The 72,089-nt window shown below is 36.0% G+C and overlaps 2 protein-coding genes across 2 annotated transcripts; both read left to right on the top strand.

Moving 5' to 3' along the window:
* The first annotated feature begins 38,441 nt into the window (after positions 1-38,441).
* Positions 38,442-39,775, top strand: LOC145039795 (uncharacterized). Its single transcript, XM_078987803.1, has 3 exons — positions 38,442-38,600; positions 38,674-38,923; positions 39,012-39,775. Exons 1-3 carry the CDS (start codon positions 38,442-38,444, stop codon positions 39,773-39,775), a joined length of 1,173 nt encoding a protein of 390 aa, XP_078843929.1.
* Positions 39,776-50,925: 11,150 nt separating this feature from the next.
* On the top strand, positions 50,926-51,891 carry LOC145039794 (uncharacterized). The gene is made up of 2 exons (XM_078987802.1): positions 50,926-51,161; positions 51,288-51,891. Exons 1-2 carry the CDS (start codon positions 50,926-50,928, stop codon positions 51,889-51,891), a joined length of 840 nt encoding a protein of 279 aa, XP_078843928.1.
* Positions 51,892-72,089: the final 20,198 nt, after the last annotated feature.

Below are 72,089 nucleotides of genomic sequence, written 5' to 3'. Positions count from 1 at the left end.
CAAAAACCAAGCTTTATGCGGTCAGAGTTTCGACTCGCAAAATTCTTTTTCTCAAGGTCTTCGGGCTCTACGGGGCTTTCTTATGATGTTAGGATGGTAACCTAGGATTTCGGAGCTTTAGGATAGGCTAAAAGGGAGTAGAGAGTGAAAGAGAGAAGGATTTTGTAACATTAACTCGGTTGGCTTCGCATGCTATTTATAGGAGGCTGATGATTCACATTACGTTGGGCGTAATTTTAAGGTACATGGGGCGTACTACTTCACCAGCCATTACGCTGGGCGTACATCGAGTACGTTGGGCGTAAGAATGGATCGTCCCGGACGCGTCATAGCTACAAACACATGTGCATCATGCGAATGAGTAGGCAACGTGGCCAATCTCGGACCGTATACACATAAGTACGCTAGGTGTACATACCTTGTACGCTGGACATAGTGGCTACGTGCCTTCTGTTTGACTTCCAGGATTTAGACGTGCAAAAGCTACTAACACGTATCAGATCTAGTCCGAGTACATTGGGCGTAATCTTTTGTACGTGGGGCGTAATCTTTTGTACGCGGGGCATACTCCTTCGTGAGTTAAATTTTCAACTTCAAAAATTACTGACTTTCGTATACGAGCTCCGTTTTTACGTTCTTTATATGCACTTGTAGGTATGATTATACTCTACTGTTGGATAAGGTGTCTAAGTCCATAACTATTTCTGGTATGTACTTGACCCGACCCGGCATGGTCCATTTGGGTTGCATGGCACCATGCAATTGGATAAACTAAATGAGAGAAATAACGCTTGGAGATTATTAATATATTATAAGTTCTAATATATTAATAATATTATTTGATTAGTTTGATCAAGAATTAATTTAGAATTAATTAAGTGATCAAAAGATAACTAATTAAATATATGGGTTGATTAAGTAAATCATCCATATCTTGTATAGTGGGCTAAAAGGCTCCATGGATCATCAAGTTGGGTTCCACCCATAGGATGCTCCATGGATGCTCCATGGGAGTTACAAACCCATGGGTCATGGAAATGAAGAGTCATGACACATTAGGGTTTAACCCTAGATGTGTCAACACTATATAAGAAGCATAATCTCCACCAAAATCGGTTGCAACAAGGAAATAGAGGGCTTGACCGATTTGAAGAAGTGAGTATACTCTCATAAGTTCTTCCAAGAGCATTTGGTGTTGTGTGAAGCATTTGAGGCATCACCATTTGAGGTGCTAGGCTCACAAGGTTTCAAGGAACACAAGCAACAACAAGGTAAGTTATTCTATCTATACTTTATGTTAAAATTGTTCCCCATGTATGCTAGATAGGAATATAACCTTGGAAATCAACTTTGCATGACAAATTAGACAAACATAGATCCAAGGTTATTAGGGTTGCATGTACACTTAGGAAGTGTTAGAATGCTCAAAACCCATCAGTGGTATCAGAGCCTAGGCTTGTTTGTTCTTATTTGTTCTTAAAAGTTGAAAACAGAATCGAAAATTTGCTGTCTGCGATCGGACTCGCCGAGTCCATAGGGGGGACTCGCCGAGTCCATGTGTATCTTCAACCAACTCGGCGAGTCATGTTCATGCACTCGGTGAGTAGGGTCGAATGAGTGCAGAATTTCGATTCAGTTGCTGGAAAATGAATTAGAAACATTACCCTAAACTGTTTTAGTAAATATAAACTTGTTTTTGGTGGTGTAATGTTTTGCTAATTCATTTACAACAACTAGTTATCAAAATTACAAAGTTTTATGTAATTTTTGATTATGTTCATATTCATGTTCTTGTTCTTATGAAGTTTTAGATGATCATAGGAATTATTTGTAACCTATTTGGTAGTTTAATTCTTGATCATAATGTGTGTTAATGGAGTCCATAACTTATCCTTAAGTTATGGAAAACCAAGAGTCACTTGAGTTAAAAAACCATTAAGAAAACACAAGAGTTATAAAAATGAAGAGTCTTCATTTTATGACTCTATTAAACTCATAAGTTACAAGAAATGAAAAGTTTTGAAAGTTACAAAACTTGCCCTCAAGTTTTGGAACAAGTAAAGTTAAGATAAAACTTTAGTTCCAACCCCTAGAATTTTAAAAGTTAAAATTCAACCCTTATACTTATATTATGATAATTTAATAATTATATATATATGTATAAGAACAAGTCGTCTTACCGCTAGTACGCCTCATTCACGAAGCCGGTCTATAAGGTGGGTATAAGGTTGTTGCCTATAAAATGGTGACTTAATGGGTGAATATTCTCACCCACCGCTTGCTTGACTGGTGGAGGGTCGTTAGCCGAACGGGTAAGACAAGGACTTATAAATTCTCATTCAAAGTATGATGAATATATAAAGTAACTAAACGTTTTATTAAATTCCCAATCTTAGTTACTTTAGGAAAAATGTGAATAAGGTGCTAATCCATGAAATTACACTTTACACTTTGTCTGAGTCGTTGGTGGAGCGTGTATGGTTAACCGGCACACTAACTTGGACTTAACAAGGTAGGTAAAGGGTGACTTAAGGTTTATTATAGTATCGGTGGAGCGTGTGTGGTTTACCGGCACATCGATTGAGTGATAAACTTTAAGGGTACCAAGTGATTTGCATGGTTACTTCACACCTCGTATTGTGATCCTCGGCATCCCAGTCACAAAACCTGGAGGGCACTCCCGAGATCGAAACATGCCTTTGAAAAGTTCATTGGATCTTAAAGAATCTAGGAATTTCTAAAACCAATAAAAACTAAATATTTATTATTTCGGTTTTCGTGGTGGAAATTGGTGAATCGTCATTCACCTACCTTTCAAATATGGTATAGCTTAGATTACGGCATACCTCTTCTAAGTTATATTATATTGTGATTGGATCCTAGCCTTAATATTACATTTGGGTGTTTTATTAAGGACTCTCTTAAATCTAAACTAAACTCGTTCTTCTTTTCAGATGTCTTCAACTAATGCTTCTGGCTCGAATCCTAATGGCTCCTTTACTCTTATGAGTCTGTGTGGGAAAGTCACCTTTGATGGATCCAACTTCAATAAGTGGATCAGAAACATCAGGATGATTACCCGCTACAAGGACAAAGAATATGTCCTTAACAAGGAGCTTAAGGAAATTGACGAGTCCACTGCAACTCCCCAGGAGATCGCTGACTTTCATACTCATGAAAGAGATGCAACCAAGGTGGCTTGCATCATGTTAGCCACCATGACAGCTGAACTCCAAAAGTCTTACGAAGACTTCTACCCTTATGAAATGCACCAAGATTTGATGGAAAGATACCATCAAAGTGCACGACAAGAGAGGTACGAAGTCATCTGCTCCATGATAACAACCATGATGAAGGACGGAGAGTCCGTCACGAGCCACATGCAGAAAATGCAAAGGTATGTGGATCGGTTGCTGAAGCTCAATGTGAACTTCCCTGAGGAGCTTGCAATAGATATCATTTTGCACTCCTTACCATCGTGCTATGATCAATTCCGCATGACATATCACATGAACAAGGAAGAAGTCACTCTCAGCAAACTTCAGGGACTTCTCAAGACCGCAGAAACAGGTCTTAAGGGGAAGTCGGTTGCTATCACTCCTACTCCAGAAACAAATCCGGTCTTGGCAATCGGGCAAAGTCGAGGGAGGAAGAGAAAGAGATCTTCAAAGGGTACCAAGGCTCGGACCCTTGATGGCTCTTCTTCAAGTGGAACCAAGAAAGGTTTCATTACTCCTTCTTCTGACCCAAAAGAGGCTGAATGCTTCTATTGCCACGAAAAAGCTCATTGGAAGCGGAACTGCCCAAAGTACCAGCAAGATGTAAAGGATGGGAAAGTCAAACCCAACCATGCAGGTATTTACACTATCATTTCTAATAACTCACCCCATTCGAAATCTTGGGTCCTTGATACAGGTTGCGGAATTCATATTTGCTGTGACTTGCAGGGACTAGGAAGAAGTGAGAATGTGGAGCAAGGAAGAATAAACTTAATCATGGGGAATAGGAAAGTTACACCTGTCACCAAGATTGGAGTTTATACTTTATCGCTAAGTAGTGGGTTAAATTTAGATTTGAATAAGTGTTGTTATTCGCCAGAAATGGCAAGAAATATTATTTCCTTTCATGCATTGTACAAACAAGGTTTCACCTTTTCGTTTGATAATGAAGTTGGTTCGATTAATGCTTTCTTTAATAATGTACTTTATTTTAAAGCATTACCTTGTGATGGTGTATATGAAGCTGTATCTATTGTAGATAACTTAGGAAATAATGTTTTGTGTATTGATTCTACTAATAAAAATAACTTGGATAAAGCATCGTTATGGCATTGTCGTCTTGGACATATAAGCAAGAAACGCATAGGCCAACTCCAAAAGGATGGAGTCTTGGAGTCGTTTGACCTAAAGTCAAATGATAGTTGCGAATCATGCTTACTTGGAAAAATGACAAAGTCACCCTTAACAGGCTCATGTGAAAGGGGTGAAGGTTTGTTGGACCTTATACACACGGATGTGTGTGGACCATTCAAACATGCCACAAGAGATGCTAATCGTTATTATTTGACTTTTACCGATGATTACAGTAGATATGGATATGTCTACTTAATCAAGCATAAGTCAGAGACTTTCGAGAAGTTTAAGGAATTTAAACAGGAAGTCGAGAATCAATTGGGCAGGAACATTAAGATGCTTCGATCCGATCGAGGTGGTGAGTATCTTAGTTCAGAGTTCCTCGACTATCTAAAGGAATGTGGGATTGTCTCACAATTGACACCTCCCAGGACACCGCAGTTGAATGGTGTGGCTGAGAGGCGTAATCGAACCTTGTTGGACATGGTTCGTTCCATGATGAGTCGAGCTTCGCTACCAATATCATTCTGGGGGTATGCCTTAGAGACTGCCGCCCATATCCTTAATCTAGTCCCTACAAAGAAAGTTGCCAAAACTCCTCACGAGATGTGGACTGGTAAAGTACCTAAACTAGACCACATCAAGATTTGGGGCTGCGAGGCTTTCGTGAGACGCGAGACTCATGATAAGCTCGAACCCCGAAGCGAGAGGTGTATTTTCATCGGCTACCCACAACATTCCTTTGGTTTCCTCTTCTACAGACCTAGTGACAATGTGGTCTTTGTAGCAAGAAGAGGAGTCTTTCGAGAAAGAGAGTTTATAAGCCAAGGAGACAGTGGGAGGCAAGTTGATCTTGAAGAAATTCAAGAGTCAAGTGGTGAAGGAACTTCAAACTCTAGCCCTCAACTTGAGGAGGAAACTCCTGTTGAGCCAATTGACGAATCTGTACCTCTGAGGCGTTCCACGAGAGTTAGGAGTGCACCTGAGCATTACTATGGATTCCATATTACTGCAAAAGGTGAGACACTTATTAGTGATGAGACACTAGTAAGTCAAGATGACCCTAACAGCTACGAGGAAGCCATGGCAGGCCCCGAGTCTGCTAAATGGAAAGAGGCTATGGATAGCGAGATACAATCCATGTATGACAATCAAGTTTGGAACTTGGTTGAGAATGTACCAGGTCGAAAGACTGTAGGGTGCAAATGGGTCTTCAAGAAGAAGACCGACATGGATGGTAAAGTACACACTTATAAGGCTAGACTGGTTGCAAAGGGCTTCTCTCAAATTCCTGGAGTGGACTATGATGAGACCTTTTCTCCAGTAGCCAAGATTAAGTCTATTCGGGTTCTGTTAGCCATAGCCGCATTTCATGACTATGAAATTTGGCAAATGGATGTCAAAACCGCTTTCCTTAATGGAAAGTTGGCTGAAGATGTTTACATGAGTCAGCCAGAGGGTTTTGTCAGTAACGAGTACCCTAATAGAGTGTGTAAGCTTGAGAAATCCATTTATGGATTAAAGCAAGCACCTCGCAGATGGAATCTTTGCTTTGATGAAAAGGTCAAGGAATTTGGCTTTTCTAGGAGTGAAGATGAATCTTGTGTATATGTCAAGGCTAGTGGGAGTATAGTTAGCTTTTTGGTATTGTATGTGGATGACATACTACTCATAGGAAACGACATTCCAACCTTGCAGGAAGTAAAGTCCTGGCTTGGAAAGTGTTTCGCTATGAAGGACCTTGGTGAAGCTGCCTATATTTTGGGGATAAGAATCTTGAGAGATCGGAGTAAAAGACTAATTGGACTTAGTCAAAGTACCTACTTGGAGAAGATTCTGAAGAGATTCAGAATGCAAAACTCCAAGAAAGGAGAGTTGCCCATCCAGAGTAGCGCCAAGCTGAGTAAGACACAAAGCCCTAGCACTGAGGCTGAGATAGCAGAAATGAGTCGAATACCTTATGCTTCGGCTGTAGGTTCGATCATGTATGCTATGACGTGTACTCGACCTGATGTAGCCTTTTCCTTGAGCATGGTTAGCAGGTTTCAGGGGAACCCTGGCAAGGCACACTGGATTGCGGTAAAGAATATTCTCAAGTACCTACGAAGGACTAAGGACTGGGTCCTTAACCTTGGTGGGAGTGATGTCTTGAGAGTTGTAGGGTATAGTGATGCTAGCTTCCAGACTGATAGGGATAACTTCCGCTCTCAGTCGGGCTGGGTCTTTACCCTAAATGGAGGAGCAATTTCTTGGAAGAGTTCCAAGCAAGAGACAATGGCAGATTCTACTTGTGAATCAGAGTATATTGCAGCTAGCGAAGCGGCAAAGGAGGCGTTATGGCTGAGGAACTTCATTGGAGACCTTGGAGTTGTACCAGCTATTAAAGAGCCGATGGAAATTTTCTGTGATAGTGAAAGTGCTGTTGCCTTAGCCAAGGAACCAAGGGATCACGGGAGATCCAGACACATCGACAGAAAATACCATTTCATCAGACATCGGATCGAAGAAGGACTCCTCGTGGAAAAGAGGGTATCATCGGATGAGAACCCAGCAGATCCCCTCACGAAGGGACTGACTCGGGTTAAGCATCTCCAGCATGCTCGGAGCATAGGGCTGAAGGATGATATTAGATTTAGTAGTTAGATAATCTCGAAATTTGTAAAGTGTAATTGACATTTGATGATGAATAAAAGTGTTTTATTTATGAGTAAAGTGTTGCTATCTCTTGTCGATCGTTTACTATATTTCTTTTGCATGTTTTGACTTCCAGAATATTTTTGTTTGGTATAACATATTATTCAAACCTCCACAGTCGGTCATATGTCGGAAGTAGGTATGAATCAAGACTGTCATGTTTGATTGTAGAGGTCTGGGACAAGGCTACAACAATCATGAGTGCTCATAAGTTCTGAGCATTGGACTCAACCCACGCTCACTGGAATCACTTCATGGAATTCTATCTCGAGTGATCGTGAGACGGTAATATCATATAAGTCTTTAAACCTAGAGATATGATTTGTTACTTACGAGTTGGTTATGCATTGATTGTACGAAAAACGCATTGGTAACTCGATGTTATAAAATCGTGCTCTTATGTGTAATTCAATAAGTAGTAGAACAAACATATGAGTCGAAGTTTATCTGTTCCTTCTTGGATTAGAAGCTGATATCTGGGCCCCTCGATGATTTTGTTTTGACCTATGTACCGGGCCCGGTCAGAACTAGATTGATGTGTTCAATAAAGTTCTTTGTCAAACAAATCGGAAATCGGGAAACAAATGTTGGACAATAAGTAAGACATTGTTCCATGTATTTGTCCGACTGATATCTAGAACAGAGGATTATATGATCACTTATCTTAAATGGCGTACCATCATCTTCTCAAGTTTCGAGAAACCTTGTAAAGAGCTACGATTGCCGATCGGTTCCTGAAGTCATACTTGCAGTAATAGTTACTAGACTTATCCAAGTGGGAGACTGTTGGATAAGGTGTCTAAGTCCATAACTATTTCTGGTATGTACTTGACCCGACCCGGCATGGTCCATTTGGGTTGCATGGCACCATGCAATTGGATAAACTAAATGAGAGAAATAACGCTTGGAGATTATTAATATATTATAAGTTCTAATATATTAATAATATTATTTGATTAGTTTGATCAAGAATTAATTTAGAATTAATTAAGTGATCAAAAGATAACTAATTAAATATATGGGTTGATTAAGTAAATCATCCATATCTTGTATAGTGGGCTAAAAGGCTCCATGGATCATCAAGTTGGGTTCCACCCATAGGATGCTCCATGGATGCTCCATGGGAGTTACAAACCCATGGGTCATGGAAATGAAGAGTCATGACACATTAGGGTTTAACCCTAGATGTGTCAACACTATATAAGAAGCATAATCTCCACCAAAATCGGTTGCAACAAGGAAATAGAGGGCTTGGCCGATTTGAAGAAGTGAGTATACTCTCATAAGTTCTTCCAAGAGCATTTGGTGTTGTGTGAAGCATTTGAGGCATCACCATTTGAGGTGCTAGGCTCACAAGGTTTCAAGGAACACAAGCAACAACAAGGTAAGTTATTCTATCTATACTTTATGTTAAAATTGTTCCCCATGTATGCTAGATAGGAATATAACCTTGGAAATCAACTTTGCATGACAAATTAGAAAAACATAGATCCAAGGTTATTAGGGTTGCATGTACACTTAGGAAGTGTTAGAATGCTCAAAACCCATCATCTACAACTTTCGTTTAGACTCCGTCCGCTAATTTTGACTTTATTTTTAAAGTTATATTTTTAATAGGCCGGGACAGACAGAGTCCGTTAAAAATTTATAAATTTTTTATCCGACGTCTGTTTTTGTCTGTCTTTTTACCGTTAAACTACTATCGGCAAGATCAACGATTCTCGTTTAGGTTGTTTCGGCTAAAAATCGCTCGATCTATAATTCGAATTTCGGGTTGTATACTACTATGTCAAATGTTAAAAAATTAGTAACTTCCTCATACGAAGTCAGATTGGAACATTTTTTTCATGTACGCTCTCGGTTTAACGAGTACCATGACATTCATTTAGATTGCCAAGGCTAAAAAGCAATTTATTGTAAATTCACTTTTTACGTCACATAGCGTCGGGTCGGTTCTATCATGAAACTTCGACAGGTCATAACTTCTTCGTTATAACTTGGATTTCGGTATTCTTTATATCTCTGGAATCCTTGTTTCAACCATTACAACTTTCTTCATAGATATCGGGTTTATGTAACATTTATTTCCAACGCTTATTTTTTGTCCTTAATTTATTAAATCATAATAATTAAATATAAAGCACATAATACTCAATTAATATATCTTTATTACTTCAAAACAAGTTACAAAGATTGACCTAGACTATTACATCATCTTTAATGCTTTAGCCTAGAAACACGGGCGTTACAATTCTCTCCCCCTTAGGATGATTACGTCCCCGGAATCATATATCAGCAAACAAATGTAGATAGCGACTCATCATGTCACTCTCCTATTCCCTGGTGAGATTTGGTCCATTCATATGTTTCCATCGCATAAGCACTAAATCGACCATCTTGTGTCACAACTTCTTAGTCTTACGGTCAAAAATTGCCTTCGGTTCTTCAATTAATCTCTTGCTTTCATCCAACCTTAATTCAGAAATTGGAATTATGTCAGGAACTTCTCCCGTGAACTTCCTCAAATAACCCATGTAGAAAGTGTTATGAATATCATCTAGTTCTTCTGGTAGTTCTAGCTTGTAAGATTGGTTCCCAATCCTCTGAAGAACTTTAAATGGTCCAATAAACCTTGGACTCAACTTTCTTCTTTTACCAAATCTCATAAGTCCCTTCCACAGCGAGACTTTAAACTGAATCTCCAACTTCAAATATTATTGGTTGTCTTTTCTTGTCAGCATAGCTCTTTTGACTATCCTGAGCTGCTAACATCCTTTCCCTAATCACTTTCAGCTTTTCAGCAGTCTGATGGATTATCTCGGATCCCATAAGTTGCTTTTCTCCAGCGTCAAGCCAACATGATGGGGTTCGACACTTTTGTCCATACAAAGCGTGATAAGGTGTCATCTTGATGCTCGAGTGGAAACTATTATTGTAGGAAAATTCTACCAAAGGTAAATGTTCATCCCAGTTACCTTGGAATTCCAGGGTACATGCTCTCAATATATCCTCCAATGTTTAAATCGTTCGTTCACTCTGACCATCGGTTTGTAGATGGTATGTTGTACTGAAACACAATCTGTACCCAATACCTCTTGTAGACTTCTCCCAAACCTTGACGTGAAACGACTATCACGATCTATAATCTTTAAAGGAACACCATGAAGTCTTACTATCTCCTTCACGTAAGCATTTGCAAGTTTATCCATATACCATTTTTCATCGGCTGCTATGAAGTGTACACTTTTATTAAACCGATCAACGACCACCCAAATCATGTTGTGACTGCTTTTCGTTCTGGCAATTTAGTCACAAAATCCATGGTGATGTCTTTCCATTTACCCATGGGTACAGGTAAAGGTTCTAAACTCCCATACGATTTTTTATGTTGTGCCTTGACCCTCGCACATGTTACACACTCGGCCACATAATTTGCAACATCGAGCTACATCGTTGTCCACCAGTAGTAGGGTTTCAGATCCCTATACATTTTTGTGTTGCCAGGATGAATCAAGTACATGCTCTTGTGAACTTCCTCCATCAGAAGATCTCTTATTCCTCCCATTTTAGGTATCCAAATCCTATCTTGGAATACCTTCAGTCATTAACTGTTTATATCGAACACTAACGTTTTGCCCAAATGTTCTTATTTTCGGTCAATTTTCTCTAAGGCTTCTTCTTGAGCTATAACATTTGCTTTACCAGGGTGGTAAATTATTTCACAGTCGTAGTTCTTAAGCAACTCTAGCCAATGTCATTGTATCATGTTCAATTCCTTCTGATTAAAGAGATACTGAAGACTCTTATGATCAGTGAAAAGTTTGCACTTTGTGCCATAAAGATAATGCCTCCATATCTTTAGGGCGAATACTACCGCTAACAACTCCAAATCATGAGTGGGGTAGTTCTTCTCATGTTCTTTCAATTGTCTCGATGCATATGCTATCACCTTATCCCTTTGGGTCAGAACACAACCTAACCCAATCCCAGATGCATTGCTATAAACTATGAAGTCTTCAACTCCATGTGGTAAACAAAGAATTGTTTCTTCACACAACTTCTTCTTTAGCTTTTGGAATGCTTCCTCATGCTCTTCACTCCATGTATAAGTAGCTCCTTTGTGGGTCAAAGCTATCAGTGGAGCAGCTATCAAAGAAAAGCCTTGGATAAATCTTCGGTAATATTCGGGTAATCCTAGAAACCTTAGGATCTCCATGGGACTCTTTGGTTGTTCCCACTTTATTATAGATTCAATCATACTTAGGTCCACCATAATCCCTTCTTGGTTAACCAGATGACCCAAAAATTACACTTCTTGAATCCAAAAATCACATTTGGAGAGCTTTGCATACAACTTCGCTTTTTTCTGAACTTCTAACACTTCTTGCAGATGCTTGCTATGCACCTACTTGCTTTTTGAATAAATCAAAATGTCATCTATGAACACTATCACGGATTTATCAAGGAATGCTTTACAAACCCTATTCATCAAATCCATGAATGCTGCTAGAGCATTGGTTTGTCCAAACGGTATAACCAAAAACTCATAGTCTCCATATCTTGTTTGGAATGCAGTCTTCTCAATATCTTGCTCTCTCACCTTTAGCTGATGATATCCTGACCTAAGATCGATCTTCGAGAAATAGCTCAAACCTTGCAGCTGATCGAACATGTCATTAATTCTTGGCAATGGGTACTTGTTCTTTACTGTTGCCTTGTTCAGCTCTCTATAATCTATGTACATTCTCATGCTCCCATTTTTCTTCTTTATGAATAACACTAGAGCTCCCCAGATTGATGAAATAGGTGTAATGAAACTGTTGTCCAAAAACTCCTGAAGTTGCGTCATAAAATCCTTCATCTCTGTTGGTGCTAATCGATATGGTGCTTTTTCTATTGGTGTTGTTCCTGGTAACAAATCTATTCTAAACTCCATTTGTCTATCACGGGACAATCTAGGAAGATTTTTGGGAAAGAATTCTGGATAGTCACACACCACTAGTATTCTTTGCATTTCCTTCTTCTCTGTTATGGCATTGATCATCAACGCCAAGTATGAGGTGAATCCTTTAGAAAAACATTTTCTGACCTTCATCAGGGAAATGACTCCAGAATTCACTTTGCTTTAGTCTCTATACACCATAAATGGCCCCTCAATATATTTTTCTTGCATAGTATCTCGACATCGTTTTTGCTAATCCAGTCCATCTCCAGAACGATGTCGAAACCATTCAAATTAATGGGTAATAGCTCCTCGTGGAATTCATTTCTGTTCAAGTCGATGACAATATTCTTAATGAAATCGCTAACAGGTATGAATTTTAGACTAACAACTTCTACAATTAGGGTATCATCAAGTTTTTCTATAGGCAATGCTAGTCTTCCACCAAATTTATGTGATATGACGGAGTAATTTGCTCCAGAATCAAACAATAAATTGGCAGGCAATCCATTTACAAGAAAGGTACCTGAAGCAACATCCATTGCATCCTTTGCTGCTTCCAATGTCATCTGGAAAGTTGTGGCTTTTGGCTTTGGTGGGAGATTGGGCCTTGTTGCCTCTTTCTTCTTCGGGCAGTCCTTCAAAAGGTGCTCTTCTTCGTTGCACCCATAACAAACTTTCTTACTGAATGTTCATTCATTGGCATAATGCCCATGCTTTCCATATTTATAATAAGTGACTTCTCCATCACATTTCCCAAAGTGTTTCTTCTTGTACTTATCACACCACTTCGCTTCGGCTCATCCTACAAATTTCCTCGAACCAGACTTTGAGAACTTTCTATTCTTATTGGAACCTGAAGTTTCTTCAAACTTTCTCTTTTCGCCAAGTTCAACTTTTTTGGTGGTACTTCCCTTGATCATATCTTCAACAGACTTGGTAGCCAAGATATCTGCCTCCAGAGTAAGTGCCTGACACATTAGCACCGCGTACTCCCATGGAAGCCACTTTGCGTACCTGTCGAATTTCGTAAGCTCGTCTAGGACAATACACAAAGAAAACTCCATTTTATCTATGAATTTATTAGTGTATTCATCGATGTACATGCTTCCTTTCTTTAATGTCAGAAATTGGTTCTCTAGCTCAATCAAAATTTGGGCCAAGCAGTACTTGCACTTGAATTGCACCAAGAATTCCACCCAAGTCAGTTGCAGTGGCTCATTAGGGCTTAGGGTCTTCCCTAGAGTGTTCCACGAGTGAACAGTGCCACCTCTGAACCGATGCACTAAAAATATGGTTTGTAGCTTACCTTTGCAACCATAAGTCATAAAGGCTAATCCCATTTCCGAGAACCAATACATTACTCCGATGGGATGTTATTTTCCAGTAAAATATGAAGGCTTGCAAGTTATAAAGTCTTTATACTTGCATCCATTTCTCTCGACTTCGTCCTCTTGGTTATTCCTCCTAACCACAAGCGGTTCAGTTTGACCAACATATCTACTGTAACTTCCTTCCTCTGATTGACCATCATTTAGTTGAAGTTGTTCAACACGCATTGAAGGTTCATTCATATGTTCAGAAACAATTATCTCATTTCTTCCCTTTGTTCAGCCATCATAGCCTGAATCATGGCTTGTACTCCAGCCATTGTAATTGGTTCTGTTGCAGCATCTGCTATAGGCATCTGCTCCATCACTTGGGGTTGAGGTTGCTGATTTCTATTTGCTTTTCCAGCTCCACTGTGAGTTCTTTCCATTATGATATACACACCTGATTAGGCGAATTTAGATCATTATTCACGATATATATAAATTCTCCTTATCACTTCGAAACGTTACATGTTAGTTTTAATATCATAGTCATACGCTTAGAATCATGAACACATAAGGTTTCCAGATCCGGTCAGCAACAGACCATAGATCCGAAAAATAATGGCATATATGTCAAACATATAGAATTTAGCACATAACAGCATTTTAGGCATCTTTCCTAAAATATACTAATGCTCGTGTCTAAAATATGGTAGACACTCATGTCACCCTCATCATTTAGCATTCTAAGTTTAAGTCTAGAAATCCTACAAATTCCTAGTTCGCTTAAACTAACGCTCAGATACAAACTGTGACATCCCCATTTTCTCGGCCAGAAAAGACCGATTTCGTTTGTGATTTTAAAATAAAATAAGAGTAATCTTTCAATAATTGTTGTGGAGTTTGTCCCAACAAAATATGATAAAAAAAAAAATATTTATCAAAGCATTTCTTAAAGAAATGTATTTTCATTTCATTACAAAACTCGGGTTTCCACATCGATATATACCAAAAGCATAAACTGTACAATATTGGCCTTACAATATTTATTTACATCTACTGGCCTATAATCCAAAATCTCTCCTCATCGTCCGATTATGCTCTTGTTTATATATCGATGTGGAAACCCGAGTTTTGTAATGAAATGAAAATACATTTCTTTAAGAAATGCTTTGATAAATATTTTTTTTTATCATATTTTGTTGGGACAAACTCCACAACAATTATTGAAAGATTACTCTTATTTTATTTTAAAATCACAAACGAAATCGGTCTTTTCTGGCCGAGAAAATGAGGATGTCACAGTTTGTATCTGAGTGGGTCAGACTTAGGAGCCTGGTGAGCATATAGGGTTTTCAACACACAAATAATAAATTTATTAATTTCATTAACCAACAATAAATTTATTAATTTCAACAACTAACAAAACCCCTGATTACCAATTCCCGTTATCCTCACTTTACGTCCCTAAACACCTATCACAAGGGACCTAGTCTAAGGATCATCATCAGGATGGAAAATACTGCTAATGGGATGCCTCAGCCACATATTTCCGTAATGCAACCATGAGGGGGATGGAGTACACCAGTGAACACATCGTTCACAAACACCTACAGGTTGCGAGCATGCCAGAATTCCACTAGACTGTCTAGAAAGGTCTATCGAGGTCTCGCTTCATTTTATCACACATTAACTATTTCATCTACCCATGATTTACCCAAAATATTTGTAGATAAAACACATATACAATTTAAAACCTGTATAAAACATTCATTCAACGCCCATCTCAAATAAACAAACAAAATATATACACATAGCACATATTTTATAGAAAATACTCCATATCTATGTGTAAGATGAAAGTGACCATACAATCACTTGATTGGACGGCGATTAGACAACATTTTGTGCCTTAAAACAATCTTTTTCGATGAAACCAGGTTGTTTTCTCAAAAACCGGGCTTTACGTGGGTAGAGTTTCGACTAGAAAAATTCCTTTTCTCGGGGTCTTCGAGCTCTCCGGGGCTTTCTTATGATGCTAGGATGGTAACCTAGATTTTAGGGGGTTTAGGATAGGCTAAAAGGGAGTAGAGAGTGAAAGAGAGAAGGATTTTGTAACATTAACTACACTGGGTTCGCATGCTATTTATAGGAGGTTGATGCCTCTCATTACGTTGGGCATAATTTTAAGGTACACGGTGCGTACAAATTTACAAGCCACTATGCTAGGCGTACATCGAGTACACTGGTCGTAGGAAGGGATCATCTCGGACGTGTCATAGCTACAAAAACGTGTACGTCATGCGAAGGAGTAAGCGATGTGGCCAATCTCGGACTGTGTACACGTAAATACGTTGGGTGGACATACCTCGTATGTTGGGCGTAGTGGCTACGTACCTTATGTTCGATTTCCAGGCTTCGGACGTGCCAAAGCTACTAACACGTATCGGAGCTAGTCTGAGTATGTTTGGTGTACTCTTTTGTACGTGGGGCATACTCCTTCGTGAGTTCAATTTTCAACTAAAAAAATTCGTAACTTTGATATACGAGCTCCTATTTTTATGCTCTTTATATTCACACGTAGGTATAATTATACTCTACAACTTTCGTTTAGACTCCATCCGCTAATTTTGAATTTATTTATAAAGTTATATCTTTGACAAGCCGGGATAGGAAAGTCCGTTAAAAATTCATAACTTCTTCATCCGACGTCCGTTTTTGTCTGTCTTTTTACCTTTATACTACTATCGTCAAGATCTTCGATTCTCGTTTAAGTTCTTTCGGCTAAAAATCGCTCGATCTATAATTCAAATTCTGGGCTGCATACTACTATGTCAAATCTTAGAAAATACATAACTTCTTCATACGAAGTCAGATTTGGACACTCTTTTTATCCACGCTCTCGGTTTAATGAGTACTACGCCTTTCATTTAGATTTCTAAGGCTAAAAAGCACTTTATCATAAACTCACTTTTTACGTCCCATAGCGTCGTGCCGGTTCTGTCGTGAAACTTCAACAGGTTATAACTTCATTGTTATAACTCGGATTTCAGTATTCTTTATATCTCCAGAATCTTTGTTTCAACCACTCAACTTTCTTCGTAGATATCGGGTTTATCTAACATTTATTTTCGACTTTTTTTTCCTTAATTTATTAAATCATAATAATTAAATATAAAGCACATAATACTCAAATAATACATCTTTATTACTTCAAAACAAGTTACAAAGGTTGACCTAGAGTATTACATCATCTTTAATGCTTTAGCCAAGAAACACGGTTGTTACAATTTACCTACTGTATTTTTCAACACGGAACTTGAGTTCGTCACGGGACCTGGGGACAGTTCCCTAAATTTTCTTCGATAGGGGCCCCAGGAGTAACCTTGGGCGAAAGCTCCTATTACTATGATCTCTTCATGTCCTGGAACATTCAAGGTCGCCAGCGTGAACCAGTCATAATATTCACGGATCGATTCCCCCTTTTTATGCTTGCATGCCATTACAGAATTAGCATCCCCCTTGCCTTTCCTTAATTGCATGAAATTGTCTAGGAAAAGGTATTTCAGTTATTCAAAACTGGAGATGCTACCCAGCCTCAGAGATTTGAACCACTTGCCAACATTGTCGGTTAGGGTGCAAGGAAAATAACTGCGGGTGAAGTGACGATCCATCTTGAGATCAGTCATCATCCATTCATAGTTTTCAACATGGTCATCAGGGTCTGTAGTACCATCATATTTGGGCATATGTGGGATCATCGTCGTGTGCAGAATCTCATACTGCAGCAGCTCGTGGCTAAAATTAGAGATGGTGCTTCGCATTGGATTGTCCATGTATAAATATGACATCCCGCCGTAAGCCATGTGCTACTGTATTTGTATGGGCTTGCACACATCTGGTTATGCATCGCCATTGGTGAGATGTATGGCTGATACTATGGTAGATTTGGCGCCAACCCAAATTGTTGGATTCCATATTGCCGTGTCGGCAGAGCCATATGCAGGCTTGATCCTGTATACTGCTGAGTATATGGGGTAAACGATTGAGCTATTGTAATGAAGGGATTAAACTCAGACTGTACTGGGGATTGGGTACTAGGTCCATAATATTCGGGTCCCTGGCTTGCCAAGATCTAACTGCATGTGGTTTGTGGTTTGGACAGTGCAGGGGTTGGATTTGGGTGTGTTGTATCAACATGTTGAGGATCAGTGGTTGTTCTATACATATCGGCATGTGGGGAAAACACGTCATAGTGGCATGTGGGTATACCATTGGGGAATATTGTTGCTATGATTAAATGGCGTGTGGGATCCACGTCCTGATGCAGGAGGTAAGTGGGAGACACTGTTGTTGTGAAACAGGGATCTCTATTTGATGCGTTGTGATGATTTGTGAAATTGTGGTTACGATCTCCACTTGTGGAATTGTGTTGGTTGTTGGGCGCCAGAGGCTGGCCGAGAGAATTTTCGTTGTCTGTACTACAGAACTAGATGGCGTTTGTGAAACCGGAGTGTGATTTGATGTGTGCCCTTCTAAACAGAAGTTTTCCCTCCTTCCAGTGACTGCATCAGACGCAACAGGCTTTTTCTAGTGCTCTAGACACTATTAGGATCTCGCCTACCATTACTGCTCGTTGGATTTGTTGCGTGGATGTATAATTCTAGAGATATGTCCGGATGGCACCAAATGTTGTGATATGTCGAAGAATAGATGGGTAGAGATTACCAGTGAATCTTGCAAAAATAACTTCCCCTAATATCATAATACAAAATAAGATACAGATCGTTAGTTAACGTCCGGGAGGGGATCCCGAGACCAAGCTCCGATGATCTAGTTAGTGAGAGATCTCAGAGATGGAAAGTGATTATAGAAAAGAGAGAATTCCTTTCCCTTCTTCATGAGGAGGAAGGATCCTTTTATACTTGTGTTAGAGACGTGTCTCTCAACTGATTCTTTTGAAGATTCTCGTGTGAGGTGCAACGTGGCGTACCCATATTGGAGGGACCTCCGTCACGTCTTTTGCCTCTCTCTCCCATTGGATGGAAGGAGATCTTCCAAATGTTCATGAAGATCGTGGCTATCGTTTGATGAGCGAGTGGGACTCTCTAATTGGTCCCACATTTTCCACGATATGATTTCCTAGAGAAGGGGTTAAGGCACGACTCTGCACCTTAACCGCCATATCAACGCCCCTAGTGTTAGTGGAGGCCCCGACTTAGCTTTATATTGGGTTCTCACCAGGCCAACCCTGGTACCAGTTTGACTTCTCTTTTGGTGTTTCCTGGGGGTATACGTTAACAGTCTAAAAATTGGCTTCACTATACCTAGTAACTCTCAAGTCATCACTGCCACCAAATACAAGGACCCAACCCCTATTCCTTCGCAGATACTTAACAATGTTCTTGACTGCTATCTAGTGAGCTTTACCCGTGACTATACTCAAAGAAAAAGCCACATCAGGGTGAATAAAAATGTCATAGCATACATGATTGAGCCAATGACAGAAGCATATGGAACTCAACTCTTTTTCCTATTTCAGCATCGGTACTCGGACTCCGTGGCTTACTCATCTTGGTTTGGCTCTGGATAGGTAACTCTCCCTTCATGGAATTCTCCATGCTAAAATGCTTCAAAACTTTATCCAGATAAGTAATTTGACTAAGTCCAACTAGTCTTCTATTCCTATTTCTAAAAATCCTTATTCCCATAATCTAAGCAGTCTCTCCTAGGTCCTTCATTGCGAAACACTTTCCAAACCTGGACTTAACTGCTTGTAAGGTTGGAACGTCATTTCCTATGAGTAGTATGTAATAAACATACAATACTAAAAATCTAACTATACTCCCACAAGCTTTGACATACACATAGGACTCATCCTCATTCCTAGAGAAGCCAAGCTCTTTGACCTTCTCATCAAAGCAAAGATTCCATTTGCAAGAATCTTGTTTCAATCCATAGATTGATTTCTCAAGCTTACATAATCTATTGGGGTATTTAGCATCCACAAAGCCCTCTGGCTGACACATGTAAACATCTTCAGCCAACTTTCCATTAAGGAAAGCTGCTTTGACATCCATCTGCCAGATTTCATAATCATGAAACGCAACTATGGCTAACATAACCCTAATATACTTGATCTTGGCTGCTGGTGAGAAGGTCTCATAATAGTTAACCCTTGGGGTTTGAGTAAAGCCGTTTGTAATCAATTGTACCTTGAATGTGTGCACCTTTCCATCCATTTCAGTATTCTTCTTGAAGATCCATTTGCACCCAACTATCTTATGACCTGGTACATTGTCAACCAAGTTCAAAACTTGATTGTCATACATGGACTGGATCTCGCTGTCCATTACTTCTTTCCACTTAGCAGACTCAGGGCCCTCCATATCTTCCTTGTAGCTAGAAGGCTCATCTAAATTTACCAGTGTACTATCACTGATAAACATATCACCATCCATAGTAATATGAAAACAATAAAACTCTGGTGCCATTCTAACTCGAGTGGAATGCCTAAGAGGTGACGACTCATCAATTGGTTCAACATGAATTTCTTCCTTAGGTTGAGCGTTAGTGTTAGATATTCTTTCATCACTTGAATCTTGAATTTCTTCAAGATCAATTATACTCCCACTGTCCTCTTTACATACAAAGACCGTGTTCTCACTAAGTCTGTAGAACAAGTATCCAAAGGACTTCTGTGGGTAGCTAAGGAAAATACACCACTCACTTCAAGGTTCAAGCTTGTGGTGAGTATCTCATCTAACGAAAGCTTCACAACCCCAAACCTAGATATGTGCCAATGAGGGAACCTTCCCTGTCCACATCTTGTGAGGTGTTTTTGTAACCTTCTTTGTTGGGACTAGATTAAGGATATGGGCGGCAGTCTCTAAGGCATACCCCCATAACGATATCGGAAGCGAAGCTCGACTCATCATGGAATGAACCATTACCAATAAGGTTCGATTATGCCTCTCAGCCATAACATTAAGCTGTGGTGTCCAAGGAGGTGTCAATCGTGAAGCAATTCCACATTCCCTGAGTTAGTCGTGGAACTCGATACTTAGATACTCACCACCCCTATCAGATCTAATAATCTTGATTTTCCTGCCCAATTGATTTTCGACTTCATGTTTAAACTCTTTAAACTTTCCAAAGGTTTCTAATTTATGCTTGAATGAGTAGATATATCCATATTTTATATAATCATCTGTAAAAGTCACATAAAACCGATTTGCATCCCTTGTGGTGGATCTGAAGAGCCAACACACATCAGTGTGTATGAGATCCAACAATCCCTTACCTCTTTCACACGAACCTGTAAAATGTGATTTAGTCATCTTTCCAAGCAAATAAGACTCACATGTATCATTGACCTTATGTAAAATGATTCCAACACTGCATCCTTCTGGAATTGGGTAATGTGTTTCTTGTTGACATGTCCAGGACGACAATGACACAAGCATGCGCTGTCTAAACCATTAGACGAATCAATGTGCAATACATTATTTCCTAAATTGTCTATAACCACCACAGTTTCATATAAACCATCACAAGGCAATGCTTCAAAATAAAATACACAATTATAATAAGCTGTAATAGATCTATTCTCATTATTTAAAGAATATCTAAAGCCTTGTATATACAAACCATGAAAAGAAATAATATTCCTCATCATTTCTGATGAGTAGAAACAATTATTCAAGTCTAAACATAATTCACTACTAAGATTTAAAGAATAAACGTCGATCTGGTAACAGGTGACGATCTCATATTGCCCATTATCAGGTTCATCTTCCCAAGCTCCACATTCCTACTTTCTTATAGTCCCTACAAGTTAAAGCAAATGTGAAAACCACATCCTGTATCAAGGACCCAAGAATTAGAATGCGATAATTTTTTAGACAAAATAGTATAAATACCTTCCGAGGTAGGCTTGATCTTGAGATCCTATATGTCCTACAGGTACTTGGGGCAGCTTCTCTTCCAATATCCATTGTCTTGGCAATAGAAGCACATTGCATCCTTTGGATCTAAGGCGGGGGGAGAAGAATTAGTTTTTCCTTTAGGTCCACCACTAGAACACCCATCATCAAAACTTTCCGTTCCAATTTTACTTTGAGGGAGATTTCCTCTTTTTCCCCTTTCCATGTCCAATAGCCAAGACTAAAGCAACAGTAGTAGGAGTAGATTCAACACCTTTTCCTTTCAATCCACTTTCAGCGGTTCTCCGCAAGCCTTGAAGTCTACTCAATGTAACTTCCCCTTTTCTCAAACGATAAGTCATCTTGAATTGGTCAAAGCAAGGAGGCAATGCGTGAATGAGTATGTTAATAGTCAGCTCCTCATCGTAGTTCACATTCAGCTTGAGTAAATGATCCACATATCTCTACGTGCATTGCAGGTGGGTTGTGATGGATTCTTCGTCCATCATCTTGGTGGTTATGAGTGACCTGACTATCTCATACCTTTCTTGATGCGCACTTTGATGGTACTTTTCCATCAAGTCCTAGCACATCTGATAATGCCAATAGTCCTTATACAACCGTTGTAGCCTAGGAGTGATAATCTCCACCATAATGCAAGACACCTTAGTAGCATCCTTGCATTGAGCCTTGTAAAACTTAATTTTGCGTATCAATCGAAATCAAAAGAGTTGGTACGGAATCCCAATCTAATGAATACCACAAATCGAAATACAGAACAAGAACACAATTACCAAATCTTCAATGCACACTATATTGAAAATAGTCTAGTACATAAGATGATGAATTACTCTCGGTTCTCTCTGTTTTTCTCTCTTGAACTTGATATGGCTATGATCGAATCCCCTTTTACATGTCTTAAACAAAACAATATATAACTAGACCTAATATAAATCCCAACCCAAAGCCCAACCAAAATGATTAAGAGATTTCGGTCCACACAACACCGCAACCATGGTGTTTTCAATATTTAGACCGAGAACTCTAAAAGATATGAAAAGCAAAGTATAAACCACAAATTTTATGTCCTATTCATCTCCCACTTGGTTTATATCTTTCTTTTCCTTTCAATCTTCTCTTTGATCTTGACTTTTAGCTTTTATCTTTGATTTCTTCACAACCTCAAGATGAACATATGAATTTTGACATTAATGACTTTATCTTGAATAGTTGGACTTCCTTTGAAAAGTTTGATTTTGAACACACATTAGGTATAGAGGCTTCTTGTAAAGGTTCTTGAAAATCAGCACTTTCAACCTAGAGAAACTTCATGGATATTAATAAAGAGACTGGTTCTTCTGGATCACTTCAGCATGTTCATAGATAGAACCAAATTGATTGAGCAGGCTTCGACGTAATTCGTCATATAACTTCAAAAACAGCTTCACCTTACTTCTCGGGTTGAAAGATTGTGAGTTGAAAAATAATCCTCACTTCTTGTTCTTTTGAATGAATATTATTCTTCGATCATAGATGCGTCTTAAAAGGAACCATGACTAAAAAGTCCATGTGGATCATAGACTTATAAAGACCCTTATCACCACAGTTGTTCAAGGAGCCAGACTTTAGTTAGATGGAGACTACTCGCAGTATCTGTGTGAACACAGAGGAACACACAACGATTTTTTGAGTATTAGAGAACTACTCATGGATATTTTTGATGTTAGCCCCTGCATATCCCCAATCAAAGATCTCAATATAGTTTTTCAAGTTAACAAGTTAATTTAGGCCTTGGCGAGACGTTCAACGATAATCGTGGCTTGCGAGGTGCATCGCCCTAGTGCCTAAACTGTTAATTCCTTTATCCGCAAAGAATGTATCCGAGAATACATTTAAGTCTCTGTAATTTTGCATGACAAAGATTGTCAAGACCCTGGGCAGGATGTTCAGCGATATCTATTTCCCGGTTGGGTGAATCGTCATGGTGCCATGACAGTTCTTAGGTAAAGATAACTGATAAGACCAATTTTGACAATCTGTCCAGTTTCAGAATTTCAATTCCTTAAATACGACAATTCTTAGAGATACTGCCTAACTGACTGGTTGTAAAGTTTCAAGCTTTCAATTCCTTGTGAAAGTAGTATGAAGTGTAATAACTGTTAATTACTTTCCAAGTTTCTTCTCCTCGCTGAGAAAATTCCGATAGAGTCACCTTGAGTCTCTTCTTCCTATGAATTCTCCTTGAGCATCTTCTTCTTTTCAAATTCGCGTTTTAAAAGAAAAAGAAATTTTGAGATAAAAACAAAACTAAAAATAACCTTAGTACACAATAAAACAACTAACAATTAAAATAAGTATCAAATATTCTCAAAACAATGTTTTTGGATTCTTGATTTTTTTTGAAAAAATAATAATAACAGAAATAAAAATATTTTTGGATTTTTTAATTTTATGATTTTTTTTAATTCTCTCCCTAAATTTGTGCATAGAGGAAAAATATGAACAAATTTAACAAAAACAAAAATAAAATAAAATAAAACAAATACATTTTAATAATTAAATTTAAAACATTTTGGAATCAAAAGTTGTCAAGCAATTCAATATCGTTTCTCAGCACACATCTGCATGAATAGTTCTAGTCAATCACTAATATTGTGGTCCACTTAAACATAAAGTATATTTGCAACTTGGATAGATTATAAGTGACAAGGCATTGCAATTATATTCCTAAATAGACCATTTTGATGATGACGACCAATGATATTGTTGTCCACTTAAACTCAACAGAAAGATCTACAGTCAAGGTTTAGTCATGAACCAGTTCAATTTTAAGTGCACTATAGGGATGGCAAAAGAAACCAAACCCGATGGTGAAAACCGAAAACCGACATATTATGGTCGGGTTTGGGGTCGGTTAATTGGGGTCGGGATCAGGTTTGGTATGCTTTTAGAAAATTTTTGTGGGTTTGGTTACGGGGACGGTAAACAAAATGCCCGTCCCGATTGCCCGAAACCAAAACCAAAACCGAAACCCGTTACCTGAAACCGTTAATATATATATATATATATATATATATATATATATATATATATATATATATATATATATATATATATATATATATATATATATATTAATTTCTTTGAGTTATCTTCTTTGTTGTGAACGATTTAAAGATAATTTCTTGAGATAGCTTCGTGTTTATTTGTAATGCTAGTGTTTTGACATTTTTTTTATTCATATTACTTAGAGTAATAGTGATATTATGGTTTATGAATGCTAGTGTCTTTATTGGTTTTGTTGCCACTAGTAACCACTTATGTATCAGAACAAATATGTATGCTCTTAGTAGTTTTGTAAATTATCAAAATTATTTTGGATATGAATTTATGTTTGCATCACTAAGTCTAATGGTTTGTATTCTCATTTCATCAAAATTATTTTTAATTTGAATGTTAAACGGGGATCCCCGTTACCCCGTTGGGATACCCGCAGACCCGATAGTGTTTGGTAAACGGATACCCGTTGGGAATTGAGCCGGTGATGGGATCGATTTTCATATTCGGGAATGGGGGCGGAATTACCAAAACCTGTCCTAAACCCGCCCCGTTGCCATCCCTAGTGCACTAGAACGTATTCCCCATATCACAACATACCCCAGTAATCAAAGAATTCAAAAGAGCTCTTTACTTTAGGTGAGCGTCTAATTATTTGAGAGAGAATATAGATATAGAGATGCATATGTTGTATCTCAGGTCAGATCTCTTCCAATCACGCAGAGGGAGAACATATTACTAACATAGATAGAGTGATAGAGAGATAGAAAGGTTCATATGTTGTGTCCTAGGTCGGATCTCTTCCAATCAAGCAGAACAGACATCATATGATTAACATAGATAGATAAAGAGTTGCATAGATAAAGATGCATAGATATAGAGATGCATATGTTGCGTCTCAGGTAGGATCTCTTCCAATCAAACAAAGGGGGTAACATATGACTGACATAGAGGATAAAAAGAAAAACAATTTCACACACACCTACATTATGTGAACCCCCCCCCCCCCACCAGTCACCCTATTAGCACCAGAATTAAGGACATAAGTCTGTACGTTGACGAAGTGTTGAGCCACAGTTCTAGATGATAAGGAACTTTAATGTATCTCGTAGGCTTTATTGTTTATCTCACTGCTCAATATACCTAAGCATCGTATGGTCAGTCCAACTGTAACTATGTAAGTCCAGATATGTTAACACTGTCAAGTCCTTTCATTGTCAACAAAGTCCAGTCTTTTCATTTTGAATCATGCGTGCCTACCAGCACATTGAATACAGAGTCTAAACAATTCAGCTTCTATGAAGTACACGTATCTCAGATTACCTTTTAACACTAAACTTCATATCATTTCCCAAATGATTATCAAAAGTAAAATGGAAGAAAATAAGAAATACTAAATAAAATTGAAAAGAAATTCCCGTCTTTGAAACGCATCATCTTAAGAAATCCCATAAACATCAGCTTGGTTTTAAGAAAAATTTGGCATTTGGACAATTAAAAATCATCACTATTATTACAGAGAAGAGAAGAGTCATAAAATTCAAACCGTAAATCAGCAATTGAAGTTTCATCCAGATGAGCAGAGATATCAATGTATTCATCCTTAGCTGTGTTTCAATTCATTAACAAAGTTAACATATTCAAAACTCATCATGCCATTAAATACGGTCCCCAATCTATGATCTTTTCTTTCTTCCTTCCAACAAAGGACATATGCTCTCCATAAAATTTTAAATGGCATGCTAATGAGAAATGTCTCATATCATGTACCTGGACCACCCATTATCAAAATACCGAAGTTTGATGATATTCATCCATTGTTGTTCTGACACAGAGTGCGGGATTAGTTGGTTTTTGGAACCCATTCCATTTTGAAACCGGATTTACCATTATTATCTACACAAGGTACTCTTTCCCATGACAAATCCTGTTTATCAGAAAAAGAACATAAACAAGTTATAGGACTTTTGGTTGTTTTTGAAATATGACCTTTAGGAAACCATTTGTAAGTAGGTTTGGGTACTTTCTCGTTCAACCAAAAGAGACCTTTCTCACTAGCCTTTGGGGTGGGACAGCCTTTTGATTTGGGCTTTTATTGTGAGTATAAGCTAGAGGACGACCCTTGATATGAATTTGACCTCACGAAATTCAGTTTGGCTAAACCATTTCTTGAATTGGGCTTATTGTCTGACAAGACCTTCTTTTCCTTAGGAATCTGATTCATGGCCCTTTTAGCATTCCAATCACCATTGCGTGAACGTGACCTCAAATTATTTCTTTTGAAATATCTCCCCCTTGGCACGTTTTGCCAACCTTGTTCATACTAGGGAGCATAGGAACGATTTGGGAAATTTATAGTAATGTGATCGGGAGTCCCACAGTTAAAACAAGTTTGTATTTTCATATAAATAAGATTGTGACTTGGTCCTTGTCCAACTGAAGCTTGTTTCGATGAATGTTCACAAGCACAAGAATATGCACATTTATTAGATTGTTTCACAACTTTAGGAGGCTTAAGATTGTTAGCAGCGCTATCACAGGCTTTTGAACCATTTCAGTAGAACTAGAATTATTTTTTTTTCTGCTCAATCCCATCTTGTATTGTTACTTTCTCTGCACATGAAACAGAAGCATTAGTATCGTTCACCTCATCACAAGCTTTTGAATCATTTTCAGAAGAACTAGAAATATTTTTGTTCTGGTCATACCCATCTTGCACTGTGACCTTATATGAACTTGAGGTAGAAGCATTAGTATCGTTCACACTATCATTATTTATTGTTTAAACTATAGTAGGTTTGCCATACTATAGATATGTTTCCCTAGCTATTTCTTCCTCAGTCAAAAGAGTAAAAGTGTATTTATCATTAAATGGAGGAGGAACACTATCATACCCAAGACCTACATTCTCTTTGTCTTTCTATCAGCATTTTCAAATCTAATTTTCAATGTGTCAAGCTCGGCAGTTAGTCTGGCAATCTTTTTCTTTAGCATGGTCATAGTCTTCACATTTAGTGTTGTATTTTTCCTTAATTCTTTTTAGATCTTTGGTTTTGGCCTCTAATTTTTCTTTTAAGGGTTTTTGTGCCTTTTTGAGAATATAGCCTTCATAGTCAAGGTCCTCAATTTCCATAATTAGTAAATCATGTTGATCGTGATCATGTTTAATTATAGCTTCACAGGACTGAGAGCATGAGACTTCGTTAACCTCCTTGGTACTATTGTAAGAACTCATTATTTACCAACGAAAGGAATCTAATTGTGTAAATGAATTTTGATCGAAAATCAAGAATAAATACTTCTCTGACCGAAAACACCAATGGTTAACAATCTGTTGACTGAGAACCTTGAAAGTCAACCTTTTTGTCTGAAAGAAAAACTTGACAGAGAACAAAGCCTCTAGACCGAAAATGAGGCCTTAGTCTAAATCTTGATAATCCAAAAATACAACTGAGAACGTAAGACCGAAGTGCATATCGAAGATGCTTAACTGAAGATGTGGACCGAGAACTTGAATACCGAGACGTAGAGCTGACCAAAAACTTGCACAAAATACGCAGGCCAAAGACAGAAGTCATATGGAGAACTTATTTGACCTAACCGAGAACAAGGTCCGCCACCGAGAACTACGATGCAAGGACTGAGAACGAATATGTGTCCGAGAACTGGCCGAGAACACGTAAACGCTAACCGAATTCGATTGTTGGCTATCAAGAACTCGCAAGCCCTAACTGAAGTCTTGAGCTTGTCATTGAGAACTTCAAATCAATGACCGCAGACTCCCAAAAATTGCTAAAAATACCAAACTTGTAGATTTTCAAAGCCAAAGTCGATCAAACTCTCTAAAATAGTGAAGAAAATGAAGAACAGTGGCAATAATTTTGTCAAAAAGAATTCAAAAACACCAAGAGAAACTCCAAGAAACGGTTAATATTTAATCAGTTCGATTGATACCAAACCTTAGCTCAGATACCAATTGTAAAACTGAATTTTGTTTGTCAATAAAAATCACAAGAGTTGGTGAGGAATCCTAATCTAGTGAATACCACAAGTCGTAAAATGGAACAAGAACACAATTACCAAATCTTCAATGCACACTATATTCAAAAATAGTCTAGTACATAAGATGATGAACTACTCTTAGTTCTGTCTGTTTTCTCTCTTGAACTTCATATGGCTATGATGGAATCCCATTTTACAGGTCATAAACAAAACAATATATAACTAGACCTAATACAAAGCCAAACCCAAAGCCCAATAGAAATCATTAAGAGATTTTGGTCCACACAACACCAAAACCATGGTGTTTTCGGTACTTAGACCGAGAACTATAAATGTTATGAAAAGAGAAGAATAAACCAAAATTTTATGTCCTAACAGGCCCTATACTCAGCCATTTCTTTAAGAGTAGCTTTGGTTTCATCGATCTCGTTCAACTGTTTGTCGAGGACGTATTCCATGTCCCCGCAACGCAAGGCCATTTGGATGTTATGGATCCAATCATTGAAATTGGAACCATCGAACGTGACCCTCGCAAAAATGTTCACGAGTGAGAAAGAATTCGAGGAGTTGTTGTTGGAGGAGGAGCCAGAAGCGTTGTTGGAGGTTGACATCTACAAAAGAAGAAAGGCAAGTTTTTATTAGATAGGGAATCCTTAATATAACAATCAAAATGAAATATTAAGGCTAGGACTCAACACAATAATTCACAATTCATAAGAGGGATGTGGTAATCCAATTGTAAATTATTTGAAGGTAGGTATGTAAAACCTATCCATGTATTATTTAATTTTCTAAGTTTTAGGACTTTGATGATGGGACTCGACGAGTTGGGAGCCCGACTCGTCGAGTAGGGAACATTTCGAGGATGCGGGATCTAGACCCTACTTGACGAGTTGGAAGGCCAACTCGACGAGTAGGTACTATAAAAGAAAAAGCCTAATTTTAGGGTTTCCACCCTATATAATCTCCTTAAGAACCATGAGGCTGACCTTCCATCAGCCTCCAAACCCTAATAACGTCTGTGCTAAACGCTAATCCCCATTCTCTTTCAATTTGTGAGCTAGAGTAACTTGTGAAGCTTAAAAAGAAGGAGATAGTGAGAAGACGAAGAAGATCCAGCAAACCAAACCCTCATTCTTGAGCTTGACCATCTTATAGATCGTGGTAAGTCTTCAAGATTCGATTGTTACCTTAGAATACGGCTAGATCTTGAGTTTATGCCTTATTCCCTACCATTCTTATTGATTGCATGCATGGGGCTCAAAATGTTTGAAACTTTATGGATCTCCAGGGCAAAATAGTCCCACGGTGGGATAGATCTAGCTTTTGATCAAGCAAGGATGCCATGCAAGAGTTTTTAGAGCATATTTCCCCTTTTTGCCCATTCTAACCTAAAGAAATGCATTGTACATGTATGTCCATAAAGCCTCCATCTTTGGAATGTTTTGAGGACTAGAAACTTCTCTAGAAATGAGGGATTCCAAATCCCTAAATTTTTTGGAATGCATGGCAAGAATTTTGAGATTTTCAACATTTGATAAGGGCCTTAGAGTATTCAGAGTGATTCTAGAGGGTAAAGTTGGAAACTTTATCCCTCTAGACACCTTAGGTTTTCATATCTAAGCCCTGGAGTCCTTGCTTTCGATGAATCATCATAATGAGCAAACAGGGAGGGGGACTCGACGAGTTTCCCTAACAACTCGACGAGTCAGAAGGGGTTTCCCTATCTACTGGATATCGAGTGAACTCGTCGAGTTGATGAAACAACTCGGCGAGTAGGCTAGGGTTTGTTCAGGTTTTCTGGACTTCATAGGAACTCAACGAGTTGCTAGATACACTCGACGAGTTGGGGTCAACATGGACTGTTGACCTTGACTGTTGACCCTAACTTTGACCAGAGTTGACTTTAAGGGTAATTATGGGATTATGACAAGTTAATCTTATGATGCTTATAGGAAGTTGATTTGGAGTTGCGGGTTGGAACTTATTGGATCTTATCTTGTCAGCACAACATATGTGAGAGGTGAGTCTCCTCACCATACCAATAGGTCGAAGGCACCAAGGCTGGCCTATATCTGTTACGTATGTGCTATTGGGTTACGTGATATGCGATGTACTATTTCTATCAATGAAACTTATATGGAAGACCTCAGGGGGTTCCCGAGGCACTAAGGTAAAAGACCTTAGAGGGTTTCCATGGCATACTAGGCAAAGACCTCGGGGGTTCGCGAGGCAGTTAGGTGTAAGACCTTGGAGGCTTTCCCTGACATCCTAGGTCAAGACCTTGGGGCGTTGTCGGGGAATTGGGCTAAGACCATATAGGGTTTCACATGGCAGCCGGAGTAAGACCCTAGAGGGTTTCTAGGGCATCCTTATATGTTGGTATGCATTACTTATGTGGTATATGTAGCTTTTATAGCTAATATGATACATGTTATGTGGATTGTATGTGTGGTATGCTCTTTGGAACTTACTAAGTATTAGCTTATAGTTTGAGGATTTGTTTCAGGTACATCTGAGGCCAAGGAGAAGGTCAAGGCTTGATGGCACGGTGTGCACTCTCTCAGGTGTTTTCTTATTGGACACTCTAATGATTGAAATAAAATTGTACTTGATATGAATTTTGAACACAATTTTATTTGGGATTTCATGTTTTGTGGATAGTATCTTGGTTAATCAAAAAAGCAAATTTTCCTTTGAAAATCTGGGTTGTTACAACTTGGTATCAGAGCCTTGGTTTGAGAGATTCGGGCACGCCCTCGGGTATTTTAGGACTTATAACTGAGGAAATGGTAAAATTGTTTTTCAAATAGTAAATAAAAGTTAGAACTTTTAAAGTATGGAAAAGAGGAGAGTGCAACGCACATGATCAGCCAAGCAAAGTAAGTGTTTCCCCAATATGTTATCCATGTGTACTGATATGTGAGTTATGATAAAATGAGTCTTGCTACATGCATACTTTCTAAATTGTATGCGGTTAGGGTCTTATAGCCTCAGAATGATTGATTTGGCCTTACTTCCTGTTTCTTGTTTGGTTGTGGTCTTAGGGTAGACTCTATTATTCGAAAGTCTATTTGATCCTTTTATGTGTATAATGTGCATGTATAAGGCAACTTGTTATGATTGATATGGTTAGAGAAAATCTTAGGACGGCCTAGGATTTGATGTATGCATTAGCCTATGAGATATGGTTTGTTTTGGGGACGAATTAGGGTTATTAGATATAGCCTTAGGAAAGGTATAAGTAGGTGTGGAAGGTAGTATTGGGCCAATACTACTGAAAGCACATGACCTATACCCGAACTCAGGTTAGACCTAGAAACTCTAAGGAGGATCGGTGTGGGAGGATCCCCTCTACTGACATCCTGATCATTATATTTTGTGATATTGTAGTATAGTATGGTGGTTACACGATTTAGAGGAGGAAGATCATTGCAGATGAGGTTACGAGGGGCATACTTGATGCTACACTAGTTATCAAGGAGGGTATGAAGGAGATCATGGAGGAGAGGCTCAGGGCATTCAGAGCCGAGATTGTTGCAGACAAGGTCGGGGCCCGAACTCCCATGTTCCGGGAGTTCAAGGCGTGTGTAGTGCTAGATTTTTTCAGGGTTAGGGACCCCATTGTTAGCCGACGTTGGGAGGCGGATATCAAAAACACCCATCACACGAGTTCTTTCCTTGATGCGGAAAAGGTGGGTTTTGCCTCGTGTATGCTGAGAGATCGAGCCCGAGACTGGTAGGGAGAGGTGACTAGTCAAGGGAGAGCAATCGGTGTAGCTGAGATGATGTGGGCCTAGTTTGTTTGACGATTTGATATGAAATTTGCACCACCGATCAAGGTGCAGCGACTAGTGAGGGAGTTTCTTGACCTACAGCAGACCACCAAGACTGTGGCGGAAATCACCGCAAAGTTTTGGGAATGAGCATTGTTGATTCCTCAGTATGACACTGATGAAGACATAAGGAGGATGAGGTATCATTCCATGCTAATGGATGATATCCGAGAGTTTTTGAGCTTCACATGGTGCAAAACCCTGAATGAGATGGTAGCAAAGGAGCGTGAACGGGAGATGGAGCTGGACTTCTGCACCAAGCGGATGCCTGAGCAGGCACATACAATAGTAGGTCAGCCTGAAAATCCTAAGACCTCATACTCATACATCGAGTAAGGGATAGCAAGTTCGGGGACGGTCTGCCAAGTGTAGGAGATCACATGGTTAAGCATGTCGAGGTCAGGGCACGGTGTGTTATACTTGTGGTCAGTCGGGCCACGTGAGCAGAGACTGCCCAATGAAGGGCTTGATTTCTTTCCACTACATCCAGACTAGCCACAAGAATGCCGATTTTCCAAAGTTGTAGGGAGGAGGGAGGGGTAGTAGTGGTGTCTGCACCCGCCACACTGAGGATCACATATTGTCTCCTTGCTAAGGCGGATGCTCCAGTGGTAAAGAGTTGTGCATTTCTGTTGACAATTGAGGAGACTCAGGCAGCACCAAACGTTGTAGGTGGTATGTATTCTATTATACTACTCTATATTTATTTTCATTGCTTATGTATGTATTGTGCTTATGCATAGGGACCTTTTTGGTCAATGGTATGTCGGCTCACATCCTATTTGACTCGGGGGCTACCCGATCGTTTGTATCTCTTGCGCTTTGCGAGAAGTTTCGAGATGCACCAGGGACTTTAGATTCCTTGCTTGAGGTAAAGATTGTAGATGACCATACTTTGAGTGCTACGAGGGTGTATAGGGATTGTGTCCTAAATGTCCTTTGGGAGAGGTTTTGTGTTGATCTAGTACCGATACCGCTACAAAGACTGAAGGTTGTTGCTGGGATGCAGTGGTTGGGGATCAATGGGGCTATGATCGACTGTGAGCGCCAGTTGGAGAGGGTTCGAACCCCATGTGGGGGAGAACTGGTTATTTATGGTGAAAGGGCCTCGCAGGGGCCGACCCTTTCTTCAGTCACGAGGGATAGGAAATTACTTCATCAGGGTTGTTTGGGATTTTTAGTTTATATATCCTATATGAGGGTTAAGACCACGAGGGATGTGGTCAACGTTCCGATTTTACAGGAGTTCCGGGATGTCATTCCCGAGGAGTTATCAGGGGTGCCTCTGGAGAGGCAGGTGGAGTTTCACATCGATTTGGTGTCGGGTGCGGCTCTAATAGCCAAGGCACCATACCGACTATCTCCACATGATATGCAGGAGCTACTTGATCGAGGGTTTATCCATCCAAGTAGCTCCCCATGGGGAGCTTCAATCCTGTTCTTGAAAAAGAAAGATGGATCACACAGGATGTGCATTGATTATCGAGTTCTGAACAAACTAATAGTGAATAACTGTTATCTATTAACAAGGATCGATGATTTGTTGGATCAGCTGCAAGGTGCATCCTGGCTTTCCAAGATTGATCTTCAGTCGGGATACCACCAGAAGAGGATTCGAGATGAAGACATACCGAACACAGCTTTTACGACACAGTATGGACATTATGAGTTTGTGGTGATGCCATTTGGGCTTACCAATGCTCCTGCAACATTCATGGATCTCATGAACAGGGTCTATAGACCGATGCTGGATCAGTCGGTGATCATTTTTATCGGTGATATCCTGGTCTATTCTAGGACCAAGGAGTAGCACGAGCAATATTTGAGGGAGGTATTAGGACCTTGTGGGAGGAGAAGCTGTATGCCAAGTTCTCCAAGTGTGACTTTTAGCTACGAGAGGTACAATTTTTGGGGCACACCATCAACGAGGAGGGTATTTCGATTGATCCATCCAAGGTTGAGGCAGTGTTGCGGCGGGAAGTACCGAAGAATGCTTCCAAGATTTGTAGCTTCTTGGGTCTAGCAGGCTATTATCGGAGATTCATCCAGGATTTATCCAATATTGTTACGCCCTTGACCCACTTGACCAAGAAGAATGTGACATTTCGATGGGGAACGGACCAGCATTTGGCTTTTGAGACCCTGAGATGAAGGTTATGCGAGGCTCCGATTCTAATACTACCCAAGGGGTTAAATGATTTGGTGGTGTACTGTGACGCATCAATTTCAGGTTTAGGTGTAGTACTAATACAAAGGGGGCATGTGATAGCATACACCTCAAGGCAGTTGAAGCCTCACGAGGCGAATTACCCCACCCACGACCTAGAATTGGGGGTAGTGGTGTTTTCCCTCAATATTCGAAGGCACTACTTGTATGGAGTGCAGTGTACCATCTATACTGATCACAAAAGTTTGAAGTATTTGATGGATCAAAAGAACCTTAACATGCAACAAAGGAGGTGGTTGAATGCACTGAAGGACTATGATTGTGAGATCTTGTACCATCCCAGGAAGGCTAACGTGGTGGCCAATGCTTTGAGCAGCAAGGCGGCAGGTTCCTGATTAGGAACGTTTATTTGAGGATGACTGTGATCTCTCCATTTTTGGATATGATCAAAGAGGCTCAAGTGGAGGGTTTGAAGAGAGAAAATTAGAAGTTGGAGCGGATTCAGGGTCAAATTCCCTTGTTCGTCCGAAATATTTAAGGATCTTGACCCAGTGTGGCTGCGTGTGGGACCCGGCATTTGGGGATGTGAGACAGAATTTATTGGAGGAAGCACATAAGTCCAAGTTCTCTATACATCCAGGGGCTACAAAGATGTATAGAAATTTGAGGTTGAATTACTGGTGGCCCTGTAAGAAGCAGGAGATGGTTGGTTCGTGGAGCGGTGTTTAACCTGCCGGAAGGTCAAGGTCAATCATCAGCGGCCTCATGGATAATTTCAGTCGCTACCCATTCCCATGTGGAAGTGGGAGGAGATCAGTATAGACTTCATCAAGAAGCTATCGAGGACAACAAGGGGTGTGGATGCAATATGGGTGATTGTGGATAGATTGACAAAGAGTGCACACTTCATCCCGATCTCTGAGAGCATCTCCACTGCGAAATTGGCGAATTTTTATGTACGAGAGGTGGTGGCGAGGCACGGGGTGCCAGTGTTAGTAGTCTTTGATAGGGATGTTCGGTTTACATCTAGGTTCTGGAAGAAATTACATGAGGAACTCGGCAATCAGTTACTTTTCAGAATGGCATACCACCCCTAGACAGATGTCCAGAGCGAGAGGACGATCCACACACTGGAGGATATGCTACAAGCTTGTGTGTTGGATTTTTGAGGGAGTTGGGATACATACCTCCCACTGGCAGACTTTTCATACAATAATAGTTATCATGTCATTATCGATCGGGCCCCATTCGATATGTTGTATGGACAGAAGTGCAAAACCCTGATCTATTGGGGGTGAGGTTGGACACCGGGTCATGGGGAGCATTGAAGTAGTGCTCAAGACCACCGGACTGATTTAGCAGGTGAGCAACCAACTGCGGGTCGAAAAGAGCTGTCAGAAACGTTATGCTGACCGGTGACAATCGGATCTCGAATTCCAAGTGGGGGACTTTGTACTACTTAAAATGTCACCGTGGAAGGGGATCATCAAATTTTGAAAGTGGGGAAAGCTATGACCCTGATATATAGGCTCGTTCAAGATTTCGGCTCGGGTAGGAAAAGTGGCATATCACTTGGATCTGCAGACGAGCTTAGCCAGATTCACAACACCTTCTATGTGTTGCAGCTTTGGAAGTGTGTCACTGACGAGTCTGTAGTCGTTTTGTTGGATGACATTCGGGTACATGAGAGCTTGAACTACATTAAGAGAACTATGGTGATTCTAGAAAGGAAGACCAATGTTCTTAAGAACAAGGAAGTAAAGTTGTTAAAGGTGCAATGGCAGCGCCGAAGGGGCTCCAAATGGACATTGGTGCCAGAGGATGAGATACGGGACCACTACCCGGACTTATTTGGGTTGGCAGATTTCGGAGACGAAGTCTAGTTCAAGTGGGGGAGATTTGTAACACATATCCAAGTATTATTTAATTTTGGACAAAGTACACGAATGGTCCCTATGGTTTAGTGTTTGTTACGCGCCTAGTCCCTAACTCCATTTTTTAACCATGCCAATCCTTAATAGTTTGGTTTAGTGCACGGATAGTCCCTCATCTAACATTCCGTTTGATTTTGGAGTTAAAACCCCCACGTGCCTTGCACGTTGAGGGGTATTTCCGTTATTTTACTTATTCATCCTACCGCCAGTTTAAGAAATCAATGCGTTCAATTAAACGATCATACTCTACATTACACAATCGTATACCCAAAAAAACACACAACTTTGTGCAAAATCCTTACGTGAAAACCCTAGTATCGACGACTGCAAGAACAAAGAATTGCAATGGTTTCTTGGCACATTCGTGGTGAAATGGATGAAATCGACGTTAATCAAAGTTATGGTATGTTTGATTGACTTTCGTTTGAATGATATTGACTGTTAAAGGTTTAATTTTATTAGCTAAAAACGATTCTCTCCTCTACAGCTGGACATCCGACAATGTTTTCAATAAGAATGCACCATGGAGGTGAGTTTACAAGCTTTCCTGGAAGGAAGTATATTCGTGGGAAGAAAACATTTGTTGATTTACTGGACATTGATACCTTTTCCGTTCATGACATTGATGAGATGATGGAAGACCTAGGGTATGCTTCAATAGGTAAACCACTTTACTATCACTTTCAAAGGCCTTTAGGCGATTTAGATTTTGGGTTATTCGCTTTAGCTAGTGATGAAGATGTTCGTTATTTGGGGAGTTTTGTGGCTAAGCATAAGTTAATTGAGGTATATATAGAGCATGACAAAACTACTCTGCACACCTATTTAATGTCCCCAACCCACAGTAAAGTTCGTATTACGGAGATTACTGAACCTCCATCTTGTTCAAAGACACTGTTCCTAGAGTGGCATAGCACACCTGCTGTTGACTTGGAGGATGACATGGATCACATGGAGAAAGAATCGGGTAATGATCCTACACCCACTGGTCATCTGGAGAAGGATTTGGGTAATGATGCTACTGTCACTGATCATATGGAGAATGATTTGGGTAATGATGCTACTCTCACTGATCATATGGAGAATGACTTGGTTAATGATGCTAATGACTTTGGTAAGTTTGGTGAGTTAGAGAGTGACAATGATGAAAGTGATGATAGTGATTTTTTTGTGGACATTGAAAATATATTGGATGATATTAATGTGGATATGCAAGATTTTGAAATGAATATCGACAAAGATGTGGAATGGGTTGGAGGGTCGTCTAACACTGTGGTTGATGAAGGCACACAGGATGAAGCTTTAGAGGTGATTAACACTGACTTTTTAGCATCTGATTCATCATCAGATGAGGGGATTAATGGTCAAAGAAAGAAATCAATAAGAGCAATTCAAAGGGCACATGAGAATGATGAAGCACTTGTTAGTGAACCCTTCTATATTTTTCAAAAATTTGGTTCAGCAAAGGAGTTTAAGGATAAGGTAAAACTCCATGCCATAGAGACTAGAAGGGAGCTGGCTCTTGAAAAAAATGACAAGAATAGAGTGAGATAGGTTTGTAAGGGAACAATACCAAAGCTTGGGCCTAATGTAGAAGTCAACGATGAAGAAGAAATATGTCCTTGGGTCTTATTAGCTAGTAAATGGAAAAAAGATGTCAACTGGACAGTTAAAACGTACAACAAAGTCCATAAATGTCTTCAAACTAGAACAGTAAAAGCATGTACGTATAAATTCCTCTCTTCTAAAATTGTTGAACAGGTTGAAAGTAACCCTGCTGTTCCAATTAGGGCTTTGCAAGAACAGCTACAACGGAGGTTTAAGGTAGATCTTTCTAGGATGAAAACATTTAGGGCAAAATCTGAGGCTCTAAACCTTGTGCAAGGAGATTTCATTACTCAGTATAGTTTACTCAGAGATTACATTGTTGAGTTGCAAACTCGTAACCCAGATACGACTGTTAGGGTTGATGTTGAAAGCGAAGGAAATCCACACAGTGAAACGAGGACATTCAGACGCATTTACATATGCTTGGGAGCTTTAAAGAAAGGCTTCGCAGCTGGAAAGAGGGATTTTCTTGGCTTTGATGGTGCTTTCATGAAGGGTCCATTTCCAGGACAAATTCTTTCAGCCGTGGTAAGTTTTAGTTATGGTTCTTTTACTTATTGTTATACATAAAAATAAGTAAAAATCTATTCATGATTGTTATTTATCATAAAATGCAGGGACTAGATAGTAATAATGGCACATATCCATTGGCATATGCGGTGGTTGAAACAGAGAACATCAGTTCATGGACTTGGTTTTTGAGTTGTCTTGGGGAGGATCTTGGCTTGAATACCAATTCTAATTTCACTTTTATAACAGACAGACAAAAGGTACTAAAATCATAGATTTTTTTTTACTTTATTTCTAAATTGTTTACTAACAAAATCTATGTATGATTGTTAGGGTATTCTAAATGCAATTGCGGACTTGTTTCCTTGTGCTGAAAATCGTTACTGTGTTCGTCACATTCGGGATAACATGAGGAAGCAATGGAGGGGTAAACCTTTCGAAGACCTCTTATGGACATGTGCAACTGCAACACATGTACAACAGTTTAACAAAGGCATGGAAGAGCTAAAGAAATTAAACAAGGATTGTTATGAGTGGCTTAAGAAGATACCACCTCAGCACTGGTCTAGGTCCCATTTCACTGGTATAACATTTAACTCTAATAACATTCTTTATGTTTTCCTGGTTTGTGTAGTTTTATTTAATTGACTTTAAGTGATGTGATTGGATAGGGAGAGCACATTCTGATGTGATTCTTAATAACTTGTGTGAAACATTCAATGGAAAACTGAATGAGGGTCGTGATAAACCAATTATTACTTGCCTAGAGTTCATTAGGGAATATCTAATGAAGAAGATTGTGAATGTAGAAAAGGCCATTGGGAAATGTACTGGTCCTTTGACACCTACAGCTATGCAGACTTTGGAAAATATAAAAAAACAGGCAGAAGATTATAGATCTGTATTTTGTGGAAATGGTAAGTATCAGGTAAGTGGCCCTTGGATGGACCAATGCGCGGTGGATGTGGTTCAACAAACATGCTCCTGCAGGAAATGGGAACTCACTGGGATGCCATGCAAACATGCTGTTGCTACTATATGGGAGATGAGGAAGAATAGTAAGGATGTTGGAATACCAGAAACTTGGGTGCATGAGGTATATTGGCTAAAAACTTGGAAACAGATGTACTCATTCAAAATTGAGCCCATTAATGGGAGAAGCATGTGGGAAAAGTCTGCGTGTCCAACAACTTTGGTTCCTCCTAAACATCATGTCACAATTGGTAGACCAAAGAAGAAACGCAGAAAATCAGCTTATGAAATTGATGACATGGTGAAGGGTAATAGTGCATCAAGAATCCTTCAGTCGGTTACTTGTTCAAAGTGCAACAACATTGGTCATAATGCAAGGAGTTGTAAGGGACAAAAAGCTAATGCTCCTAGTGGTTCTGGTGGTCCTGGTGGTTCTGTTAAGGGAAAAGGAAAAGCTGGTTGAGGGAAATTGATGACATTGTCTTGATCTATTAGTGAAAGTTTATTTTGTTGGTTAATCAGTTCTTTTGGTTAAATTGTGTCTTTTTGGTAAAACTGTGTCCTTATGGTTAATACTTTTGGGTAAATTATGTTTCTTTTGGTTAACCATTTTGTTGATGTATGAAACTATTAACCATTTTGTTGATGTATGAAACTATGTTATGGAAAGTATGGAAACTAAATTACCCTTTATTAAATCCCACTTGTGCTATTGGTTGTTTATGTCGATTGTTAGCATATGTTATTGGTTGTTTTTGTCAATTGTTAGTGTTTACTTTTCCAAATAAGTTCCAGAAACACTTGATGAAAATACATGGCTCATAGAAGTCAAAATAAGCTCCAAAAACACTTAACCAAAATATTATCAAATTCACAAACACTTAATCAAAATACATTCCAGAAACACTTCAAAACACTTCAAATTCACATACAACAACCAACTAGATGGATCATAGAAGTCAAAATAAGTTCAAAAAAGACAAACATCAGACATAGCATACTAGTTGGATCTTCTTAAGCACTACAACTTGTAAATAATGATTCCTATGAACACCCAACTTAAAATAATGATTATCTTCAGCAGTCAATTCTCAGCTTCAACTTTGTTCTTAGCCTTCAACAACCCTGGAATTATCCTAGTACATCGTCCACATCCTTCCTCATCAACCCATCCAATAAAATTACATTTAGGTCCCTGTCAAGTTCAAATCCAACAGATTTGCGGTCATTGTCACACAAAAGCTTGAGTTAGAATCAAAACGACCTTACCTTCTTTGTGCAGCCATAAAACTTCCTTCCGGGGTTGTCGTCGGTCCATGATGTCAGTATAACACTTGGTTGCCCGCAATTACATTTCATCATTGTTGATTTTTTGTCCATTAAAGAAACGAGAGATGAAATGAGAGAACAAACGTAGAGGAAGAAAAGGGGGATGCACTGATCTAGGGTTTTTATAGGATGAATAAGTAAAATGACGGAAATACCCCTCAACGTGCAAGGCACGTGGAGGTTTTAACTCCAAAATCAAACGGAATGTTAGATGAGGGACTATCCGTGCACTAAACCAAACTATTAAGGATTGGCATGGTTAAAAAATGGAGTTAGGGACTAGGCGCGTAACAAACACTAAACCATAGGGACCATTCGTGTACTTTGTCCTTTAATTTTCTATGTTTTAGGTATTTGATGCTGGGACTCGCCGATTTGGGAGCCCCAACTCGTCGAGTAGGGAACATTTCGAGAACGCGAGATCTATACCCTACACGACGAGTTGGAAGGCCAACTCAACGAGTTGGTACTGTAAAAGAAAAACCCTAATTTTAGGGTTTTCACCCTATATAATCTCCTTAAGAACGATGAGGCTGACCTTCCATCAACCCCTAAACCTAAGAACGTTTATGCTAAACCCTAATCCACATTCTCTTTCATTTTGTGATCTAGAGTGACTTGTGAAGCTTAAAAAGGAGGAGATAGTGAGAAGAAGAAGAATATCGAGTAAACCAAGCCCTCGTTTCTGAACTTGACCATCTTGTGGACTGTGGTAAGTCATCAAGATTCGATTTTTTCCTTAGAATATGGATAGATCTTTAGTTGACTCCTTATTCCCTATCATTCCTATTGATTACATGCATAGGGTTCATAAAGTTTGCAACTTTATGGATCTCCAGGGCAAAATAGTCCCAATATGGGTTAGATCTAGCTTTTGATCAAGCAAGGACGCCATGCAAGAGTTTTTAGAGCATATTTCCCATTTTTGGCCATTTGACCTAAAGACATGCATTGGACATGCACATCCATAAAGCCTCCATCTTTGAAACATTTTGAGGACTAGAAACTCCTCTTAAAAGAAGGGATTCCAAATCCATAAATTTTTAGGAATTCTTGGCAAGACTTTTGAGGTTTTCAACCTTTGATAAGGGCCTTAGAGCATCCGGATTGATTCTAGAGGGTAAAGTTGGAAACTTTATCCCTCTAGATACCTTAGGGTTTTAGATCTAATCCCCGGAGTACATAATTTTAGTGAATCTTCATAATGAGCAAACAGGGAGGGGGGACTCGATAAGTTTCCCTAGCAACTCAACAAGTCAGAAAGGGTTTCCCCATCTACTGGATATCGAGTGAACTCGTTGATTTGATGAAACAACTTAGCGAGTTGGAAAAGGTTTGTTCAGGTTTTCTAGACTCCAAAGGAACTCGACAAGTTGCTAGATGCAATCAACGGGTTGGGGTCAACATGAATTGTTGACCTTGACTGTTGACCCTGACTTTGACCACGGTTGACCTGAGTTGACTTTGAGGGTAATTATGGGATTATGATAAGTTAATCATATGATGCTTATAGGAAGTTGAGTTGGAGCTATGGGTTGGAACTTACTGGATCTTATCTTGTCAGCACACCATTCATGAGAGGTGAGTCTTCTCACCATACCAATGGGTCGAAGGCACCAAGGTCGGCCCAATATCTGTTACGTATGTGCTATTGGGTTATGTGATATATAATGTACTAGTTGTATCTATGAAAGTTGTATGGAAGACCTCGGGGGGTTCCCAAGGCACTTGATTGTAAGACCTTGGAGGGTCTCCCCGGCATCCTAGGTCAAGACCTCAGGGGGTGCCCAAGGCATTGGGCTAAGACCATTTGGGGGGTTCAATTGGCACCCGAAGTAAGACCCTGGAGGGTTTCTAGGGCTTCCTTATATGTTGGTATGCATGACTTATGTGGTATATATAGCTTTTGTGGCTAATATGATATGTTTTATGTGGATTGTATGTGTGGTATGCTCTGGAGAACGCACTAAGCACTAGCTTACAGTTTTGTGGATTTGTTTCAGGTACATCAGATCCCAAGGGTAAGGGCAAGGCTTGATGGCGTGGCGTACACTCCCTCGGGCATTTTCTTATGGGACACTCTGATGATTGAAATAAGATTGTACTTCATATGAATTTTCAAAACAATGGTATTTGGGATTTCATGTTTTGTTGATAGTATCGTCGTTAATCAAAAATGAAAATTTTCCTTTGAAAATTTGGGTTGTTACAAGGTAAATGACGATTTACGAATTCCACCATGAAAACGAAATTTTAAATGAATAAAGTTTTGGATGAAATGAAATTCCTAGATCTTTGGAGATTCATTCAAATATTAAATGGCTTGTTTAATCTCGATTATGCCCTTCAATTTTGTGACTGGGATACCAAGGATCACAAAGAAGGTGTGAATAACCATGCAAATTAGCTTGGTACTCTCAATGTCATTTACCACCTAATCAATGTGTTGGTTAACCACACACGCTCCATTGATCAATGATAATTTACGAGCTACCCATTGCCACCCTTTGTTAGCCTAAGTTAGTGTGTTGGTTAACCACACACGCTCCACTAACAACTTGACAAAGTGCAATGTGCAATTTCATGGATTAGAATCAAATTCACATTTTCCTAAAGTAACTAAGATTGATAATTTATAAAAACATTTAGTTACTTTATATTTATCATTATACTTATTAATGAGATATTACTGACCTATCCTACCCATTCGGCTAACGACCCTCCATTAGTTAAGAGTGCGGTGGGTAAGAATGGATACCCAATAGCAGTCATTTTATAGGCCACTTCCTTAGACACCCATTATAGACCAGCTTCATGAATGGGACCTATTAACGGTAAGACTGAGTTTTCTTATACATATATATAAATTAAACTTTTAATTTTATAATGGTAAAAGGGTGTATTTTAAACTTTTAAGATACCGGTGTTCTAGAATTTAAGATTTCAAAAAACTTTTAATTAAATTTAAAATTCTGAAACCAAAGTGTTATTTTTGAAACTCTTCAAAAATACTAGATCGAACTTTAAATAATTAAACTAATCAAATAATTTTGTCTTTATCTTAAAATTTGACAAAATCTTTTAATTTGATGAAGATATAGTGCCTCAGATGTCGAATCCTTAACTCTTGAAAGCTTAGTGCCTCAGATGTTGCACCTTTAATGGCTCACAAACACCACTAGAAGAAGATAAGAAGGAGATAGGAGGAAAGTCTTAGAATTTCGGCTAGGGTTCTCTGGATGCAAGCATTGGCCAAAAAATTCTAAGCCTAGGAGTTCCTTATATAGCTTAGGGTTGCTAGGGTTTATGGAGGAAACCCTAATTTCCTGCTTAAGGCTTAAGCAACCCATGGACCTCCCACTAAGAAGCCTTGGAAAAAATATATAGGTCCTCCGTATAGAATTTCGTCCACTCCTAATTAAGGAGCCCATCAGTCCAGTTTCACAACTATCAATGATTTGCAAAATAACCCATGTTCTTTTAATTAGTTCCTTTAATCCCAAAACTAATTCCAAATTAATTTATGATTAAATACTAATTAAATAACATTATTTCTAATTAATATATTATTTTCATAATAAATTAATAAATCAATTTATTATTCCAAATAATAAATTCAACCTCTTTCTCCGAAAGTCATATTGTCAAGTTGCTAGGGTGAAGGCAACCCAAAATGACCATGCTACTATCAAATCAAGTACATATCAATTATAGTTATGGGCTTAGACACCTAATCCAACAAACCCCACGTTTTCCACATCAGGGAAAAAACATGTGCGTAGGGTATTCCCCATGTCTGCCACCCAGCATTGGCTAGTGATGGGATCCTCGACCCTGAAGAAATCAGGCGCTCCGCACGCCTTGAACTCCCTGAATGAGGGAGCTCGGGCCCAAATATGGCATGCAGAAATCTCGAATCGAAAGGACCTAAGCCTCTCCTGCATGATCACCATGATTCCCTCCTTGATGGTACCGAAAATCACTAGGGTAGCATCAAGGATGTCGCGAGTAATATCGGTTGCGATAAGATCGCGCAACTTCGCATCCATGGGCTCTGTATTGGAGCCCGAACCTGATCCTGATCTTGATCTAGAACCTCACATGATCATCACCATTCTCAACTGAAAATATCACAAATAACCAAGATAAGGAATTCGAAAGAGATTCCTCCTCATTGGACTTCAAATAACTACAAGTCATGTCATTGCTTCGGGTATAGGTCCTATGCTTTTAATAGTATGGGCCCAATACTACCTTCCACACCTACATGTACCTTCCCCAAGGTCATACCTGATATCCCTAAGTCATCCAATCATAAATCAATACTCATAAACACAACACTAACTCTAATCCTAGACAGCCCTAGGATTCTCAACCCTCACTAAACAACTAATCCATATCAATCATAGCAGGTTGCCCTATGCATGCATGTTATACACAAAGAGAATCACATAGACTGTTAAATAAAGCTTCCATGCTAAACCAGAACCAAAAAGGAACGTGAATAAGGTAGATTCCCTCATTTTAAGGTTATGCAATTCTAAGCATGTACAACTTTGAAAGCATGCACTTAGCAAATAATCCATACAATCATATTTCCATATATACTATAGTCATCACTAAAACATTAGGAATACTTACTTGAGCTCGGCCAATTACGTGTATTGCATTCTCCCCTTTTTCTTACTAAAATTGTTTTCAAGAAATTTAATTTTGGTTTCTTTTTGAAAAGAAATTGTTATCATTTCCTCATATTGAGTTATGACACACCCAGAAGTGTAGCCGAATCTCTCAAACCAAGGCTCTAATACCAACTTGTAACAACCCAATTTTTCAGAAAAATTTTAAACTTTTAATTTCATAAACATCATCCATATGTAGTACAAAAATCCCAATACATATCCATATTATTTTTTAATTCAGAGTACATAGAGCTAAATGTGAAATCACTAGAGAATGCATACCACATCATCAAGTCAGAACTTTTCCCTTTTCAATAGAAGTACCTGAAACATTCAATAAAACTATCAGCACAAGCATAGTGAGCTTCCCAATCACACAAATCATATAATCACATAATGTGATTCTAATACATATACAAACAAGTTTGCCATGGACTCCCTCCATGGTCTTCAATGGAATGTCACAGGCTCCCCATGGTCTTATACCCTCATGCCATGAACTCTCCCCCCGCCCCCCTAATAGTCTTGCTAAGTGATATGGGCTCCCCCCCCCCCCCATGGTCTTTACATGAATCTATATATAAATCAAATAGCAAAACATTACACATCCCAAAACCAAAACATCTCAAATCAATTAATCGGTCGACGTTGGTGCCTTCGATCCATGAGGGTGGTGAGAAGACTCACCTTAATAGTGCATGAACGTTGACTAGGCCGAGACTCCAATATCCGCTCTACAAAACCCTAAAACATTAACACTGTATTAAATACAACTCAAAATGCCCTAAAACCCCTTAAAGGTCAAACTTTGTCAAAGATTAAGGTCAAAGATAAAGTCAACATCCTGAGTTGACCCAACTCACCGAGTTATACCTCAACTCATCGAGTTTCTCTATCACCCAGATAGATCGGGAAAAATCTCATCACCTCGTCGAGTTCACTAGTGAACTCGTCGAGTTAGCCAGAAATCTAACCTCTTAATACATTAAGCTGATACCATCAAATCTAGGGATGCTAAATCTCAGATCGCATCCAGAAAGTTGTCTAGAAGGGTAAACTTTCCAACTTTACCCTTAACAAACATCCAAATAGAAGCAAATCCAAGCCTTAGGCTCTTTAAAGAGAGTCTTAATACATAAAGCCCTTGAACTCTCCCAATAAGGCGCCAAAGAACAGATCTAGTGTACAAAGGTTGGATAATCACATAAAGTTTCCAACTTTACGTCCATGCAAGCTACAACTACCCTCTAGAGCTTAATAAGGACTTAATGAGGGAGTTATCGCATGAATGAATCTTGGAACTAAGAAAAGATTTCAACTTTCAGCCATGAGAAGTCATGAAGGGGTTAGATCTAACATAATAACCCCTGGAACCTTCAATATCTTGGCTAGCCCAAACAAAATCCCATAAACATGCCAAAACTTCCATTAAAGAGATCGAGGAGATAATAAAGCAATAAGTCGACTTTATACCTCAAGAAGGTTGCTTCTGGTGAAGAGTTTCTAGATCTAAACTCCTTTTAAAAAATATGCATCCAACTTCCACGATCCTTCCAAAGAATCACCCAAAATCAATTCTGAAGGCTCACACACTCAATCTTGAAAGGATAACGAACTTAGGGTTTTCTGGAGAAAGGGGGACTGGTAAGGAGGCCAACCAAGGGGTTAAGATCCTTTAAAATGGTTGCAACACCCTAAAATTAAGGTGTAATCATTAGCCATCAACTCGTCGAGTTGGGACTCCCCGACTTGTTGAGTGGAATCATTAAAAGTCGAGGATACAAAAGTCTCTACATGACGAGTTAGAGCTCCCCAACTTGTCGAGTTTCCACAAAACCCCAATATTGAGAAATGAAATATTACCTGGACCAAGCGTTACATAAGACAATAAAATCCTAATAATTTAATAATATAGTGACTTACTTATTCTAAACAAGAGATTCGTAGTTGTAAATATTCACTCTTATAAAAGATGCTACCATCTTAATTTGTTTCCGAGGTTGGGTATTTAATAATTAGAAAGTTTATTCATTAAATATTCACACAAATATATATGATTGAAATATTTTTGCAACACAGATGTGTTAAATGCTAATGTCATAAAAAGAAACCGTAAAGAAAAAATATAAATTATAAAATCATTATTATTATTTTGTGGTTTCTGCTACTTTCTAATAATTTGTTAATATATGTATCGATGATATATATATCCATAAGTTAACGATGAGTTTTATATAAATGGGGGACAATATGAGTTAACAACAATATTAAAAACATATATCAAAAAACAAAAATTACAAAATCTTAAGCTTAAATAACAATGTACAACAAAATCAATATATATATATATATATATATATATATATATATATATATATATATAAAAGGAAAAGTGAATATACCCTTAAGGGTATATAAGCTTAGGTACCCAAACTCATAATAATACGTCGTTTTGTTTGATATATTCATTATAATATTGTTAAACTTCAATACTTAACTTGATTTATATTCAATATTTTTTAATTTTCACTATTATCTTCTTTTTACATCACATCATTTTGTCGAACACTTACTAGGTTATGTATATTATTGTTGAAAATGACAATTATGTAAGAGGAAGATAAATATGAAATTTATAAAATTTTTTGAAGTAATTCAATTTAGAAGTTGAATTATAAGAACATTGGACAATTATAATATTTATATATGATACAAAACGATGTAGTATGGTGAGTTTGGGTACCTAAGCTTATATACCCTTAAGGGTATATTCACTTTTCCCATATATATATATATATATATATATATATATATATATATATATATATATATATATATATATATATATATATATATATATATATATATATATATATATATATATATATATATATATATAAAAGAGGAAAATACATAAAGGTTGGTAAACCCTAAAACCTTGAAAATAAATAGAAAAAATATATAGAAAAAAAATACTTTAAGCTATCTAATCTATTTTTGACTTTATAGGGCTAAAAATCGAAAGTTTTGGGAAACATTCGATGAAAAGAAATTTTAAAAAAAAATACATTTAAAAAAAATGCAGCACCTTTATATTAAAAGTAGTGATTTTTAATTTTGTAAAAAAAAAAAAAAAAAAAAAAAAAAAAAAAAAAAAAAAGATATCTCAAAGTATTTCTTTATATATTTTAGGGTTTTTTTAGGTTTATACAACAACCTACAATCATGAAAGTGTAACAACTAAAAAGAACTCATTCACTTTTATTAAGTATTTTCATCTATAAACAAATATAAACTATCCATGAATATGCTAATATCATAGAGGGTGGTAAGGAGGGGCAACGAGGGCTTGTGCACAAGGTCTGGTTTTTTAAGGGGCCCAAAAAAAAAAAAAATTTTAATAAATTCAATTACAACCCATTTTTAATGTTAGCCTAAATATTTTCTTAATCCACAAACATAGACAGCAGGTTGGCAACAAAGGTTTGAGCGACTATTCATGAATAAACAATTATTATTGATTAATTGATGATTATTAGCGGCTTAGCTCTTATCGCATGTGACTATCAATTCATTGGGGCAGAAAAGAAGGAGAAACATTGAAGATTGATCGTTCATAACTTCATATCAGGTAATTGTTTAATTGATTATTCACTTATTCAGATTAATAGTTTTATTAGTTTATAACTGAATGATGATTGATGAGCAATTAAACTTGAATCATTAGAGAATAATTGAACTTGAATCATAATCAAAATTCACTAATTCAATTAGATTGAATGTCTTTCATGTGATTATTGATTGAATTTTGAAATTAAGTTGAAATAAAAAATAAGATTATATGATTGAATGTAGAAATTGTGATTATTATGATATTATCTAAAATCTCTTATTGTTATTTGATTGAATGTTGAAATTTATCAGATGCTAAAATCAAATTATCAGATTATGTTTTTTGTATTTAATCAAATTATCAGATTATATTTTTTGTATTTAGTTGAATATTGAAAATTGAAAGTAATGAACTTGTAGTGATGAAGTCTAAACAACCATCCGGTAGTCAAAAACGTAAAAAGAGAAAACTAGAAGAAGAAAAGAAAATGTCGACGTCGGTGCTCTAGATAAGTTTATTAATAGACAACCTATTGGAGAGCCAGTTGAAGAGGTTGTTGAAGAGCCTGTTGAAGAGCATGTTGAACACCAAGAAAATGTAGAAGAGGCAGAAGAGCAAGATCCCATTAAAGAGCTTGTTGATATATGTGATCCAAGAAAGTGGGAAAAACTGAATTATGAAGAGCTTAAATTTTTGGTTGAGAAAGGTCCTAAAAGAGATACTAGTATTATGTATGGTCCCTACGATAAATCTGGCAGACGATTTTCTGCAGCTTTATATACAAGAACTTTACCAAATTTGGAGAAGTGTGATAGACAATGGCTAGTATATTCAAAAGAGCTCGATAAGTTATTATGTTTTTGTTGTAAAGTGTTTAGAAAAGGGATTTCTAAAGGTAAATTAGGTGACGAAGGTTATTCGGATTAGCACCATGTTACTAGTAGAGTTAAAGAACACGAAATTTCCTTAGATCATCCACCAATAGGAATAAGTGGTTTGATATGCGTAAAAGATTGAACTTGAATGAAGCAATTGATAAAGTGCAATACGAGCAATTCAAGAAAGAAAGAGATTACTGGAAACAAGTCCTTTTCTGAATCATTGTAGTAGTGAAGTTTCTTGATAAACATAATTTAGCATTCCGTGGATCAAATAAAAAGTTGTATCAAAAAGGTAACACTATATTGTATATTTTTTTTCCAATTCCAAGAAATACCTTCTTGTTAATTATTATTATTGATTCCACTTCTTATTTGTTAAATATATTTAATAGGTAATGGAAAATTTTTGGGTGTAATTGAAATGTTGGAAGTGTATGACCCAATTATCAAAGAGCATGTGCGACGGATCACAAATGACGAGCTTTATGTGCATTATCTTGGGCACACAATCCAAAACGAACTAATACTTTTGATAGCTCAAGAAATTAAAAAAGAACTTATCAAGACGATAAAGGAAGCAAAGTACTACTCAATCATACTTGATTGTACACCCGATTCAAGTCACCAAGAACATATGACTATAATAGTGAGGTATTTAATATTATCATATAATTATGTTACTGTCGAGGAGTCATTTTTAGGTTTTTTTAATGTTGATGATACCTCCGGAAATGGACTATTTGATATTACACTTGAGGAGTTAAAGTCTTTTGGTCTTGAAATTGATTATATGCATGGTCAAGGCTATGATAATGGAGCAAACATAAATGGAAAACGCCAAGGAGTGCAAAAGAGATTTTTAGATATAAATCCTAGAGCATTTTACACTCCTTGTGGTTGCCATTATCTTAATTTAACATTATGTGATATGGCTAACAAGTGTGTTAAAGGAAATAACTTTTTTGGATTCATCCAATGCATTTATACCATCTTTACAAATTCTACTAAGAGGTGGGAAATCCTAAAAGATAATGTAAAAGCTTGGAGTCTTAAGTCATTGTGTCAAACTAGTTAGGAAAGCTGAGTTGAGAGTATAAGGGCTATTAAAATGCAACTTGTTGACGTACGAGAAGCTTTACTTCAAGTTGGAGAAAAAGATAATGATGCTGCAATTGCAAGTGAAGAAACTTCACTAGCAGAAAAAGAACTTGGTAACTTTGAATTTTTGGTATCAACTGTTATTTGGCATGAAGTGCTAAACCATGTGACTATTGTGAGTAAAAAGTTACAGTCAAATGATATGCATCTTGATAATGCTATAACAGAAATAAACAAGTTTATTGGGTACTTGAAGGATTATAGAGAAACTAGTTTTTTTAAAAGCGATTCATGAAGCTAAGGACATTGCTATTGAAATGGGTATTGATCCAATATTTCCACAAAAGCGTCTAATTGAAAGGAAAAAAAAAGGTTTGATGAGAGTTCAAGTAGAGAAGGGGTTTCATTTACACCTGAAGAGAATTTCAGAGTTAATTATTTCTTATACATTGTTCATGAGGGTATTTCTTCTCTTGAGACAAGATTTGAACAATTCAAAGAGTATGACACGGTATTTGGTTTTTTATTTCCACATAATTTGAAGGGAATTGAAGATAAAGATTTTAAGTCATCTTGTCATCGTCTTGAAAAAGCACTCGAGTTTGAAGAAAGATCGGATATTAATGCTGAGGAACTTTATACGGAGTTGAAATTATTTAAGACATTGGAAACCAATGAATTTAGCAACCCTATAGATGTTTTGAAGTTTTTGAAAGAACTTGATTATTTCCCAAATGCAAGCATTGCATATAAAATATTGTTGACTATTCCAGTAACGGTGGCATCTGCAGAAAAGAGTTTTTCTAAGTTGAAGTTATTGAATTCTTACTTACGCTCCACAATGTCCCAAGAAAGACTTAGTGGTTTGGCGATGATATCTATCGAGAACGAAATCTTAGAGAGTATAGATTACGAAGAGTTGCTCAACCAATTTGCTATCAAGATAGCTAAGAGAGCTTCACGGATTGTCGGATAACTGTTACGATATGTAATTATTCATTAAAATACTATGATTTTGCTATATTTATTGCTATACAGTTTATCGTCGTTTTAAAATAAAATATTTCTCGAGATCGGCTCTGACTAACATAAAGCAATAAGTAAATATATGTACACTTATAAATATTTCTTTCTTTCTCTCTCTCTCTCTCTCTATATATATATATATATATATATATATATATATATATATATATATATATATATATATATATATCTTTTTACTATATTATAAAACATATTAGTCATATCTTGAATTTTAAGAGGTATAAACATTTGTAAAAAGTTACAAAGCTTTTTACACAAATCATTTATGCATAAACAAATTCATTAATACTTACCAAAAGTTTGAAAACTTGAATTAAGCAAAGTAATTAAGCAATTAAATTTTAAGCAAAATGAAAATATTAAAATATTAAGTTCAAGTATATAAATTAGTTTAAATTTCTTAAACTAATTAAACATCAATATTAATTAATTAGCATCATTATTATAAACGTGCAATATAAACATATTTATTTTATTTAAAAATAGTAATTGTTTATTACATAATAAGTAATAATAAAATCTAATAATTATTTCCAATAATAAACTATTCGCCGAAAAAATTATTTATCGGCACCGGTTTTGCACGGGCACACATCTAGTATATATATATATATATATATATATATATATATATATATATATATATATATATATATATATATATATATTATCATCATACATACTTATGAAGCTAGTATTTTTTCTTGAATGTCATGCATTTAAAACCATTTTTTTAACTTCCTCAAACCACATTCATTTGAAACACCCTTTTTTAACTAATGCAACTCAAAAGTTTTTTAATTATGATTTAACACTAAAAAATTTATAACTTATATTTAATTATCATTTAGTAAAAAAAAAACTATATTATGACCCGTGTTAAATGCGGGAAACGCATAAATTAAATATAAATGTATATAGATATTGTAGAATAATTGTAAAAAAATCAGGGTTATTGATATTATTCAAATGTGTATAAAATACGCTGAGGTTGGTAAATATATATAGTCGTTGAAGGACCTCTTTGTAGACAATATTTTTTGTTTTATTAGTTGAACGACCTTCATCGCTACAAAGTACCTTCAAACCTTTTTTACTTGTGACACCGGAAACAGCTACATATAGTTAACCATGCGCAAAACGGGTCTACGCAAGTATAATCCAACGTTTGACAATGTACTTTCAAAATGCATTGTTATTTTATGGTTATATTGCAAAATAGAATTGTTTATTTTAAAAAATAGCAACTTATTTATGTTTATTTGAAATGAACCACATAACCCCCCACCCACCACCACCACCACCACACACACACACATACAATATTAAATATTAAAAAAAACTCTAACAAAGAAATATAAAAACATTTATACTTGCTCGATTTAGATATTGCTCATAACTCATTGAAAATGTCAAAATACATAATTGGCACACAACTTACTTGTTATTATGAGACGAATTAAACAATTTAAACAAATGATGATTTTTTATTTTTATTTTATGACAATGATAAAGTAATGGAAAAATGAATGCTTACTTCAAGACATTTGCGGACGTTTGAGTAAGGTCTATGGTCTTAATTGCTGAGTATTCATATCTTTCACATATATCTATTAAATGGTTATTCAAGATGAATAACCATTTTTCGACCACGTTTGCATCAGATAAAAAACATATAAGTTCTTTTAGTATTACTACAATCGTACTTTCATATAAAATTACTTTTTTCGCATCAGACCAAACTCGGTGTTTTTAAGCATTATTATCATCCTATATTATATATTTTTGATAGTTTTTAAAAGTTAGTTGCGATTTCTCATTTCTTTTTGAAAGTTCGTTGTTATTTCTTGTTGCTTTTATAAATAAGTTTTAGACTATTTTTTTGTATCAAACCAAATTTGAAGGTTATTTTTGCATTATTACCATCGTATATGTTACATTTCATTTTTATTATTTAAATATAGTTTTTGTAGTTCAAAATCGATACGAATATAAAATAATGACTACATATGAACTGACTCTCTATAATGTATAATTAAATTCATGACACTATAATCATAATATATTTGTGTTAGTTAATATGTAATTTATTTGACGATGAGGTTAGTTTTTGGTTACTTATTTGGGAAGTATAATATGTATTATGCATTACAAGTGTTTATCTTTTAAATTTAGCATTTGTTACTTTAGAATTTTATTTTGGCTTGAAATAACCATGATCATCCCATATTTAGTATTTTTCTTTTCTTAAACATTTACTTCCTACTGACTTGCATTCACTAAAACAAGATTTAACATTTTTTTTTTAAAACAAATATGAACAATAAACTATTAAACTCAATGTATATGCTAAAAGAGACATGAGACTTGCCTTTTGTGAGATCAATAATACCAAATTGAACAATTTTTTGCAAAATAATTTAAGAACCGAAGAAAACCTGATTGCCCAGATATCTAATATCATTATTTAAGTCATAACCTATTATATGCTGATAAAATTGAAAATTTTAGCCAAAACACTGTTACATGCCATCAAAGTTGAAAAAAATCCTTTAAAGTTAAATAATGGTATTAATTTAAAAAATTATCTTTCACTTTTTGTTGGATGTATTTTTTTGATAAGAAGAACAATTATCAGTCCAAACATAATCCGTGAAAACCATCACGGCCAAATCATAGATCGCTTCATCAACAAAATAGAATACCACGGTCGTAGAAGATAATCCAGTTAGAACATCTTTTTCTAAAAGATCAAGAAATGGAGAATTTATTAAAATCATATCATGTTGATAAAAGTCATAACAAAGTGACATAGATTGAATCGATAGTTTACAATAAATAAATAAAATGAGCCCTATCAGAGATATAAAAACCTAAGGATGAGACAAAAAAAAAAAAAAAAAAAAACATGTAACACTACAAAGTTGCAAACATAAAAAACACATGATGCTAAAAATCTAGAAAAAAAACCAAAATTTATACATGGTTGTGAGGTAAGCGTAGAGAAGTTGTGTCAGATTCTTTGAGACATTTTGTCAAAAACCTAAGGTGTCTGTTCTAATAACTCATATTTTGAATGTAACATGACAAAAAAATCCAATGTTATAGGAAAATATAGAAATGAACTAAATTAACATGTATTTAGATTATACAAATTATTTTAAACAATGTTCCTTCAAAAATATACTTATTGTTGTTTCATACCTACATACAAAGTTTAATAAAAACAATGTTAATTGTAATTATGCAATTTGATTCTACAATCAAATAAAAAATTTCTATAATACTGTAAATATGATATTCAAGGAAATAAGATTATTCCTAGTTTAGATTCTAACTTCTTAGCCTACTTTTGATATGGTTCGTATACTAATATTTAGAGAAACCGGTAGGAAATGATGTTGATATTATGTGTTGTGTATTGTTGTTACCGATAAAAAACTAAGTTGTAGTTTAAATTAAAAGTTCTCCTTTTCATGGTAATTATGTTGCTATAAATTGTAAAAAAATTCACATAGCTATTGCTGTTTGTAGAGGTTGTTGAGTATCGAGTCCAAGTTAATAGGTTAAGAATTTAATATGAAAAATTATACATTTTTGTTTTGTTTGACTTAATTTAGACTGAATGACGTTAATTGATTTCATGTAAGTTGTGACAAAGAATATTAAAATATATATGAATACGTATATTTGATCCGGGAACAAAAAATAATCGAAAAAAATATAAAAAAGCGAAAGAAGGTACTGACCTTCTAGTGCACAACAATGAATGATTGAAGCAGATAATGATGATGGAAGTGATAAACAATAAGAATGATGTTGTAGGAGAAGGTCCGAAGAAAATCAACGATCGAAAATAAGCGTGAACCGCAAATTCAAGGATGAATCGTATATGTATGTAATAATTTGAATATGATTTTTTGGTATTAATGGTTTCCTAATAAAAATGGATTTTATATTAATGGTTTACTAATATAAACGGATTTATATTAATGGTTGATATTTAATGTCTTAATTGAAATGGTTTTCAGTAATATGTTTTTAAAGTTGACTATTTTAAAACTTTTATAACCGAAAATTCAAGATTTAAAATAGGTGGAAATTTATTAAAATTAAATATATTCTATTTCAATGGATTTAAGTTAATTTTGTTTGACAATTGGAAAACTTTTAATTGAATTAAATACATTCCATTTAGGGAAGATGATGTCACCAATTTGATCTAAGGGTGGAAAACATAAGATTGAAATGAAATCAATGACCCAGATTGTTTCAGATAATATCATAAGATTTTTGTTTTAATATATATTAAAGATAACATAATTATTGATATGCTTGTTTAATGAGTTTTTTTTTTAAAAGAAAAAACTAATCAAGTTTAAATTTTGAAGCCAAAAACTATAAATAATGAAATTAAATTATGAACAATATTAATTAGGGTTAATGATGACATAGATCGTCAAAAGATGTCTTGAAGGAGATGCTTGCTTCAGTTTGTAGAGATTTGTGTGAAGCCAAAACATAGGTGTGATAATTGGAGATGCGAGGAAGAGGCAATATGCAAATTCTAAGAATACATGAGAAAAAGGAACCACCTTATGGTGCTACATTCTGTTATGAACACACAAAACATCAATTGAAGCACAACCATTGACATGAAGAAGAAGAGGATTAGGGAATTCTGGTTTAAGAGAAAAATAGAGGAGAAAGATGGAGGCGGTTATTCATCTTTTTGGCCAGATTTATGGAGAAACCGATGTCTCATATATAAATAGAATGATATGCTTTAATTCATAACATAATTGCTGATTTTAAAGATTCTACAATTAAATGTAAATATGCGGAATTGTGAAATATATTTTCGAAAGTATGAATAGATTCTATAATTAAATATGAATAGATTCTATAATTATAGATTCCATAATTTAATGTAATTGTGATTGAAATGTAATTGGTAAATTTAAAGATTCTATAATTAAATGTTTGAATTCTATTTTGAGAAGATGATATCATCAATTTGATCTAATGGTGAAAATCATACGATTGAAATACAATCAAGGGCCTTGATTGTTTCATTGGTGAATTAAAGGTTCTCTTTTAATAATATTAGAGATTTATTATCAAAATGTTAATCTTTTGGGAAGACATGCATACAAATCATATACAAATTTCATAAAGAAAACAAACTTAAAGGTTTTTGTGTTGAGTTGAGGTCTTATGGGCACTTTTGGAGATATGCTATTAGATTAGAGCTTTTAACTTGTAAGTTTGCTATACTAAATCGTTTTTATATTTTTTTCGTTTTTGGATTATTGTAATACAGTCGTTGTATATTGTGGTTTAATCGTTAATATATTGATCATATGTTATACAGGGTGATGTCGAAAATATTTAATTAAATATTTTAAATATGTTTTTTTGTTTTATAACTGTACGGTTTAAAAAAGAAATTAATTAAAACTCATACATATGTTATACTTTCCATCTCTCTCTCTCTCTCTCTCTCTCTCTCTCTCTCTCTCTCTTTGTAATATATACATATATATATATATATATATATATATATATATATATATATATTATAATAATAATAAAGGTCAAAACACTTCAAACAAAATTCATTTAAAATATAATATTTCAAATGCTTTTTAATAATGATTGTACAAATTTTAACGTGTGTTACTTAATTGATTGATTAATAAAAATATTAATGTTTTGATACTCCTAACTCTTAAACTTATAATATTTAAATTGTTAGTTAACTAAAATATTTTTCCTACATAAAAATAACATTTTTATGTTTGGTTACTTATATTTGTTTATGTAATTAGAAAACAAAGTGTACATGGAATGACTACTTCAATTTCACATAGGAATCGATATCACTAGAGATGTATGTTGTCTTTAACCAATGGTAGAAAATCCACATATCCTTTTTAATTATTTATATTAATTCTTAGTAATATATATTTTATATTCCTATTCACCTTAAATTTTTAGGTACAAATTAAAGAAGAGTATTCTCGGCACACCAACATAAAGTCAAACGTACGCCTTGCAAAATATGTAATTAAAATTAAATATCATATTTACTAATCGACTTATTTTAAAACTCTTGATGACATTTATGTATTATTTCTTATTCATTATCTATTTTTTCTATAAATAATATTCTCTTCATAAAAAAGAAATACAAATATATAAAAGATCCGTTCAATTGTATCAAAAATTACTCGAAATAATAAAATTTTGATTTCATACAAGATTTGTCAAACCAAAAATTTTTGGTTTGGAACTCTTAGTTCTCCTCTCAAATTTATATCTTTAGAATCTGCTAGGTCATAGAAATGAAACTTAATGATTTAATAAAAATAAAGAAAGAACCTAAAAGACCTTGATTTTCGTCATTCTAGACTTTATTTACAACTAATAAAATACCTAAATTATAAACTTTTGCCTACTAAAAAACTTGAGTCTTTTTTTAGTCAAACTCGAGAAAAGAATACACCTAAATTCAATTTTGAAATTCGAATCAGATTACTAATAAATCTGTTAAAGGATACATGGTTTGATAAAAAAAATATCTCAGACGTTTTTTACCCTTTCTCGATAAAAAAAGTTCATTTTGATATATTTTGTATTACTTTATTCTTAATTTCAATGTTTAATATTTAAAAGTGAATATATAAAGCCTTGGATGTTTTGGTGTAACATAAATAGTGTAATACAAAGTTTATTAGTTTAATATTGTTTATTAATAGCTCATTCAAAACAACTTATTTTTTATTTTATCCAAAAAAATATTATTGGACATATGAAAAGTAGATTATATTAATGTTATACAAAAACTTATAATATATATTGGATATTATAAAAGTAAAAGTAAAGTTTATAAGATATGGATTATATTAGATAATATCAAAATATAAGTTGATGGATTTTTATGTTATTTGATAATTCGATTAATACCCAAAACATGACTAAAAACTTAAATTTCAACATATTTCTATTTTTTCCCATAGTTATTTTAACCATTTAAATACATTCTTGTGCAACGTGCAAGGTTACACTTAGTTATAGTTATAAATAACTCATTTTTTCTATCACCACAATCATTTGAAACTTTCATGTCTTTTCATATTTCTTTATAATAATGATTTCATAATATCTATTTAAACCTACATAACTTTTCACTAGCATCTAATGAACAACTACCACTCAATAGTTTTTTAACTTATGATACTTAATTATTCTTCTGACGCCAATTGATTAAAATTGATATTATGTATGTGTGTGTCTATATATATATATATATATATATATATATATATATATATATATATATATATATATATATATATATATATATTTCATAGTGGTAGATTTTATTAGAATGATTTTAAAGAGTTGTGTAAGTGGTTGAAAGTTAGATTAGAAACTCCATGCAAAAAGAATATCAATGGAGAGTTAGGGGCGGTCCTAGCTAGTTGTTCGGTGTGGCACCGACAACACCTAGCTTTCGCGCACCTAGTAGAAAAAATTTTGATTTTTTAAATTTTTACATGTTGTGCCACTACGTAAAAAACCGTGTAACTGCTGAAAACATTTTGTGCAAATACATGAAAAAATATTTCAATCTATCGGGAGTTACCAAACGAAAAAAAATATTAATGAACCCAATGTTTTAATCAGTGATTGTCTAATAGCCCAATTGCTCAAACCCCAAAATAAAACATTAATCGGATGAATTAGCTAGCTCAATTCTTATTCTTTGTTAGAAAAAAAAATCCCAATCCAGCAATCTAATTAATTGTATTTGTATTATCGGTACAACAAAGGGAAAAAAACACGACTACAAACTTCGTGCGTTCCTTTGGCTCCTGTTCGCACTCCTGATTCCTAACTTCCTTCAACCGATCAACAATCGACTTACCTAGTGACCTTCATTTGTGACTTACATTGATCGACATTTCACATTTGACAAAATCAACTTCCTTCAATCTCTACTTTCTTGGTTAACAAAATCGACTTTAAAGCCCTAGAATGAAGTAAGTAAGTTTTACCAATTCATTTAGGTATTTGAAATTGATATGTTTTTTTAAGTTATTGATTGGCTTAGGTGAAATTGATTTGTTTTATTGAAGTTATATTGCTTGCTTAGGTGATATTGCTATATTTTTATTGAATTTGTTGTTTGATTAGGTAAAATTGCTATGTTTTATTGAATTTACTGTTTGATTAGGTGAAATTGCTATGTTTTATTGAATTTATTGTTTGATTAGGTGAAATTTCTATGTTTTATTGAATATATTGTTTGATTAGGTGTAATTGTTATGCTTTTATAGGTTAAACTAAGTGGTTTTTTACCAAAAGACAAAGACCTAATCTTAATGAATGTGGTGAAGAATGTTCCCAAATACTAATCACCAATCAATCAATATCTTCCATTTCTAATTCTAATACAACTCCACAAACACTAATCACCAATCAATCAATCCCTTCAGTTTCTAATGCAACTCCACATACACCAAGCTTTAATCAACCTAATGATAATGTTGACTTGAAAGATCTTCCAAATGACCCAGTGGATAGGCCAAAGATTACAAGTTACAAATCAAATATAAGAGATGATGTAAGAAGAGCGTATTTGCTTCAAGGACCTTGTCAAATAAGGGCACATAAGTTTCCAAAAAAATAGGTGATAGATTTAGAATATTCGTTCCTTCATGGTTTGATGATTTTGATTGGTTGGAATATAGTGTGAAAAAGAATAGAGAATATTTTTTATATTGTTATGTGTGTGGAGACCTCATGAATCAAATAGGACGTAGAGATACATTTGTTTCCCAAGGTTTTTATACTTGCAATAAAAAAGATATATTTCGGACTCATGTGGGTAGTGTTGATAGTTTTCACAACAAAGCAAAAGAAATGTGTGAATTTTTAATGAGGGAAAAACAAGTTCTTAATGTAGTCTTGAGGAGGCAAACTGAAGCGGAGGACCATAAATATAAAGCTCGATTACGTGTTTCTATTATTGTTAGACTTTTATTGAAAATCGGTTTACCATTTAGTGGTTATGACGAGTCGGTTAACTCGGAAAATAGAGGGCTTCACGTTGAAGAGTTAAAATCCATTCGAGAGACTAGTGAAGATATTTTCAACAATACTTTAGAAAATGCTCCTAACAACAATCAACTAATCTCCCCTAAAATTCAAAAAGAACTTGTGCAATGTTTTGCACAAGAAGTACTTTTAAGTATTCGTGAAGAGATTGGTCAAGATGTATTTGGTTTACTGGTTGATGAATCTAGTGATATTTCATAAAAGGAACAAATGGTTATTGTTTTGCATTATGTCAATAGTTTTGGATTTGTGAAAGAAAGATTCATTGGTTTATAAGCTTTTAAAGTTGGCTTTGATATTACCCGTAGCGACCGCAAGTGTAGAAAGATGTTTTTCAAAGATAAAGTTCTTGAAGACCGAGTTGCGTAACAAAATTGGTGATGGCTTTTTGAATAACACATTGATTTGTACTGTTGAGACCGAAGCACTTGTGAAAGTTGAGAATGAAAAAGTAATTGAGTGGTTTCAAAAGATGTATGCACGAAGAGGACAAATTTAAATTATGATAGATCATTGTTATATTATGTTTAACCAAAAAAAATGTATTAGATGTTTTATATTATGTTTGACCGGAATTTTGTTTTTTATGTTTTATATCATGTTTCAACGGATTTTTTTTTTGACCAACCCCTACTACTAATTCCTGCGGTCACCCCTATAGAGAGCATAAGTAATAAGAAAGAGAAAGATGACAATGAGAAGGAAATATGAAAGTTTATAGTAAGAAATATTGCTTCATTTTATTCTTTATTATTATTCAAATTTGTATCGTATAATTTTGATTTTGGTTGGAATCAAAAATATTATATATCAAGATGCTCTAATCATTGACTCTATATTCACATGAGCAACAAGACTACTTCACAACAATACAAAACAAGAATGGATACAACTAGCATCTTTCATGCTTCTTGGTTTTAAAATTTTGGTGGTTCAATTTGTTTTCAAGTTTAGCATTTTCTTTTCATGAAAGTTATAATCATGTTCAGTGGGGTCCTAAAATGAAGCGCAACTAACCGTCTAAAATGTAAACTCAACGGTCCATTTATAATGGAGTTTGAAAGATTGTGCATGTTAATGTTCATTCCACTTCAAATTGTATAGCTAGACTTGTAAAAAGATTCACTGGGTGTAATTTATAGGATGATGTAATGGAGTGCATGATGCCATTTAATTTTATAGATCTTCATGTCGTGTTGGATGTTCACAATCGCTAATATGGAAATGGTCATATAGATGACAATTATATAGTTGATAAAGCTTATTAAAATTGATTATGTTATATTCCATAAAATGGTAAATTTGAGTTGTTGATATGTGTCACACCCCCGAACCAGGATGGCGGAAACGTCCGGAGGCGGATGACATCATGTACAGTATTATAACAATTAAATATGAATGAAACATAGCAACGAAACATCATACACTGGAAATAAACACGTATATAGTTTACATATTAAACTTGTTCATCAGTTACATAAAAGTAAGAAAGTAAAATTTCATGAAGTCGCACTACTTGATCTCATAGTCAAGCTTATTACATGTTGCTAGATCCCTGAGAATACAAGTCGTTTTGAAAAGCGTCAACTAAAAAGGTGGTGAGTTCATCAACATTTTTGTATAAAAATGGTTTTGTACTTTTTTGGAGTAGTTCTCATAGTGCTTTCAGAAATCTGATATTTCTATAAAAATAATTTGTAAGTCTCGTTCTAAAACTGTGAATATATGCAAGTCTGTCTTAGGTTATCTTTTGTTTGCAAAAGTGACGCGAATATTCCCAGAAAATCCAATATTTTCTCTAAAAAAATGGTTCAAAATATTTGTGTCCGATCTTATTTTAATGCATGTGTGTAAATGTTTGCGAAAATAGAAAAAGAATGATCCCAGATAACCCAAAGTTGTTTGCGTAATAAAATGTTGGAATCTCAACAGCCGAGGATGAGTACCAGTGCATATAGGTTACCGTTTTATCCAAAAAGAAGGTTTTCCGTAAATTTTATAAAGTTAATTCCTCTAAGTAAGTCGTTATAACCATACTAGATAATGACAATTTCGCCTGTCATAGCGTTTTTCGGACGGCGACGGAATAAGGTAAGGTTTTTGTCACCTTAGACTGGCCTAGTCTAACTGTAGCGAACAACTCAGGTGTGGGGTGTCACCCCCATATAGACCTATACAAAAACTCCCGGTCTCCCTCCAGGAGACTCTGTTTATAACCATAGGCTATGATCGTACACTCAATAGGTGTCAACCAACACATCTCACTATATCCGTAATCGAATTTACGTGGAAAAAGAAGAGATAATATAAGGTATATTCCATACTTAATAAACATGTAAGTGGACAACTAAGGCCCACTAAACATGTATACGATTTCCAGGCTCAAAAGGAATATGAATGTATATCCCGGGCCTAATATACATGTAAAATGACAACTAAGGCTCACTAAACATATAAACGAACACTAAGGCCCACTAAATATGTAAAAGAACATTAAGGCCCACTAAACGTGTATATTAATTTTTCAGGCCTAATAAATGAAAGAATATATATAAGTTAACATGTCTAGATGTTTTAAAAGTATATATAAGTTATACAAACTTGCATCTAACATAGGTATAAGAGCTTTTAGCATGATAAAAATAATTTCTTGCTTTTGACCTTTCTGTACCTGTTTTTAGAAAAATTACAGAAAAATCATTGTAAGTCGATATTCTTATCTGTAAATTCTGAGAGTTTAGAAAATGAGGCTACTTGATTCTTTATTTTTATTAAGATTTTTAATGGCCTCAAACCTGTGTGAAAATGTTCATCTTAACAGACTAGTCCAGATTTATTCCGGAAATGATAGGCAGTTTTGTAAAAACCACCAAAAATCGTAAACAAATCGTTTGAATGCGTGCAAGTACTCATTTTAAAGGTATAAACCTGAGAATTTTTCATGTAAAACGGTTTTGAAAAATAATATCATCAAGGTGGTCAAAACAGTCCGAAATTATACCATAATGTTTCTATTAAAAGATGATTTTTAGGTTTACGTTATAGATGTTTGAACACAACACTTGTTTTTGCTATTTAGGGTGTATAATCTCATATCTACAAGTTTACATGTAATATATAATACAAAACATACTTTTCTCATGGTTTTTATGAATATCTAAGTGATAAACTTCATGTTCAAGTAAAGGTCTAATAGTTAAACACATAACACAATAGTAGATGCAAATATCCAACGGTTAAACAAGAGTGGACTTTTATACTCACCCGAAAACATGAAAAATATGAAACATATGGGGGTATGAAGCTCACCTTGGGGATTCCAAGAGGTAGATGAAGAAGAAGATGAAACTTTGAACCTAGCTTGTACCTTGAAGAGATCTGGAAGTTATGGTTGTTCTAAGACCCATTTTCACGAAAATTGAGTGTAAGAAGAAGGATTTCAGTGTAAACTTGGACATAACAAAGGATTTTAACCAAAGGCTTACCAAGTTATGAAGCTTGAACAAGAATTTCTTGAACTACACACTCACAAACCCACAAATATTTGAAGAAGAAGAAGAGAGAATCCTTGAGTGTTGAGAGAATATGTGTTGAGGATGAAATTATGAATGAGGGTGGAGAGAAGGGAGATAGGTCGAGTGGTGAAGAGAGGAGGGAAGAAAGAGAGATGGACTCTTGATAGTTTGATGTGAAAGGTATTGATATATGGTGGTTAAAAACTTGGAAGTATGTTGTGTTACAATGTGGTGGTAAGCCTAATATCCTCTTAATCCCTTTTCTTTTTTTTAGACGCCCAAAAATATTAATTCTCGGCCCAAATAGAAGATCCAATAACAAATTGTTTCCTATTGATGCTAAAATAAGGTTTTTCGGTCTATTAAAGCCTATAGGAGGGGTTATCGGCCCATTTGGGCCTAATAAGTAAGTGTTGCTCCAATAAGGGTTTTAGTTTGAGAATTTATGGGTTAAAGCCCAAAAATGATTGGGCTTGGCTTATTGGATCTTGTTTTAGGCTTATACAAGGAGACTATATTGTTCAGGAATTCACATCTTAACCTAATTTTTGCCGGTTGGACATCATCCCCCCGATAGAGGGAATTGCGTCCCGAAATTCATTCTAAAGCAGCTCTCGGGTACTAGGGAAAATATGCGGGTATCTTGGTTTTGTCTAGTCTCTTCGTTTCTAGAAGAATTTAAGTCCTTACTTAGTGATCTAGTGGACCTTTGATACCGGCCCTTGACCTTACTCCTATAGTTAGTTGGGTGTTGATCATCTCAGCCCAATCACTGAGGTATTCTGCCTTTGCATCCTATATGGTGAAGTGTGTGGATGGTCATGGTAATTGAGGATTGTGTACTTGCCATCCCAAGAGTAGTGCCTCTAACCCGTAGGGCGAACACTATTTTCACTAAGGTTAAGGTCGTGTGTTGTAGTTGGTCTTATAATTCTTAAGTTGTCTTGGGAGTTTCGTACTATGGGGTTCTGAACTAGTGGGAAATCGATCTTTGCTTGTTTTTGAGGGTGGTTCGAGTAAATCTTTGATTCGGGATTGGGAATATTGATCCTTAAGGATGGTTTCGTTTGATTCTTAGTAGTCATTGGTCCTATGGATACTTAGCCTTTCATATTTATGAGTTGGATAGGCGTTCTCTAAGGTTCAAGTCTTGGTTTGATAATTCTCATACTTACTGGGTCGTTCCATCGACCGGATACCTTCGGTGTTTATGTTGGTGCTAAGTGGTCTTGGTAGTCTGGCTATGAGAATGGCTTCATGAGTTGAGTCGATCTCCGAACTCAACTTGGCATGTAGGTGATTTATCCAAAAGGACTTTGGAAACACCTTAGGGGGGTTATAAATCTCTAGGTTACCCTCGGTGTCTTTTGCTCCTTGTTTCTTATCCCTATTATGGGCTAGAAAAGAGTGTGGTATTATTTTCATAGGTACCTAAGGGTCTAGATGCCCGAGACAATTCTAGGATTTCCGTTACAAGTTGTAGGGGTTTTGTTAATCGATTGGTTAAGGTGAAGAGTCTCGTTGGTACATGAATTTCGTATGGTGAGGATCAAGTCAGTCCATGTCAATTGACACCATTGGGCTCCTTATTATAATAGATGTTGGATTGATCTGCAAGGGATGGTTGTTCAATATGATAATGTGTTCTATGTATACGTTTGTAATGTTACCAATTTCGTCATTGGTATTACTACTGTGGCTACCTCATTCTGAATTTTTTGGGTGTCCTAGCAATACGTGTGCCTTGGTATAAATGATGTGATTTTGTAGTTTGATTTCTAATAGACCTCTCTATGATGGTTTAATGTAGACTAGTCATACATAATTTATGATTGAATAGATTGTAGACTGAGTGGCCATGCCCTAAATCCAAAGGTAGGCAAGAAACAAGAATTAAGGCGAAACTACACACTCTAAGCTTGTAGAATCTTAATTACACACGACCTTATGTTTATACTAAGTTAGACTGAGTGATTTGGGAACGTACCAAAAACTTCGGTAGGTTTCCTCATTGTCCCTTTCACGTCCAGTTGTTAAACTCCTCCTGGTTCTCCGTCACTATTCTCTGTTGGGCAATTCCTCTTGAAGTGTCCCGTTTCACCGCATGTGTGGCATATGGGGCTTACTTCTGGGTTGGGGGTTGGAGTGACGCATGGATTCGGGGCCCTATAGTAGTGGGAGGTGTGCCCTTTCTTGTTGCACCTTTTTCAACGAAATTCTCGGTAGAGTCCCTGATGATGATGATAGCTACACTTGCTGCAGAGCGGGAGGTTTCCATAATATGGTCTTCTTGATGCTGAGGTAGGAGGGCTTGTGTGAGTATGTACTGCTACATCTTATAGCCTTTTGGTAGGCCATTGAGTCGAACTGCTTCCTTTCTTGCTCCCTAGCTTTTGCTTCATCCCTTAGGTTTGGATTTTGGGTTTCTTGGCAAGTTGTCCCTCGTTGGTTTCCTTGGTTGTTACTCTGGTTGGAATTGTCGACACTGTTTCCATTTCCATTTGGTTTGTTGGCATTGAGTTATGTCATGACGGCTGTCACGACAACTGTTACAACGGCTTGGAAGGTTGCGAGGTCCATCTGCAGAACTGGTATTTCCCCGGCAAGCTGATTGTTTCCATTGGAAGACATGATTCTGTTGCCTGATGTGAAACAGGTTCATGAGTAAATATGGTTATTTCTAGTCGTATCTCATCTATGATTATAGATATCAACTTATGCATGTACGCATATAAATCACATTTTTTGTTACACGTTTCTCGTGGTTTCGACCTACATCCCTGTGATGTATTGATGGTACTATATAGAAATAACGTATTGTACGAATGTTAAGTTATCCTAATAGATCATGGATATCAGATCCTCAAGCTAGCTCAGGTTACACGAGTTCTTGGAGGGTGTACCTCTCTTGATTTATTACTACTATTTGTGAAGAATTTCATGGTAAACCTAGGACTTAGTGCATATATTGTAATGACTCTCATATGCCTAAATAGCATACAAGGTATGCAACCCTTTCGCTCATTTCACGAGTGTCCTTTTCCGCTCTCTTCTCTGCTAAGGCTGCCCTTTGTCTTAGTTTCAATGAGTTGTCGCCTTAGGGTGATCACCTCTTCCTCTAGAGGGCGTATTCGGTTGGTAAGGTCCTCTTGTGCTATTTGTTGACTCGGTATTGATTCCGAGGGGTAAGGCTCGCTAAGGATCTCTTTGGCGCCTTCATCAATGTCTTACTCCTCATCAGAATCCTCTCCTTTGTGGTTCATCTCTTGGTATTCTTCAAGACCCATTTCTAGGTTCTCCCCTAGCACTTCCTCTGGTTCTCCCTCGATCCATTTGTCAGCTATTACCGCAGGGTAGTAGGGAGGTCATATGGTATTCTAAAATGCTACTATAGTATCACATGTTTGATCCTAGGGCTTCCTGATGTACGAAATCTATAAGTTTTTAGACTTGTGTTATCGTTTAGTATCATAAAATACTCCTATAGTATTTTAAACCTTAGGTTTGGCTCTAATGCTCCTTTGCATGTTAGGTCGGTAAAGTTTAGGCTCGTTGCAATGCTACCCTCACTCCCACACACATTTTAGTCGTATCTCAAATAAATAAAGTTGATCAGGCTATATTTATCCCAGATATGATTACATAACTGCCTAGGTTTGATACTAGTTTTAAACATCTAAATACTTTTGTTTTGTTCTTAATATGATACGATTCTATCAAGTTTGTACATTTTTAGAAGATACTTATATTCTAAAGGTATACTTTTAGTCAGAGTGTTTTTAGTCCCATTGTATTTATAGTTATATATCTTATATGGTTAGACATACTAGCTCACTATAAACAATGCTTTGATACCAATCTGTCACACCCCCGAACCAGGACGGCGGAAACATCCGGGGGCAGATGACTTCATGTACAATATCATAACAATTGAATATGAATGAAACATAGCAACCAAATATCATACATTGGAAATACACACTTACGTAGTTTACATATTGAACTTGTTCATCAGTTACATACAAGTAAGAAAGTAATCTTCTTGAAGTCGTGCCACTTGATCTCATAGTCGGGCTTATTACCTGTTGTTGGATCCTTGAGAATACAAGTCGTTTTGAAAAGCGTCAACTAAAAAGTTGGTGAGTTTATAAGCATTTTTGTATAAAATCGTTTTGCACTTGTTTGGATTAGTTCTCATAGTGCTTTTAGAAATCTGATATTTCTATAAAAATAATTTGTAAGTCCCGTTCAAAAACTGTGAATATATGCATGCATGTCCTAGGTTATCTTTTGTTTGCAAAAGTGAAGCGAATATTCTCAGAAAATCTGATATTTTCTTAAAAAGAAATGGTTTAAAATATTTGTGTCCAATCTTATATTAATGCATGTATGTTAATGTTTGTCAAAATAGAAAGAGAATGATCCCAGATAACTCGAAGTTGTCTGCGTAATAGAATGTTGGAATATCAACCCCCGAGGTTGAGTACAAGTGTGTGTAGGGTACCGTTTAATCCAAAAAGAAGGTTTCCCGTAAATTTTATAACATTAATTCCTCTAAGTAAGTCGTTATAACCATACTAGATAATGACAATTTCGCCTATCAAGGCGTTTTTCGGACGCCGACATAATAAGGTAAGTTTTTTGTCACCCTAGACTGGCCTAGTCTAACTGTAGCGAACAACTCAGATGTGGGGTGTGACCCCCATATAGATCTATAAATAAACTCCCACTCTCCCTCTAGGAGACTTTGGTTATAACTACATACTACGATCGTACACTCAATAGGTATCACCCGACACGTCTTACTAGATCCTTAATCGAATTTATGCGGAAAAACAAGAAAACATATAAGGTATATTACAGACCCAATAAACATGTAAGTGGACAACTAAGGCACATAAATAAGGTATATTATTTCAAGGCTCAGAAGGAATATGAATGTATATCCCGAGCCCAATACACATATAAAATGACAACTAAGGCTCACTAAACATGTAAAAGGACACTAAGGCCCACTAAACATGTAAAAGAACACTAAGGCCCACTAAACATGTATATTAATTTTCTATGCCCAATAAAGGAAAGAATATATATAATTTAACATGTCTAGATGTTTTAAAAGTATATATAAGTTATACAAACTTGCATCTAACATAGGTATAAGAGATTTTAGCAAGATAAAAATAATTTCTTGTTTTTGACCTTTATGTCCCTGTTTTTAGAAAAATTACAGAAAAATCATTGTAAGTCGATATTCATCTCCGTAAACTTTTAGAGTTTGTAAAATCAGTCTACTTGATTCATAATTTTTATTAATATTTTTAATGGCCTCAAACCCGTGTGAAAATGTTCATCTTCACAGACTAGTCCGAATTTATTCCGGAAATGATAGGCAATTTTGTAAAAATCACAAAAAATTGTAGACAAATCGTTTGAACGCATGTGAGTAGTCATTTTAAAGGTATAAACCTGAGCGTTTTTTATGTAAACGGTTTTGAAAAATATTATCACCAAGGTGGTCAAAACAGTCCGAAATTATACCATAATGTTTATGTTAAAAGATGATTTTTAGGTTTACGTTATAGATGTTTGAACACAAAATTTGTTTTTGCTATTTAGGGTGTATAATCTCATATCTACAAGTTTACATGTAATATATAAGACAAAACATACTTTTCTCATGGTTTTTATGAATATCTAAGTGATAAACCTCATGTTCAAGTAAAGGTCTAATAGTTAAACACATAACACAATAGTACATGCAAATATCCAACGGTTAAACGAGATTGACTTGTATCCTCCCCCGAAAACATGAAAAATACGAAACATATGTGGGTATGAAGCTCACCTTGGGGATTCCAAGTGGTAGATGAAGAAAAAGATGAAACTTTGAACCTAGCTTGTACCTTGAAGAGATCTCGAAGTTATGGTTGTTCTAAGACCCATTTTCACAAAAATTGAGTGTAAGAAGAAGGATTTTAGTGTAAACTTGGACATAACAAAGGAGTTTAACCAAAGGCTTACCATGTTATGAAGCTTGAACAAGACTTTCTTGAACTACACACTCACAAACCCACGAATCTTTGACGAAGAAGAAGAGAGAATCCTTGAGTGTTGAGAGAATATGTGTTGAAGATGAAATTATGAATGAGGGTGGAGAGAAGGGAGATAGGTCGAGGGGTGAAGAGAGGATGGAAGAAAGATAGATGGACTCTTGATAATTTGATGGGAAAGGTTTTGATATATGGTGGTTAAAAACTTGGAAGTATGTTGTGTAACAATGTGGTGGAAAGCCTAATATCCTCTTAATCCCTTTTTTTTTCAAAGGCCCAAGAATATTAATTCTCATCCCAAATAGAACATCCAATAACAACTTGTGGCCTATTAATGCTAAAATAAGGTTTTTCGGCTCCTTAAAGCCTTAAGGAGGGGTTATCGACCCATTTGGGCTCAATAAGTGAGTCTTGGGCCAATAATGGTGTTAGTTCGAGAATTTATCGGTTAAGGCCCAAAAATTATTGGGCTTGGCTTATTGGATCGAGTTTTGGGTTTATACAAGGAGATTATATTGTTTAGGAATTCACATCTTAACCTAATTTTTGCCAGTTGTGGCAATATATCATTATAGGCTATTATTTGATTATAAATTATTTAATTATACATGATCTTTTTTAACCAGAATGTATGATTTAACTGTAAGGTAATTAAAAATGAAATAAGATTTAGCCATTGCAATTTGCACCTTTAATTATATGATATGCTAATGAAAAGCACAATGGCACGAAACTCTCGTAAAATACATATCCTTTAATTGTTTTATAAGTTAACTTTTCTAATAACATATGACGGTTAAAACTCATTTTTGGTTTTATAATTATTATTAGTCTCGTTAGAATGTATTACAAAATATTTTGACATCTATTATAAACATCTTTTATTTATAATTTAACTTTTCATTTAAGTTGTTATATTTACGTTATTAATAATTTATATGGTTAATTATTTTTTTCATATGTTGTAATACTCAATCAATTTATTCTGTACTAAAAATTATAACCCCAATACAGACAATTTTAGGAGTTGTTTTTGGAATATTAGAAACCGGTATAACATTTTCCAGATCAGTTCCAATATTCTAGGGTCGTAGGTTCCAATATTAATAGGCTTATATATAAAAATGACCAAAATCCATACATAAAGTTATAAATTTCAATATATTTTAACCGTATATTTGTTTTAGTGCCAACAAACGAGAATACGCCCAGTATCATCATTCTATACTTATAAAGGAGACATTTTTCCTTGAACCTCATGCATTTGAAACCCCCACAATAATTTACAAACACCTCATTCATTTGAAACCTCCTATTTTAATGAATATCACTCAAAAATCTCTTAATAATGATTAACAGTTCAAATATTTTATAACTTATATGATATATTTAATAAACAAATAGTTGATAGTCTACTATAGAAACACCAATCT

This window comes from Lactuca saligna, chromosome 4 (assembly GCF_052625555.1).
Source record: "Lactuca saligna cultivar CGN05327 chromosome 4, ASM5262555v1, whole genome shotgun sequence".
NCBI lineage: Eukaryota > Viridiplantae > Streptophyta > Magnoliopsida > Asterales > Asteraceae > Lactuca > Lactuca saligna.
This window is presented reverse-complemented; position numbering and strand designations above follow the sequence as displayed.

Excerpts from the sequence above, each read along its gene's own strand:
- LOC145039795 (XM_078987803.1), top strand. The coding sequence starts at position 38,442 with ATGCAGGGACTAGATAGTAATAATGGCACATATCCATTGGCATATGCG. Across the intron at positions 38,601-38,673 it reads TTATAACAGACAGACAAAAG|GGTATTCTAAATGCAATTGC; the intron begins GTACTAAAATCA and ends TATGATTGTTAG. Across the intron at positions 38,924-39,011 it reads GTCTAGGTCCCATTTCACTG|GGAGAGCACATTCTGATGTG; the intron begins GTATAACATTTA and ends GTGATTGGATAG.
- LOC145039794 (XM_078987802.1), top strand. The coding sequence starts at position 50,926 with ATGCAACTTGTTGACGTACGAGAAGCTTTACTTCAAGTTGGAGAAAAA. Across the intron at positions 51,162-51,287 it reads GAAATAAACAAGTTTATTGG|GTTTGATGAGAGTTCAAGTA; the intron begins GTACTTGAAGGA and ends GGAAAAAAAAAG.